Consider the following 72,089-nt stretch of genomic DNA (forward strand, 5'->3'; position numbering starts at 1 on the left):
AAATTGGAACGAAACAGGGGCTGAAAAAACAGGGGAACAAGGGTTGAAATTTTCATTTTTGAAAATTCATGATCACCCTTGCTCAAAGAATGCATGTTGTTATTGCATTGGTTTTACTATGGTCACTGCTGTTTTAACTGCATTTGGCATTTGGTTTATCATGATTAGTTTATTTGGCATTTGGTTTATAATGATGTTGGATTTATTTTGATGCCTGGCTGTTGATTCATCATTGATAAACTTGATTGGATTGAAAATTTATTTTTGGCAGTTCCTTTAAATTGTGTTAAATATCAAAACTACCTTGTTTTGTTCTTCAAATATTTTTCAGCATGTTGTTTTGCTCTGATATCCTAAACAGGAAAATGTTTGAAAAATATTTGGATACTTTTTGAAGTTTGAGCAGTAAATCAGTTTATGATATCAAATGAGTTTTGATTATCAATTAAAACTGCTCATAAATCAAGCATTTAGCATTATAAAATTTGCTAAATAACATTGTTATTCTTGAAGCTTGATTTTAAATGTTACAGGTTAGTGCTTCCCTTGGTAAAATAAGCATACATCAAGGGGGAGCTATGTGACATTTAGAAAGGGGGAGAAATTCAAATTCAAAGGGAGTATTCTTTACTCAATCTTTAAATTTCTTTCCATTTCAATTTTAATAATGTTTGTCATCAAGGGGGAGATTGATGAGTTTGGAAAACTCTAATTTAATTTGATGATGAACAAACATTATTAAAATAATATATTACAAAATTATTAATTTGAGTTTCATTAATCATATGTTAATTAATAATTTTGTGCTGCAGGTTTTGATATTGGGCCGAAAATAAAAAAGGAAAGTTGATGCAAGCCCAAATTAAAGTTGCCATTCAGCCTTGCTACATGCTTCTTATCAAATGGCTGAATTGTTTTAATGGGCCAAACTCAATGATATTATAACCAAGCCCGTACTTAATTTTTGATAAATGCTTTCCATGCTTGATCCGAAATCAATTTTATTAGGAAAGCAAATGTTAACCAAATGGGCCAGTTTTAATCTCAATGTTACAAGCCCAAATTCTATTAGTAATAAAAGGTTCCAAGCTTGGTCCGAAACCAAGAAAAAAATGAAAGCAAAGTGCTTCCAACGGAACCAAGTCTTTAACCATGTCATGGATTTCAAAATCTATTACATTATTAATTAATGCATGGGGAACATGAGAGAGAAAAATTCAGCTGAATTGATTGATGGCTATTATGTCAAACACGCCACTCTAAGCTAAGGGAAGCAAAAGCAAGCTATTCTCAAATTAATGTGTTTAACCACTCTACATTACTTTTCTTCAGATTCTTTAATTCTCTCTCATCTCTTTCTTCTTCTTTCTTCGGTCCTTGTCCAGGAAACAATGGAAGAAATGTTCTTCAACCAAGAAAAGGAAGAAGCTGCATGCATCAAGACCATCAAGCTAATGATGGCAAGAAAACACACAAAAATAAAAGTGAGTTGTGGCTAAGATATTCACCAAATGTGGTTAGATTTGGTGAGATCATCTTGAGCCTTTTATGCTAAAAAATGGAAGAAGAAGATTCGGCCAGCTAGAGGAGATTCTTGAAGCATGGCTTGTCTTTGATTCTGCTCAACCACCACAGGGAGTAGCTAGAGTGGCGAAGTGATGGTTGAAGGCAGATATTGAAGCAGATGAAGTCATTATCATCATGAGGCATCAAGGGTCAGAAATCCATCTTGGAGAGGAAGCCAAGGATGGAGAGCCCGGATTGATGAAGGGTGATGATCAAGAAAGGACTAGAGGTAATTGCATGTTGGTTAATGCATGGTTATCTCTTCTCTCTCTGTGTGGCCGAACAGGTTCTGTGTTGTTGAAGGAGGAAGAAGTTGGTTCTGTTTTGGCTTCAAGTGTGGAGGCTTTTCTCTTCTTTAAAAAGGGGGAACAACCACTGTTTGAAGCAAGGAGAAAATTTGAGAGTGCAAGGCACAGTGTTCTCAGAGCTACCTGAGCTAACAGTTTTCTCTTCTCCTTCAATGTTCTCTATTTTGTAATTTTTCTGTTTAATTTTGTCATGTCTTGAGTCTCATGGAAAAAGGCAAACAAGTGAGGTTTGTATGAAAAAGCCATAGAGCGGAAAAAGGCAGAGAGTACAAAATTAAAAGAAAAATTCCATCATGTTTGTGATGGAGACTGGATGTAGGCTGCACTGCACTTAGCAGCCAAACCAGGATATATCTGGGTGCAATATTCTTCTCTTTCTACTCCATTTCTGTTTTCTACTACACAGGAGCAAAAACCAGAATTATCTCGTGCAAAGTGACGAGACAAAACAAAAAGTCTCGTGGCAAGGGACGAGACAAAACAAAGTTGCTCGTGTCCAGTGACGAGCAAAAAACAGAAAATTTTTCCTCTGAAGGTCAGCAAGTGTTAGCACAAAAAAGGAGGGCTAAGATTCAACCCCCCCTTCTCTTAGCCACTGAAACCATCACTCTCTAATGCTTGTTGTACTTGTGATATTTTTTATCTGATATATTTATAACAATTTTCAACTTTACTTATGTTTCTGCTCCTCATTCAAATGAAGTTCTCTCTAATGCATTAATGAAAGTTTTGTTGGAGTGGAACTTAGAAAATTATCAACTATTACATTGGATAATTGTTCTACAAATGATGCTATGATTAATGTGTTGTTAGGATGTCTAGACTCAAATTATTTATTGCTAGGGGGTAAGTTATTGCATATGCATTGCTGTGCTCATATTTTAAACCTAATTGTGAAGGATGGTTTCAATTTAGTTAAAGAAAGTATGGAAAAAATTCGTAATAGTGTGGTGTATTGGACTTCAACTAGTAAAAGACATGAAACCTTTGTGACTTGGTGTAGTAAGTCAGGTGTTCCCTTTACAAAAATATTTTCTCTTGATTGTATGACTAGATGAAATTCCACTTATATAATGTTAGAAACTGCATGGTTGTACAGAGATGTCTTTGTTCAACTAAAACAAAAAGACTCCAATTATAAAAGTGTGCCAAGTAATGAGGAATGGAAACTTGCAAAAAAAATTTGTGGTAAATTAAAACTTTTTTATGATGTGACTCAGTTATTTTCTGGAACTCAAGTTTCAACTGCCAACATTTACTTTAATAAAGTATGTGATATACATGTTGGATTGAAAAAATGGGTTGTTTCTCTTAACCCAGTTATTAGTAGCATGGCATGTATGATGAAGAGAAAGTTTGATAAATATTAGGAAGAAATTTATGGCATTATGGGTGTTGCTGCAATTCTAGATCATAGGTATAAGCTTGATGGGTTTGAATATAAGTTTGTTAGAGTATGTGAAGATCCTAATGAATGCACAAGGAAAGTTGAGAGAATCAAACAGGCATGCTATGAGTTACTTCATGAATATCAAAAGAATACATCTAATTTAAGCAATATGTCAGTGGAATCTATACAAGAGCTTAGGTTAATGCAGATGAAGATGATGATGTTGGTTATCAATTGTATATTAGACAAAAGAAGAAGGAAAAAAGTTCATTTGTGAAGATGGAATTTGATCACTATGTAGAGGAAGATGTTCATCCTCTAACTCCTGATTTTGATATATTAGCTTGGTGGAAGATGAATGGAGTTAGGTTTCCAATTCTTCAAAAAATTGCAAGAGACATATTTGTCATTCATGTGTCTACTGTTGCTTCTGAGTCTTCTTTTAACACAAGTGGCCGTATAATTGCTACTCATCGTGGTAGTCTTCATAAAGATACGATAAAAGCTCTTATGCGCAATCAAAATTGGTTGTGGGCAGAATATTATAAAAGAAGTTATTTATGTTTTCAAGTTTTTTAATTTGTTTAGAAATTATAATTGTGTTAAAATTATATATAATTTGTTACCATGGTACAAATGGTTTAGGAAAGAAACGAAGAATTATTTAGAAAAGTATTATTTTTATTATTCATATTTCTCATCTGTAATTACAAGGTAATTACCAATATATAGACCAACAGTACGCTAAGAATATACTCGTTATGGAATAATATCCTAATAAATTGCATTGATTTTTTTTCTAATCCTCTTTGATATTTTTCTCATTTTGTTCCCTAATTATGATATTCTAATACTCCCCCTCAAGGTGAGTAGTGGGATCACCAATAATCAACTTGGTTAGAACTTTAGCAAGGGCTTGTCTTGAAACTGCTTTAGTAAGAATATCAGCCAACTAATCTTCTGATCTCACAAATGGAAGCTCAATAATTTCATTTTCAATTTTTTCTTTGATAAAGTGTCGATCCACCTCAACATGTTTTGTTCTATCATGTTGTACGGGATTCTCTGAAATGCTGATTGCGGCTTTGTTGTCACATTTCAACTGGCTTGGCAATTGTGGTGGAAATCCAATCTCAATCATCATTTTTCTTATCCACAATACTTCAGTGATGCCTTTAACGATCCGTCAAAATTCTGCCTCCGCGCTTGAAAGAGATACAACTTTCTACTTCTTACTTTTCCAAGTTACCAGGTTGCCTCCAACAAGTGTAACGTAACTAGCTGTTGATCTTCTATCATTTGGGATGCCCGCCCAATCTGCATCGGTGTATGCCTCAACCTTCAAATGGCCATTCCTTTTGAAAATGATTCCACTTCCTGGAGCTCCCTTCAAATATCGAACCATCCTCATGGCAGCTTCCATATGATCTTCTTGTGGCTTATGCATAAAATGACTTACTATTCCCATAGCATAAGCTATGTCAGGCCGAGTATGTGATAAGTAAATTAGTTTTCCAACCAGTCACTGGTACCTTTCTTTATCTGCTAGGGTGGCACCTTTTACTATCTTCAACTTGTGATTAACTTACATGGGCGTATCTATTGATTTGCAATCCACCATTCCTGTTTCTGGCAAAAGGTCCAAGATATACTTTCTTTGGGAGATAAAGATTCCTTTGCTGGATCATAGAACCTCTATTCCTAAGAAATATTTTAGTCTTCCCAAATCCTTCATTTCAAAGTCTGTAAATAGGTTCCTTCTTAATTTTTCAATTTCTTCAACATCACTTCCCATTATGATCATATCATCTACATAGATTATTAGGGAAGTGATTAAATCTCCCCGTTTTTTCAAAAAAAAAAGGGGTATGATCAGAGTTACTTTGCTTGTACCCATACCTTTTCATGGCATCTGTAAATCTTCCAAACCAGGCATGTGGAGATTGTTTAAGTCCATAAAGAGCCTTCTTTAACCGGCAAACTTCATATTTTCTAAATCATGTTGAGAAACTTGGAAGAGCTTCCATGTACACTTCTTCTTTCAAATCTCCATGCAAGAAAGCATTCTTGACGTCAAATTGATGGAGTGGCCAATCTTCATTTGCTGCTATTGAAAACAACACCCTAATAGTATTAATCTTTGCAACTGGTGAAAAAGTTTCACTGTAGTCGATACCATAGGTCTGTGCATAACCTTTGGCCACCAACCTTACCTTGTACCGTTCAATAGTGCCATCTGCCTTGTGTTTAATGGTGAAAACCCATTTGCATCCGACTGGCTTTTTTCTGACGGTAGGATACACTTTTCTCAAGTTCCGTTCTTCTCTAGAGCTTCCATTTCTGTATTCATGGCCTTTCGCCATTCAGCTTTCTCATTGGCTTCGCAGACAATTCTTGGAATGTCTTCTGTTAAGAGTCTGACAAAAAAAGCCTTTGCAACATCTGCTATCCCTTCTCTAGCCACTCTTATCGGGTATCTTGAGTTACGGGGAATATGTTCTGGTGAGTACCGATCAGGAGGCATCCCTCTATTTCTTCTTGGAGGAAGAATAAAGGTATTGGACTATGGTTCTTCATGTTTCAGTGCTATACTGTTATTGTTAGTGGCTTCATTAAAAATAGAGAGTAAATTATCAGATTGACAATTACTTACCTCTTGTCTGACATTCTCAAAAGGACTCTCACTGGTTGTATGTACTGAGTTATTTTCTACGTTGAGTGAAGTATGCTCGGTGGCTCCATCTACTTGCTCTGTTTGAATAGTTTCTGGGCAACAAAAGTTATTTAGCCAACTTGGTGATTCATTATTGTTCTCCCCCTGAATGCCATGTTGGCGGCTGAAGTAAAATTCAGATTCTAAAAAATCACAATCCATGGTCACATGAATACGACGAGTGATTGGATTGTAGCACCTATACCCCTTTTGGTGTGTAGCATACCCAACGAAAACACATTTTCTGCACAAGGATCAAGTTTGGTTCTATTGGCTTTGGGAATATGGACAAAGACGGAACATCCAAATACTCGAGGTGGTAAGGTTAGAATAAGCGGAATTGCAGTTTGAGTAGCCAAGACTTGTAAGGGTGTTTTGTGGTGGAGAACTTGGATATGTAGGCGATTTAGTAAGTAGGCAGAGGTCGCTATAGCTTTAGGCCAAGAAAATTTTGGAACTTGTGCATCAAAAAGCATGGCTCGGGTCATCTCAAGTAACTTACGATCATCACTCAGCCACACTATTTTGTTGGGGTGTATTTGGGCAGGAAGTTTGATGAATAAGACCATTTTTCATAAAAAAAATTGCGCATTGATTAGTTTATAAATTCCCCACCATTATCTGAGCGAAGTACTTGGATTTTCTTGTTGAATTGAGTTTGAATCATTTGGTAGAAAGCAAAGAACTTATCAGGTACTTCAGATTTGTGTTTTAAAAAATATACCCAAGTCATGCGAGAGAAATTATCCACAAATAATACAAAAAATTAAAAATTATTATGGGAAATAGGAGCTGAATCCCACACATCTGAGTGTATTAGAGAAAAAATGGAATTGACTCTAGTGTTGGTTGGAGGAAAAGAAACTGTGATTTTTTGTACGAATATAAGTTTCACATTTGAGGGGTTCAGTACTACTTGTAAAAAGATTAGGAAATAGTAACTTGAGGTACCCAAATGAAGGATGTCTGAGACGCCTGTGCCATAACCAAAGTTGTTTAGTAACCGTTCCGTGATCAAGCATGGCATGACCCTAGTGTGCTACTTCATCAACGTAGTAAAGGCCTTCTCGCTCAGTACCACGTCTAATGATCTTCGTAAGAATGTTCTGTAAAAGACAAAAGGTAGAGTACATGAGTACCACACAATTTAGTTCTTTTGTTACTTGACTAACAAACAATAATTTTAATGATAGTACATGGACATAGAGGCAATTTTTTAATTTCAATTTTTTCTGAAAAAGTAATGGAGCCTCCTCCTTTAATATCAATTAATTTTCCACTAGCTGTTTCAATATGGGCTTTTGAGGGTATAGTCATGCTGTTAAAATCATGAAGGTCATGAGTCATAGTATCGGTAGCCCCACAATCGAAAATCCATTCATTTATCTTTTTAATTGGATTCTGATTTTGGGTTTCCCCTTTATATTGGGTCGCTGCTGCCTTGCGCTTACTGTCGCTGTTGCCTTGCCATCATGACTTGCTTCCTCTCTTCTGGCCTCGCCACTGCTGGTGACCTCTGGGATGCTTACAGCGGTGGCTCCCTTACTCTGATTTTTTGATGATTTGGGATTATTTTTCTACCAATAACCCACAATCTTAAAGCAGTTTTTTTGTGTGTTTCTTCTTTCTTCTTCTACCAATTGCTTTTTCCATCAGAGTTGCCGATAATGGATAATTATATCCGTTTAGTTTGAAACCAATTGACAAATTGTTAGAATTGGTTTGTGATGAACGCATGCCAAAACTATTGCATGGCATATTTGCAATTTGTAATGTGAATTCGTCCGTTTGAATTCTTAGAACCTAACTTTACTCTAATACCATGTTACCATGGTACAAAGGGTTTAGGAAAAAAACGAAAAAAAAGTATTATTTTTATTATTCATATTTCTCATACGTAATTACAAAGTTCTTATCAATATATAGACCAACAGTACGCTAAAGTACACTCATTATAGAATAATATCTTAATAAATTACATTAATTTTTTTTAATTTTTTTATATTTTCCTGATTTTATTCCCTAATTATGATATTCTAATATAATTGTGTTACTAACACCCTCATTTATGTTTTTATCAATTTTTTTCGGTGATGAATTAACAAACAACAATATTTTTTTAGTGGGAGTACGTACTCCTCATCTAGCGCCCGACGCTCTGCTAGGGTTTCACTGCGCCACCTCCATGGTTACACCTTTCTTTGTCTTTTCTTCGTCAAACTCTTTTCCATCTTCTTCTATTTTTTATTTTTTCTTAATTTCTTTTTCACTTAGCTCCCTAATTTTCGTTTTCTCTCCCAATTCATTGCTCTTTTAATTCATTCCATTTTCTAATTCACTCATTCCATATATCTTATGTCTCTTTGGAATCATTGAATACCAATTCTGATTTTCTCTACACCATGAACAACAAATCAGAGACTCAGAACCCTCATATAATTGCTATGACAGTGGAGGGTGCCAGCCTTCAAGTGGTACCCAAAGAAATATGAAACTGCTCTCGTGGAATTGTCGGGATTTGGGGAGACCCCTGACAATCCACAATCTTAAAGGGATTTGCAAATCCTACTCCCCCAAGGTTGGTTTTATCTGTGAAACAAAAAATCAATCTCGACAAGTTGAAGGAAAACTAAGATCTTGTGGTTTCAAGGAATGATTTATTGTAGATCCGGATGGATTATCAGGGGGTTTGCCAATGGCATGGAGGGATGGTTGTACTGTTCAGATTTTACAGCATGGTAGATTTTTTATTGCGGCATCAGTTCTAACAGCTGGTTCTAATGATCCCTATGGTGTTCTAGGTGTTTATCTCAGTTCAAATGATCAACATAGAATGGCTCAATTTGCTGAATTAACTTCAGTCACCCAACAATTCGATGGTAAGATTGTGTTAATGGGGGATTTTAATGCCATTTCTAATGAATTGGAGAAAGAAGGTGGGGGTGCTAAATCTCCTTCTTCTATTGGAACCTTTAATAGTTTTATTGATGATAATTCCCTGATTGATATTGGTATGGTCGGAAGACCATTCACTTGGTCAAATAGACGGAGGAGTGATGAGTTGATACAGGAAAGACTGGACCGATTCCTGGTAGGAGTTGATTGGCAGCAACTCTATCCCAATGCAACGGTTCTTAGACTGTCAGAATCAGGCTCGGATCATGCCCCTCTTATCCTAGACTCTAATCCGAGAATTGAGAGATCTAAACGCCGATTCAAATTCCAAGAAAGATGGTGTTCCAATGATGAAATACGGCAGATTGTTAGAGAGGTTTGGCATGAATAGATTGATGGTTCAGCCATGTATATCCTAGCTCAAAAAATAAAGCGTTGTCGGCATAAGATTGTCAAATGGCAGCAAGAACACAGATCTAATTCGAAGGTGGAGATTGATTTACTACAGTCGGAATTAGAGGAACTTCGTTTAGCAGGAATTCATAGAGGCGACATCATTTCAGAAATAGAGGACAAACTTGAAAAAGCATTGCAAAATGAGGAATCTTATTGGAAAGATAAGACTAGAGTCAAATGGCTCAAATCTGGTGATCAGAATACAGCTTTCTTCCATCAGAAATTTAGAAATCGAACCCGAAGGAATAGAATTTGGCAACTAACTGGCAATGATGGTGAAGTGGCTACTTCAAATGCTGGTATTGCTTCTGTGGCTGAATCTTATTTCAAGGACATCTTTTCCTCCACTTGTCATGAGAACCCTGAACCTCTGTTTACTGATTTTGAACCTAAAGTTACAGCTCACATGAACCGTAGGCTTCAAAGACCAGTGACTATGGAGGAAGTGAAACGCGCAACATTTAGCATTCATCCTCAAAGTGCTCCAGGAGATGATGGTATGACAGCAAAATTTTTTCAAAGCTTCTGGAACATACTTAGTGGTGATGTGTTTCGAGCAGTTAAGAGCTTCTTTTCTGGGGGCAGAATCTTGAAGGGTTTTAACCACACTCAGATCTGTCTTATTCCCAAGATCTCTGATGTTAAAGATATGACTCAGGTAAGACCAATAAGCCTATCTTCAGTCTTTTACAAGATTATCTCCAAAGTATTTGTACATAGGCTTCAGGGTATGATGAATAGACTAATTAGCCCTGCGCATAGTGCTTTTATTAAAGGCAGATTAATCTCTGATAATATCCTAATTGCTCACGAGTGTATGCATTACTTGAAGAACAAAAAAAGGGGTCTCGAAAATGAAATGGCGCTAAAATTAGATATGAGTAAGGCATATGATAGGGTGGAATGGCACTTTCTTTGGTTTATATTGGAGAAGTTTGGTTTTGACTTCCGGTGGATCATGTGGATTCGAGAATTAGTGACAACTGTTTCTTATTCTGTTATTGTGGAAGGACAACCTTATGGTTTCTTCAAACCAAATAGAGGTATTCGATAAGGAGATCCTCTATTCCCCTATCTTTTTCTTTTTTGTGCAGAAGGTCTCTCCTTCTTGCTACACAAGGCAGAACAAAACAAACTAATTCAGGGTCTTCAGATACATAGGCGATATCCCAAGGTCAACCACCTCCTGTTTGCTGATGATTCCATTTTATTCTGTAAGGCTAATCCTAAAGCATGTTCAAATATCCTGCATTTATTGAATTCTTATGAAAGCATCAGTGGCCAGAGGGTAAATCTTAATAAATCTGCTGTATTCTTTAGCCACAACACTCTGTCCACTACTCGCACACTACTGGCTAACTCTATGAATATTAATCATATTGGGGCTCAGGATAAATACCTTGGTTTGCCTTCTACAGCCTCTAAATCGAAAAAGGCTTCTTTTAGTATGATCAAAGAAAAGGTTCGGAAAAGAATCCAAGGGTGGAAGCGCAATCTTCTTTCGTCAGGTGGTAGACACGTATTGCTTAAGGCAGTGGGAGAAGCTATTCCTATTTATACATTGTCTTGCTTCAAGTTGCCTGATGGTTTAATTTCGAAAATTCACTCTCTACTTTCTCAGTTCTGGTGGGGACAAAAAGGTTCTAAAAGGAGGATGGCTTGGATTAGCTGGGACACTATGACTCGCTCACGAAAAGAAGGAGGCCTTGGATTTAAAGATCTCAGAATCCAAAATCTGGTACTTTTAGGCAAACAGTTTTGGCGACTTGTAACACAGCCTACTTCCTTATTATCCAAAATCTTAAGAGGTAAATACTTTAGCAATGGTAATGCTATAACGGCAGAAATTGGAGTCTTACCTTCTTGGGGATGGAGGAGCATACTGGAAGGCCGAAAGATTGTTGAAAAAGTTCTTAATTGGGCTGTGGGTACTGGTGACGATATCCGAACCTTTGAGGATCCTTGGCTGCCTCCTCCGTATCCTTTAATGATTTCTGACATGCCAAATAGACAGGCTATTTCTGAGTTGTTTCCAAGAGTTAAAGATCTAATTACTGAAGATAGAAATTGGAATCAGAATCTCATTCAAGAACTATTTCCCCAAGACGTTGCAAACAGGATTCTGTCAGTTAAAATTCAGCAGAGTAGGGACAAATTACAATTGGATTTGAACAAATCCAAGCAATATGATACAGCTTCAGATTACAAAATAGGCTATTTATTTTACCATCCACCTCTGGAGCTTTGCGCTAATTATATGCAGCAGAAAAAGCCGTGGATTGATTTATGGAAGTTGAATTTGCCTCACAAAATTAAGCTATTTATTTGGAAAACTCTCCATGACCGGCTTCCGGTGCTTGCTCAGATTCATCACCACATCCCATCTATATCACCAATATGTCGTTGCTGTCATGAAGCAACGGAAACAATCACTCATTGTTTGATCGATTGCTCTAGAATTAAAGACGTATGGTCTCAGAGTTATCTTCGTGACTGTCTTCCCCCTCAGAGTCCTAACGACTTTTGGACATGGTGGATTGCATCAACAGAGATGCTTAACCCGTTGAAGAATGCTGACCGTAATCCTCAATTGCTTGCCATCATTTGCTGGAACTGCTGGAAAGCTCGCAACCAGTTGATTTTTGAAGGTTCTACTTCTATGTCGTCTGCCATTCTAGCAAGCTCTGTCAAGTTGCTCCTTGAAATCCAAAGAACTCCCAGTTTAAGTCGTCATCTCCATGAGACAAGCTCTTAGATGCATTCAATTTGATTTATCATTATTTATTCTTTAAGATTTTTCTTCGTTTTTCGACCACGCACCGTTGGATGAATACCTTCAGTGTAGTGTTTTTGGGAAATCTCCACCTTTTATTATGCTGTACTGCTTTTGGACATCTTTATATTTCATTTTTTAATAATTAATGAAATATAACCTATTATCTTTGAAAAAAAAAATTAACAAACAATACACTCTCAAACATTTTTCTTTTCTTTTTACACGTTTAGACACGGATTACGTCATACCCCTTAATTTATAGACTTTCTCTCCATATAAATCGTCACAGGTTTTTTGCACTTTAGCCATTCATACATAAGTTGTAATGAGTCTTTGTATTTTACCTATTCTCACGTAAATCGTCCAATCCAGATATGTTTTAAGCTAGAAAAATGTTATGTTTAATATCTTGGGACGATTTAATTATATTTTTAAATACTTATTATCCTTATAAAAGAAGTTTTAAACATAAATTATCCTAGACCGCATTGTTTTATATATATAGAAAGAGATGATTAGTGTGTTAAAATTTTTTTAGGGGATTCATGTCATTTTGGTTCCTCTTCAATTTATTTAAGTAAAACAACCTAAATCTGATATTATGTATATTTTATAGGAATAAAAAAGGGGTACATGATCACACGATGATCCAATGTGAAGAATTAAAGAGTAAATCTTTATGGAGACTAATTACCATGAAAAAGACTTATTCACTCAACTTCATTCTCTCCACAAGTTGTCAGCTTCCTTCAAAACAAAATCCAAGTGAAAGTGTGAAACTAGCACTGCTAGCAATGCGGGTCAACTGCGGATCGATTTAAGTCAACCTTTTTTCTTTCTTCGGGTTGAAAAAAAAAAGAGAGAACTAGCGGACTTCCCTTCACCTTGAGTTCCAATCCATGTCCCATCCTGCGGTCTGGAATTGGAACTCATCACAACACCGAAAAAATAAAACGCAGATGATGGAAGTGGTTCTGAGTTTGATGCTAATTAGCAGTGCTAATTTTCTATTAACTGAAGAGAGCCAAAACGACAGCGTATCATCCTCTTCTGGAGGAAACGAAACCTACTGCGACTTCCCTGGAATTTGCGGACCCAATGGAAACTGCGATGTTAATAAGCCGCTAGCTTGTGGATGCTTGGATGGTTTCACACCCAAGTCTCCCACTGCCTTCGATAGCCTCGACTACACGCACGGCTGCGTCAGAAAGAAACCATTCAATTGTAGCACCGACGTCTTCGTTGCCTATGCTGTGTTCCAAGAACCCACTGGCACGTCTTATTATCATTCTTTCTTCAACCAAAGTTTGAAAGCCGAGGGTTGCAAGGAGAAATGCAAGAGTAACTGTTCTTGCATGGCGGCTTATACAGAAATTGAGAGTGGTGAATGCAAATTGTGGAGTGGTGATTTGTTTGACGTTAGGGTCATACAGGAAGGACGCCAATATCTTTATATTCGAATGCCTGCTTTTGACCAAGCAGGTTTGATTTGATTTCTTTCGTTTCTTTTGTAAATTCTAATGTTATTTGTCTGCCATGACCGGGTATTAATCTATCAGAGCCCGGAGGCCGAAGTCACCGGCGCAGCGACCATAAGGTGGTGGGAGTAGTTGTTGGCAGTGCTGCTGTTGTGATTTTGGGTATGATCTTGGCTTCTTGGTACATGCTCACCAAAAAAACAGAGCCACAAGGTACATTATATTCCTCCTGCTTAGTAATATTAGAGAAATTATAATTGTGCTATCTTTTTGGATTATAAAGAGAACGGTGATGATACATGACCTACTCATTCTGATAATCAAGTTAGTCCAATAGCTTATTAGCACAACAAAGACCAATTGAAGAAAAAAGAAGAGATGCATAAGAAGAAGAAAGACTTGGTTAAACTTGGGTTATATAAATAACTTGTTCAACTAACATTTTTCTTAAACGAAATCTGAACTTGGGTGCTTATGTGCCGAATAAATTTCGGATTATCCTTTATATAAAATAAAATGTCCTGTAGTTCATAAATTCATTAAATTACCCAAACTTTCACTATTTCTTCCTTTGCTCATTCTGTAGTTCACACTTCATAATAAATTTCTCTCTTAGACCATTATTTTCATACTATCTTCCCTTTGAGAATAGCATTGGAAGAAGTAAGGATTGGTGAGATGCTTAGTCAGGCCAATGAACAAGAAGGGGATCTGGAGCTTCCATTACTTGACCTATCAAGAATAGCTATGGCTACTGATAACTTTTCTCTCAATAACAAGCTTGGAGAAGGTGGTTTTGGACCTGTATACAAGGTGAGGTTCTAACATCGCTAAATTACTGCTTGTAGAACATACAAGTACTGAGTATGCAACTAAGGGAATATTAATTAATTTGTATATGCCATCTGTTATTCAGGGCGTATTAGATGATGGACAACAAATTGCTGTAAAGAGACTTTCAAGAAGTTCTGGACAGGGTTTAAATGAATTTAAAACTGAGGTCAAACTAATAGCCAAACTTCGACACCGTAATCTTGTAAAACTTCTTGGTTGTTGCATTCATGAGGAAGAGAAATTGTTGGTATATGAATACATGCCTAACAGAAGTTTAGACTATTTTATTTTTGGTTAGTACCCAACAAGTTACCCTATGTCTCTAGTTACATATATAGTTAGAGAAATGAAGTTAACTGATGTTTGCATTATTTTTGTATGTATATATTCTTTTGTACACTCTTTTAAAGAGAGAAAAAAAAAACTACTTCTCTCACATTTTATCAATTACTTTAACATCAAAAATAGATGTATAAGAGAAATATACACAAAAATAATGCATATAACATTCCTCTATGTAGTTATAGTCAATTTTCACAACATTCTAATTTTGATGAAAATATTATTGCATCATGACTAGATCAAATGCGAAAGAAGACTTTGGATTGGCCTAAGCGCTTTAACATCATTTGTGGAATTGCTAGGGGCTTATTATATCTTCATCAAGATTCAAGACTAAGGATTATACATAGAGATCTTAAAGTAAGTAATGTTCTATTAGATAGTAAAATGAACCCAAAGATTTCAGATTTCGGTTTAGCTAGAAGTTTTGGAGGGGATCAAAGTAAAGGAAATACACATAGAGTAGTGGGAACTGTGTAAGTTGAACTCTACATTTCTTTTATATTCTCTTAAAGAAAAATTAAAACTTTTTGAGTGTTTACTAATCAATGCATAATTTTTATTTTGTCTATGTAAAGTGGATACATGGCACCTGAATATGCTGTTCATGGAAATTTTTCGGTAAAATCTGATGTCTTTAGTTTCGGTATTTTGCTACTCGAGATAATATCAGGAAGAAAAAATAGAAGATTTTATTATCCAAGTTCCAATGTCAACCTATATGGACATGTGAGTTTGATAATTTTTCTTCCTCTTTTGGTATACCTCATATTAAGTTTAGTCCGGCAAAATTTGTGATTCGTATTTTGAATTTTGCAATTTTTTGTTGGAGGATCTACAAAGATTAAATTAACTATTTAATTTTGATTTTTACTGTTAATGCTCTGTCAAAGATGACATAATGTTAAATGTCAATGTGTTATTGAATCTCCTACTTGATATTTAACTTGTATCACCATCTAATTGAGACATTTAAGCCTTTTGACTATATCCAAGTTGATAACATTACTAAAATGTGTGTGTAATAGGCATGGGATCTATGGAAACAAGGAAGGTCATTAGAATTGGTGGATGAATGGTTGAAGGAGACATGGAATGTGTCTGAAGTGCAACGTTGCATCCACATCAGCCTCCTATGTGCACAACAGCATCCCCAAGATAGGCCAACCATGTCATCAGTGGTTCTCATGCTTGGAACTGAAATTGATTTACCTCAACCCAAATATCCTACGTTTTTTGTTGCTGAATCTTCTGAAGGCACAAGTTCCTCCTCTTGTAAAAACGAATTGAGCGTTACAGAATTGGAACCTCGATAACAAATTAAAAACATCATATATAGATTTTTTCTTTAGTAAATTATTTTTGGGCAGCATATTTACTAGCCTTAAGTTGCATTACTGATAGAAACTTTAATGATTGTATCCATTAAACACTTTTCTTTTCTTGTTACTGACAACACATGTAATACACAACATTACACAAGCTTAAATGGAAGAAAAAACAGAAAGGAAAATTACATATGGCATCTTTTTCTGGCCAGCTAATTATCAAAGACTCCTTTCTCTTATATTCCATAACTCCACAACTATTAGACCAAACGATCACCTTTTACTATTTGAATGCTCATCACTTTGAACTATACCCAATCGAAACTGTTGTTTAACTTGTTCACTATACTGTTAAGGACTAACATAGAGACCAATCACACTACAAATTGAAACCATTGATAAGTAAAGTTAGCACCCCTGTCCCAAAACATTCTTTCACTAGTTTTACGTGTCTTAATTTTTTAGCAACATTAACACCACCTATTGCATGCAGTCACTGTGATTAAGATATCTATATTCACTAGCCGCTCTAAGCTTCAGCCTATCTGCAATGGAGAAAAATCAACGGTGTGAGTAAATACTTACAACTTCAACTGAGCTTAAAGAAATCACATTGCAGAGGCAACTATAAAGTATGCATAAATTGGTGATGAATTTACATATAAAGTTTAGATAGGGCACAAGTTACTTTTTCTAACAAAACTGTTCAAGTTAGTGAAATGGAATTGGCATATATCAGTTACTTGAAAATTCTTGCATGTTTGAATTTTAGCCTCACAGATTTTCCCCAGTGCGCTGAAATGAATTTCGATCAATTTTCCCTGAGCCGAAATAAAGGCTTATATCAGTTAAACTTCTCAGCCGTTCAATGCAATCCACAAAGTGCACATTGAAAGGAATGAGTTCCAGTATAATGAAAAGAAAAACAAACTCGCAAATCTGCTAGCGTTTCTCGACAAGTTCTTCAAGTCTTTGTTTCTGATCGTTACTTTCATGGCCACTACTCTTGGAGAAGATTTTTCAAGAAAGCACTCCATTTTGACGAAGTTCATGGTTCTATTTCTTACTCTGCCTACTGGGAACAATGTTTTCTAAGATGCTATTCTGGATCATGTTACTAACTGCATGTGTTTCTTCAATTCTGATTTTGACCATTGTATCTCTACTCCAATCACACATACATTTAAGAAATTGGTTGAGAGCTACCGTACAAGAAATGAATGTGTATAAAGTTTGTTATTTATATTATAAAAAGAAGATATACAAGAAATATATGTACAAAATATAATGCAAACATCATTTTCTCTAAAAGAAAAGTAGTAACTAATTTTCTGTGGTAGAATTATGTTTGCACTTTTTTTTTTTTTTCAAGGACTAATCCGTCGCGGTACTGAGCTCCATTTAAGGGTTTGCCGCTGGCCAATGGGTTGCTGCATGCATAAGGCGGGATTCGAACCCCCGACAATTGCTTAAGCGGACTAGTGAGCTAACCACTAGACCAACCCAACTTGGTAGTAGTGTGTATTAAAAAAAAAAGGTAATTGTCCTACTATTCAGTATTATATAACTACGGATATTTTACAAAAAAAAAGGGATTAATTTGGCAATTAAAAAGAAGTTAATAACCAACAAGGCAACAACTATAGCATAATAGCTAGAATTTCGATTTAGTTTTTAAAATTTTTTGATATTATAATTTTAAATAAATTAGTCGATTTTATAAAATTTATACTAAATTTAACAATTTTAATATTTAAAATTTAAATTTTGTTACGTTTTATATTTTATGTAATTAATTTACGTTTTTTATTTTAGATTTTCTCTCCTTTAGTTTTTATCTGGTTCAAACGAGTGCAAACATGGCAGCGGATAGTCTTGCTAATGGTCATGAAACAACCTAATACTATATCTAAACACCTGTGGCTGTAACCAATAACGAATTAACAATGTGTAAACTACATAAAAAAATAATGTGCAAAGCACTACCAACATATGATTTATCTTGAATTCTTGATTCCACAGTAATATTCGAATAAAGGAAATAAATAGTCAGTTTTTCTTTAAACAGCAAGACCAGCTCTGATAATTTGCTTAAGAAATAAGAAACAGGGAGTGAATATTGTTATTTCAAAATTGATAATGTTATTTTAATTTAATAAGAAATTTTTATAGATATATTTTAGATTGAAGTAGTATCACCCAAATCAAAAGAGATATGATCAATCTTGGAGTGGTAATATTCACTTCTTAGTGAATTCATGTTTGAAATTAAAATTAAAATTAAATAAAAAAAAACTAAGTGCGTTCTGTGGCGTCAGTTTTCCTGTAACTATGGTGGCTACAAGGAGCCAACCAATGAGTTTTTGACACCTAGATATCAAAGGGGGCTATGACTTTTTGCTGGCTGGTCATAGTTACGGTAAAAATGCTAACACCGAAGGTAAATAAAGAAAGAGTAAAAGACAAATAGGTTCTTAACATTTTTTTTCGGATATTTTCGTTATCAAAAAACGGAAAATACATTCAAATCTCTTACTCTCGAAAAATGTGGACATTTCAACTCTTCCGTTTAATTCAGGCGTTTGGGTTGGACCGAAAACGCTGACCTGGCAGAGGTGGCGCTGACCTGGCCGTTATGGAGCCCACGTGGCAGGAAGCTTTTCGAAACAGGACACATAAGTCTCTGGAGACAAAAACGACACCGTTTCGTTACCAAGCAATCTTTTAAATTTTTCTGCCCTAATCCCTCATCTGCACAGAAACGGCGAAGTGGGTGTTGTGGGGAGTGAAGGAAGAAAGAAAATTCTTCTTTTCATGGCATCTGAAGGAGTATCATCAAAGTGGAGAAGAAGTGAAGATGGGGGGAAGAGAAAAGAACTCCTCATCCAACATTTAGTCCAAAATTTGTTAACTGAACAAGTGAAAAATAAAGGGAAGATTCAATTTAATTCAATTCATGTTATTTATCTTAAGTAAATATATAATTCAGGCTAGTTCAAAGAGAGCCACAAGGACCACATCTTACGACTTAACTTACAAAATGATTTTAACTTACAATCTTATTAATATAAGTATACTAAGAGCACTATCATGTATACCTAACAATAACATTGTTGCATTGCATTAACATGCCACATGATAAATATATAATCTTTTCTAAAAACTTATTAGTTTTTGGATATGAATGCTTCAAGCTTTTCTTTCAATTGTATTGCAGCAGTCTTGCTGTCCTGCGCTCTTATGGAGAGTGTCTGAATCATCTTTCCCTCCGATGTTAAAACACTTGACTCTGGAGCCATGATTTGATGCTCCTGTAATGTCTTAATGACTCTGAAAACCGGGTGAAGATCCAAAGGGCAACTTACTCGCACCAAATGCTGTCCTGACCAAATCCAAAACGCCCAAGTCTTCTGGCACTGTTTCCACGGAACCAAGCTCAACAACTCCGGCTTTAAGAGGCAAAAAACAACCGTTTGAAGACCAGCTGATCTCCCAAGAAATGATCTTGATTCTAGTTGGTTTGAATAGCTAGCAGAATCAGAAACCCAAATTGATTTGCCAAACTTGAAAGAGCCACCAGGGCCACAAGGCAAATCGAAACCAAATATATAATACTGAGGCCAAGTAAAACATATGCGAATTCGAAACCCTATCTAATCTTGCATAATTCGCCTCTTTCGAAACAGAGCAAGCAAAGTATGCATCAAGCTTATGCAACACCTTCTTTCGCAGCTCCTCTTTATCACCCTTACTAACTCCACTCCAATCCCCTTCAGATCCTCCATCGCCAGCTTCGCCCCCTTTGGGATCGCAGCATTGGCCGTCGCCCCAAATCAAGGCGAAGCCACCATATTTCAGCCTAACAACCTACCAAAAAATAGCATAATTCCACTTGGAACCCTCTAGAACCTGGCACAGCCGCCGCCGGAGGCCAGCATCAGTTCCGGCCAAAGCCGAAGCAGAAGCAACCACGCTGGAGAAGAAATTATTGGAAACCGCAGAAATAAAGTATGCAATAGCTTCTGCACCCAACACAGATTCCAACACACCCTTGTCTTCATCACTCACACAAAACACAAATTCCACTTCTTCTCCAACTTGATGATACTCCTTCAGATGCCATGGAAGGAAGAATTTCCTTTCTTCCTCCACTCCCGACAACACCCACTTCATCGTTTCTGTGCAGACGAGGGATTAGGGCAGAAAAATTTGAAAGATTGGGAGAGGTAATAAAACAGCGTCGTTTTTATCTTCGGAGACTTATATGTCCTGTTTCGAAAAGCTCCATGCCACGTGGGCTCCGTAACGGCCAGGTCAGTGCCACCTCTGCTAGGTCAGCGTTTTTCGTCCAACCCAAATGCCTGAATTAAACAAAAGAGTTGAAATGTTCACGTTTTTTGGGAGTGAGGGACTTGAATGTATTTTCCGTTCTTTGAAGATGAAAATGTCCGCGAAAAAAAGGTTAAAAACCTATTTGTCCTTTATTCTAAAAAAAATAAAAAAACTATTATCAGTATAGAATCAATAGAGATGAGGTATGATTGAGTTAGGATTTTCTTAATTTGGGAAGACAACACATTGCAGCTGGCCTTGGACATTTTGATAATATTATTTGTAAAGGAGAGGAAGAGCAAGAGTAGAAAATTGCGCACTGTTTCAGATCGCACAAAGCTGCTGGAGTGCTAATCTTGAGCGGGTACTCGCGTCGGAGAAAATAGATGTCCGCGAGGAAAGACAGAGCAGCTTATACTGGTAAGAGTGGAAGACCTGACAACAACACTTGGTGGCATAAAATGGAAGAGTTGACACGTTAGAAAATTAATGGTAGAAGAGGAAGAAAAAAAATTAGCACATGAAAACTGATGATAGAAAAGGAAGGAGAAAAGAAATCAACGCATAAAAAAGAAATTTGAGATATTTAAATGTAAAATCTAAAACTGAAAATTATGTATTTTTTGTTGAAAATGTTTTTAAGAGTGATAATTGAAAACAAACAAAACGCGTTTTTAACTTTGTTCTAATTTTTGAAAATATTTTTAACGAAAACATTTTTAAAATGTCCAATCAATCATATTTTCATCATTTCATGCCTTATTTTTATTTTCATTAAAAATAAAAATGAAAACGTCTAAACCACGGGCACCTCCCTCCTTGCGCTACATGTTTCCGAACAACCACCATTAATTCCACCGTTCTCCATTCTACAACACATCATCAACCCCATTACAACACAAATCCTAAGACGACATCTATTAAATACAAGAGGAAAAAAAGAAAACCTAAAAAAAATCTCAGCAGGATTTCACCCATAGACATATTACATTATGTATTATCATTTATAAAAATATACCTCATTTTCGGTCTTTGAAATTTTTAACAAAAGAACTCGGAATGAAAAGAATTTAAAAATATCTTCTATTAAAAATAATTATGATAAAGAGTTTAAAAATTAATTTTTAAAATTTTTTAAAAATAAATTTAGAATTTTACATAACTTCTCGTATACAAGAATATTCTAACAAAATGGTATTGTGAAAAGAAAAAATAGAAGTTTTCAAAAAATAGCTAGAACCATATTGTGTGTGAAAATAATGTTTTTAAGTTTCTTTAAACTAAAATTGTAAACAAGACATGCTACATTTTGAATAGAACAATCTTAAAAAAAATTTTGAAGAAAATTCTTTATAAATTTTGAAAAAAAAATCCACCAAATTTGAATTAATTTCACTTCTTTAGATGTAAATATATTTTTTTAAACACCAAAAAAAAATTAAAAATATTTGATCCAAAGGCTTATGAAAGCATTATTGTAAGTTACTCCACAACTAGCAAAATTTATAAAGTTTATCCTCAAAATACTAGAATTATTTGAGGAGTCCATTAAATACGAGTAAGCATGGGTTGGCATTGTCCATTTTTTCCTTTTTCAACAATTCTTTAGCATATTTTTGCTAAAATACTAAAATCGAACTATCGGTAAGACAAGAAATTCTAAACCAAGAAAGTAACTAAGTTTGTAAAGATCTTTAAAAAAAAAAAATTTGATTCAGTGTTGAAATAAGTGTATCAATTTCTATGTTGTCACTTCCAGTAACAACTATATCATTGATATATACCAAAAGGAAAGTAGTAGAAAGAGAAGTATGATTGACAAATAAAGAAATGTTAAACTTTGTTATAGTGAAACCAAATCTGACCAGGGTTGCAGTCAATGTATTGAACCAAACTTTTGGAACTTCTTTTAATCCATAGATTGCTTTTCTTAATTTTATTTGATAACCAGGAGGTGGAGCATAAATACTTCTTCCTCTAAATTGTCATTTAAGAAGGCATTTTCGAAATCAAATTACCTTAATGGCCATCCAAAAGACAATGCAATAGTTAAAATGATTCGTATAGTTATAGGCCCCTCACAACTGGACTATATAGATTTGGCCATAGTCAACCCCTTCAACTGTAAAAAGCCTTTAGCAACAAGTCTGGCTTTCTATCGAATAATGTTGCCTAAAGGGTCTCTTTTAATTGCAAAGTCCTACTTAGAGCCTATGACAGTCTTATTGTGTGGGATTTCAACTAAATCCCATATTTTACACCTATTAATAAGAGCTTGAATTTCAGAATCTTATCCTGCTTTCAATGAGGACATTGAATAGTTTGTTTCACTATTTTTGATAAATTCTGCACCAAATCAGAAGATTCTGAAGCAATTGCTAGAAGAGCTTGAGATAGGAAATTTTTAGTTTTAGATCTAGTCATCATAATGTGGGTGTTAGCAGAGGTAGGTTCAGTTTGGGTAACCAACTTAATTAAACTCTTTTTGATAAAATAACTTAAATAATAAATGATTCTGTTAAAAGTAATTTATAAATAAGTTATTTTGTGTTTGGATTTTTAACTCTAAAAATGTTTATTTTATTGAAATATGATGAAAAGTAGAAGTATTATGAGAGAAATCATTTTTTTTAACTTCTTTATAAGCTCCAAAATAGCTTCTTAGAAAGTTGTAATTTGATTTTAAAAATTGTACCAGACATTAATACTATTACTTTTTATAAGTCAAAAGTTAAAAAAAGTTACTTCTAAAGTTTCATAACGGGCTCGTAGTATTCGTACTGGTGGAAGGAGATGTTAATGTTGCAAGTGTGAGGTATATGAAATTAGTCTCACATTGGAAAAAAACAAGAAAGAATGAAGAGTTTATAAAAGTGAAGAGAATCAAATAGTAAGCAGATCTCAAGACCTAAAATAGGGACAATATTATTATGGGAAGTTTCATTGGGAGTAGTTTCTGCAGTTACTTGAGGGTCAACGCATGTAGATGGTAAGGTTTAAGTTGCCAATTCTGTAACATTAGTAGTAGTAGAAGGTGCATGCATATCTGGTATGGTGTTGTGACTTGTGAGTTAGAGTAAAAGGAGTTTTTGTAGTTGCTTGAGAATCAAGGCATGTAGATATTGATGTTGAAAAACTAGCAATTCTGTAACATTAGTAGTAGTAGAAGATGCACTCATATCAGGCATGATGTTTTGAGTTGGAGTAAGAGTGCTAAATGTAAAAGTCGGCAACTCACTTAAAACACTGTTAGTTGGAAAAATCTGATTAGAGAGAAACATTGATTTGTATAAAAAGTCAGTTTCATCAAAGATAACATGTCGAGAATAATGAATCTTACCTTCTTTTGTCATGCACTTATAACCTTTATAACTATTATCATAACCAAGAAACAAACATTTGTCATATTTAAAAGCAAATTTTATCTTATTATATGGTCTAAGATATGAAAACAAGCACCACTAAAAATTTTTAAACACTTATAATCTGAAAATTTATCAAATCGAATTTTAAATGGTGGCTTAAATTCTAAGGCAAAACTAGGCAACCTATTGATGAGGAGGACGCTTCACTAAATCAAGGAAATCGGCCTCAATGCTAATTGTGTGGACAAGTAGGTCATGTAGTGCAAATCTATTATTTTCACATATTTGACCCTAATTTCCAAACTTATAGCACCAATTCTCAATCACAACAATCTGAATTTTCTTATTTCAATATTCAACCATCACAGCCACCACCACCTTCTCAATTTTATCAATCATGTGCTTATTTTTTAAGTCCAGAGCACTGTCAAAAATCAGTGCGGTACCCAAATTCTGGAGCAAGTCATCATGTGACACTAGATTCTCAACTAACTATAACTAACTCTATTCACTCATAGTAATGAATAATGATATTTGGTATACGAAAATAATAGAATCAGAATTTAAGTTACTTATTTCATTTCATTCAAGTATTCAACAATTATTTAACTTTTTTTAATTACAAAATTTGATAATATTTACACGTCCAAACACATTAATTTTCTGCATGGATATTTTCATAATTTGTTGTTCGTTTATTTATAGTAATTTAAATAATAGGCTTAACACACTAACTTTTTTTTTCGCTATACTATTACGAAATTATGAATATGAGAACGTAGTCTTTTTTTGGGATCTTATCATTATTTTTTATTGAGTAAGGAGTGTTATATTTTTTGTTAATTAAATAAATCATAACTTTTTATTTATTATATTTTAGATTAATAATTTAGATTTATAATTTAAGATTTAGAGTTCAGAATTTTAAAATTTATAGTTAAATCTAGACCTTAAATCTCAAGAAACGCTGCATTTTTTATTTTCTCTAAAATGCATTAGAATTCTTTCTGTTTTTGGACCCCTAAACAAGTAAACATTTATCAAGAAATAATTGCAAATATATCGTTATATATATTTTGGTTTTGGACATAGGATGATGTAATGGTTTTAAAATAAAAAAATTATATTTGTAATATTTTTTATGTACAAATTTTTTTACTAAATGAAAAGCTAATTTTTTAATTTTTTATTTTTGTCAATTATTTTTAATCTAAAATATAAAAGAAATAATATACACAAAAATAAATCATATATAACATTTCTACCTAAAAGAAATCAGAAGGCAAAATAGTACGGAAAACAAAAGTCGAATAAAACGTTGAGGCCCACCGTTTTTTATTTCCCGTAGTAGTATAATACAGTTCGGTCATTAAGAGAATTTTTTTTCTTTTTCTTTTCCTTTATCTATTTTAATTTCTCAAAATCTTATTATCCTACTTCGCCAATTAATAATTATACTTCACGTACGAACCCGCCCTCTTAGTCAAAGACTCAAAGTAGTATAATACGTTTAGTACCCTAAATATAATAAATAAATAAAGAACTAACATAAGCCTAAGTGGGAAAATTTATATAATACAAAGTTCATAAATAACTCTAACTCGCCCTCTTTGTCATGGCACTATTTTCCTTTTCTAGCTGAGAGTTCCCTGATATGGATACTACACACAGAAATGGAGCTCCAATGAGGTAATTAGTTCGTATTAATTATTAAATGCTCATTGATAACACTAATTAAGTGATGAACTTCTGAATTCTTTGCTTCATTTCAGTGTTTGTCATACACTATATATTATCTTAGAACCTTTGTTTTGTCTTCTTAGGGAGGAAAACGAAGATGTGGCTGCTAAGTTCAAAGAATCATTGGAAACCATTGTTATATACCTCAACCTTCAGCTTTCTCTCGTTTCCTTCTTCAAAGGTCAAGATTTCTTCGCAACCCACCCCAATGTTGGGGTGGCTATGGTTTTCTTTGTTCAGCTCTTGTTCTTTGTGGGGCTTCTGGGAACAATGCTTGGTGGCCGGGTCTCGATGAAGATCCTACGGTGGATCATACTAGTTCTTGGAGGAGTGTCCTCTGTTTTGGTTCAGACTATGATGATATAGTCACCAATTGCTTGCTTAAGATTAAGGTTGTTGTTACCATGAGCTCTGTAAACTATTTATCTCTTCAGCTTTTGGACTTAGGGAGTGTATCGAATATGCTGTAACTTTCTCTGTGTTTGTGTTTGTGTTTGTGTTTGTGTTTTTTTTTTTTTTAATTGTTGGTTTGTACCAATTTGCTTATCTTGAATGGATTGTATTAAACTATTAATTAATGCAAATATTCCAAAAGTGGGTTTTAGCAGCTAACGAGGAAAGAGTTTAGATTTTATTATGACCTTTTTGTAGGCAGGGCAAAAATAAATGATGAAACTTGGGAAGAAAGATCTTGTCTGAAAATTAATATATAATCTTTGTAGATCTTTTATTTGTTCCCATTTTCTCGGTCCACAGTAAAATAATAATAATAACAGAGTCATATAATATTTTTACACAAGAAAAAAATAATGAAATTTGATAATACAAAACAAGCAACCCAAATTTTGTAAGAAGACTACAGCAAATATTGAAAACTCAAAGATACAATGTCTTGTCTTTCGTTCAACAATTACACAGTAATTATCGCTGCTAGTCATCCACGTTCTTATTACTGATACAAGTAATCATCACCACATGTTACACACCCAAAAAAGAAAAAAAAAATTACACAACTGCAGATTTATGAAGCCATTTAATATTCTTCTCATATTTTGCTAGGAGATAAGTACCATATATGTTATATTTTTTTTTAAGCATTATTTTCCAAATTAACGCGGTTTTAAAATGGACATACTTAATTCATTAACCGAAGGTAAACTACTCTGATTTAATGAAGAATGTTCTCCAACAAATAGAGCTGCTTATTTTAGTTTTGGCAAATAAATTTGACTGCCTAACATCATAACCACAGACCACAGTCTGTCCACAGATGACATGGTTGGCCTGTCATGTAGATGCTGTTGAAGACATCGAAAACTAGGATTTGTCTATGGTGGGGAAAGAATTTTATGGTTCTTTAAGAACTCATTAATAAGATTCTAAATTTGTGGCTAATATTACATCGTACAATAATTATATATATTTGTAGTGTGGCCCAAAATATTTTTTAATAACAAATTGATTCCCTATAATTCATTGATTTGTTGGTGTATATTCTTTATTAATAGCCCGTACATTATTATTGAAAGTCCAAAAAAAAAAATTATGAATGAATATTTTTTTGTTTACTATTTTTTTTGGTGACTATATTTTTTTTAGTATAGTTCTGATAAATATTTTTTGCTTTGTTATATTTATTTGCGAAATAATAATGAAATAAGTAAGAAGAGAAGAGTAAAAATAAATTTGTTTTTAAAATTAGATATCATCCGATTTTTTTTATTGATGGTCTATATAGTTTTTTTCTTAGTTCGAAGGAGGACTATTTATTTATTTTCAAATATAACTCGAAGAAAAAATATATATAAAAATGACATGTTGAAATTGATTAAATTAATCTTTTTATAAATTTTTTTATTCTTTTATAATTAACTTAAAATTTTTATATTTTTTAATCTTATTGATTTTAATCACGTTTTTTACACTTGGACAAGTAAATTATTTTCACTGTTATAATATTTATGTCATTATGATCGAGTGAAATTCTAATAGGAGACTTAAAGAATGATAGAGAATTTGACTAACATAGATGAGACTACTTCTTATTATGTATTACTCTTTTTTTTTAAATATATTACATAACTATATATTATATTTTTTAATTCATATATATAATCTAAAACATTCAATTAAATATTATTTTTATATTTATTAATTTTTTATTTTATATCTATTTTTTAAATTATTTTATTTTACAACAACAGATTAGATTTTGTTGCAAAATTTAGTCAATTTGTAAATACCATTAGACTTATTTAATTTGCAAATGAATCTACTTAAATATTTAAGAAATATTAATATTTTAGAATATATATACCGATTTTGTTGTGTAAAAAAAAAAGTTAGAAACGACCTATACTTTATAGACTAAAATTATACTTAACCCTTATTATTATTATCAATAATTTTATTATTGTTAATATAGTTATTATTTTTCTAGTTAAGCAACTTTACTTATGAGTTTTAATTCATAAACTATCAACGTAAGAAAAATTTTTTTATACTAATGTTCGATATAGGTTTTACATATGAAGTTGAAAATGTTATTTTAACCTAATAAAAATAAAAATTAATATTTATACACATTTTTTTAAAGTTTATTTTACATTGTCAACATAATATATACTTCACAAGTTTATTGGGCTTTTATAAACAATTAACAAGAAATAGTTTTTATATGCCTAAAAAACAAAAGTAGTGCCATGTGACTAAAATAGAAGCTTTTCAGAAAAACTGCTATTAACCAAACAACTCTCACACTATTCCATATTATGAAAAGATTCACGTCTTTAAAGGACCCAAATATACTTTCCCCACCTTAGCATCGTTCCGAAAACTAATATGGATGCATCAGAACCACTAAAAGATTCTTTTAGGTCTTCACTTATCAAGTCTAAAGGCATCCCCTCCATCCACAAATTTCATGCCTAAAAAAACACATCAAATTAAGAATCAATAATATTATTAATTTATAGTTTTAAAGTTTATAGTAGAAATTGTTACTATAATAAAAAGAGTTTAGGAAAAAAAATAAAAAATTATTTAAAAAAGTATTATTTTTATTATTTATATTTTTTTTGTAATTATAAGGTTCTTACCAATATATAGATCAAGAGTATGCTAAGAGTACGCTAAGAGTATACTCGATATGAAATAATATCCTAATAAATTACATTGCTTTTTTTTTTAATCCTCTTTTATATTTTTTTAATTTTGTTCTCTAATTATAAAATTCTAATATTCCCCTCGAGGTGAATAGTGGGATGACCAATATTTAGCTTGGTTAGAACTTTAGCAAGAACTTGTATTGAAACTGCTTTAATAAAAATGTCAACCAATTGATCTTCTGATCTTACAAATGGAAGCTCAATAATATCATTCTCAATTTTTTTTTATAAAGTGTGATCCACCTCAACATGTTTTGTTCGATTATGTTGTACGGGATTCTCTGAAATATTGATTGTGGCTTTATTGTCACATTTCAACCGACTTGACAATTATGGTAAAATCCAATCTCAGTCATTAATTTTCTTATCCATAATACCTTTAATAATTTCTCGAAATTTGGTCTCAGAGCTTGAGAGAGCTACAAGAAATATTATTTTTATTATTCATATTTTTATTATGTGATCACAGGATTCTTACCAATAATAATAGAGTCATATTTTTCTTTTATGATTATAAAATTTTTACTAATATATAGATCAAAAAGTACGTTAAGAGTACGCTCATTATGAAATAATATTTTAATAAATTATTTTAATTTTTTTTAATTCTCTTTAATATTTTTCTGATTTTATTTTCTAATTATGATATTCTAATAGGAATAGCAATAATGACAATAATATATGTTGTGCTTACTCAAATACTCTAAGATATTTGAGTTAAAAAAAACTAAAAAATCAATCAATTAAATAACTAATACTACATATATTATCATCAATGATTCATTTAACATTCCAACAATTTTAGCTATAAGCATGGAGCGATTGTGGGAGGCAAAGTCTTTCGGACTTTTTGGTGGGTTTACAAGAAGCATGAGCATCCTAGCCAATAACCCTATATGTATGTATCCATTGATTGATTGTTTTCGTGGCTCTTTTTCTCTCCTTTATTGCTCATCAGGTAAATTAAGATTTCTTTAATTTTTATCCTCTTTAATTTTATTTTAATTAGGAAAAAAAGGTAAATGAGATTGAGACATAGGAATAGAGTTGATTATAGAATATGGTAGTGTCAAACATTTGTTCAAAGAGCTTTTGCCAATTCATGGTAGCTATCATGAACTAAAAAGTTGAGTTTTTTACCAATTGAAATGCTTTTCATGTACACTTTCATAAAGAACGTGTTATAGTTGCTGCAATCATTTGCCAATTCAGCATCTTGTGAACTACTTGCAAGTGGTAATGATGTTGATGATGATTGGATTTGTCACTGCCCCTAAGATGTAACAACAACAACAACAACAGGATTCAAAGCCACCCCATTCCTTCTGGCTTTGTCACACCTTTGTCACTGGCTGTTAACAATTATTATTATTTTTATTTTGGTGAAAATTACTATTATTTTGATTTATTATTTTAGATGTTAATTGTTGTAAATCTTTGTTTTATCTTCTCCTTTTATGTTTATACATGCTTAATCTCTGAGCATTGTGTCTTAATTTATTATGCCCAATGATATTTAACACAAAATGTAATAAGATAGTAGTTATCTATAATTAAAAATTTCAAAATCTTGTTGGAAGATTTGATGCACACCATTGATTTAATAGCTATTTATGAGCATTAAAATTTTCTAAGCCATGAGATTTGAGGGTATTTTATATTTTTACCTACTTATACTTGGAAGTTGGAACTTTACGTGACGAGCAAGGTTTATTGGTTTTGATATGATCTTGAAACTTAAATAATATTTTAGTTATTTTAGTGGCTTAAATTTGCTTTAGTCCGTTGTGAATTACTTAAAAAGTTAAAATGCTTTTCACTTGTTTATACTTAAAAGTTGGAACTTTACGTGACAAGCAAGGTTTCTTGGTTTTGATATGATGTTGTGACTTAAATAGTGTTTTAGTTATTTTAGTGGCTTAAATTTGCTTTACTCTGTTCTAAATTAATTAAAAAGTTAAAAATGCTTTTTACCTGTCTATACTTAGAAGTTGAAACTTTATGTGACAAGGTTTATTGGTTTTGATATGATGTTGTTACTTAAATAGTATTTTAGTTATCTTAGTGGCTTAAATTTGTTTTACTCTATTTTGAATTACTTAAAAAGTTAAAATGCTTTATTGAATATTTGTTTTGTTGAATTTCTTTTAACTAAATGGTTGAATTGTTGTTGTGGCATTGAATATAATTCTTGAATTTTTGTTATGCTGATATTTTTTGTTCAAATTGGATTGTTAAATTTTTGTTGTTGAACTTGGATGGTTGTAATTGGAATTGATCACAATTTTATAATTTTTGTTAAATTGTTGAATTTTTGCTGTGATATTAAACTGATTCGTTGAATATTTATTGTTTTAATTTTTTTCTGAACAGAAATGGTATCGAGTCAAGCTAGTGCAAGTAAAAATTCGACTAATATTCCAACTTCTCAGTCATGAAGTAGAGTTGGAATTGTTAGTAAAAGAAAAGTTGCTAAGAATGCTCTTGAAAGTAGAACTAATGTAGGATGGGAGCATGGGATATTTGTTGAAAAAAATAGAAAGAAGATATAATGTGAATACTGTCATAAAATTTTTTCAGGAAGAGTTTATAAATTGAAACATCACTTAGCAGGAACTAAAAAAAATGTTCTGACTTGTATAGCTATTAGTAATAAAGTTAAGAAGCAAATGTGGGATGTTGTGAGCGGGTTGCAAATGAATTTGATGAAAAAAACAAGTATGGGTGGGGCAAGCCTAGGTGAAGCTACTAAAGAAGTTGACACTACCAGTGAAAAAAGAAAGAAAAAAGAACTAGATGACAACATATTCAAGAAAATACGCATTAGTACTCAAACAACAATCAATAATATATTTAAGAAGAATTTAAGAATTTGAGAGAGGAAGTATGTTTAGAGATTAGTGCTTTTTTCTACAATAATGGTATCCCCTTTAACTTATCAAGGAGCGAGGAATACCGTAGAATGTTTGAGAAAGTTATGAGATATGGACAAGGATTCAAGCCACCATCCTACCATAAATTAAGGGTGCCTCTTTTGAAAAAACATGTGGAGCTTGTTCAACAATCACTAGAGGAACATAGAGCATATTGAAAGCAGGTTGGTTGCACAATAATGACGGATAGTTGGACAGATAAGAAAAGATGGACCATCCTAAATTTTTGGTTAATAGTCTTAAAGGGACTGATTTTTTTAAATTTATTGATGTCTCTCATATCACTAAGACAGTTGACAAAATCTTTAAAATGATAGATGATATGGTTGAAGAGGTTGGAGAAGAAAATGTCATCCAAGTTGTCACCGACAATGCAACTAACTACAAAGCTACAGGAGAAATGCTAATGAAAAAGAGAAAAAAAAATTATTTTAGATGCCTTGTGTAGCACATTACATTGATTTAATGTTAGAAGACTTGGAAAAAAAAGTAATACTTCACAAGGATACAATTTGTAAAGGTAGAAAGATTACTACTTACATATATGCTAAAACTGCTCTTATTACACTACTACACATCCACACCAAAGGGAAAGATTTGGTGACGTCGGGTATGATCCGTTTTGCAACTTCTTACCTTACTTTGGGATGTCTCAATAACAAAAAAGGTTATTTAATAAGAATGTTTCTTTCTGATTAATGGACTTCTAGTAAATTTGCAAAGACAAAAGATGGAAAGATAATTGCAAGTGTGGTGTTGGATAAGATGTTTTGGAAAGAAGTGGTAATTTTGGTTGAGGGCTACCTACCCTCTTCTTCATGTGCTTCGTATGGTGGATTTAGAAGAAAAGCCGGCAATGAGGTTTATTTATGAAGAAATGAAAAGTGCAAAGGAAAAAATATGAGATGCATTTCAAGGAATTGAGACAAGGTAAATTGTCTAACTATTTTTTTTAATTAATGCATGAAAATATTTTTTATTTTGTAACTAATTTATTAATTTTTCTATGTTTTAGTTATATACCTATTTAGAATATTATTGATGAAAGATGAGGCAACTAATTTTCTAGGCCATTGCATGCTGCAAGTTATTATTTGAATTCTCAAATTCATTGTAGCTCTGGTTTTAAAATTGCTTATGAACTTAAGAAACAGTTTTATGCTTATATGGAAAGGATGACAGGAAATCTAGATTTAATCACTAAGATGGATGTTCAACTTGAAGATTTTAAGATTCGAAAAGAGTTTTTTGATAGTAAAGTAGCTCAAAATTCAATTTCTACTAAAATTCCAGTTCAATGGTGGGATTCTTATAGAGATCAGCATTCAGAGTTCCAACAATTTACAATTTGTGTTTTGAATTTGACATGTAATTCTTTCGGATGTGAACGTAATTGGAACGCTTTTGAGATGGTTAGTAATTAAATATAATTTTCTGTTTCTCTTCCCCCATACAATTTCAAGTAATAAAATACTAAAACTAAAGACGTCAGATTTTATAAAAAGGTGTCCATTCACAACATATTTTGGAGTCATATATTCACTATAAGTATATATTATTACAAACAAAAAAGATAATTAATATAATATTACTAGGAATATTTTATGACTTTGATTAAAAGAGAAAAGAATGATAAACATTAAAGATATATATAACTTACAAAATTCCAACAACTCTATTTGTAGTATTTCTGACTAAACCAAAGTCTGATATTTTGGGTTTCATCTTACTGTCCAATAAAATATTACTCGTTTTAATATCTCTATGTACAATTCTCAGTCTTGAATCTTGCGATTCCCCTAATAATATTAAAACGCTTAGACCAATCTAACATACCCCTTCGCACATGATCTGGTTATATAATATGCATTGATATTGTCATAAGTAACATATCATGGTAAAGGAATTAAAATATAGTAGTAAAACATTTAGACTAACAAAAATATCATCATATACATACTAACCAAAAATAAAATAGTCCAAGCTTTTATTAGGCATGTATTCATATATCAGCAATTTCCCCTCCTCTTGGATGCAACATCCAAAAAGCTTTACAAGATTACGGTGTTGAAGTTTAGATATTAGCTTTACTTCGGTTTTGAATTCATTTAGACCTTGTCCAGAACTATTTGAAAGCCTCTTTACAGCAATTTGTTGTCCATCATTTAATATACCCTAAACAACGATACATTAAAAGCAAAATTTATTAGATATAGAAGTGTTAATTGTTCTATGAACCATAATTTAGTAGCATATCTAGAACTTGACCTTGTAAACAGATCCAAAACCACCTTCTCCAAGCTTATTGATGGGGGATAAATTATCAGTGGCCACAATTATTCTTGACAGATCAAACAAAGGAAGGCTCATGTCTTCTTCCTTTTGTAGTATTTGTACATTGGTGTCATGAGTAACGATCTCGTTAATCCTTACATGTTCCAATGCTATTTATCTTCCTATATATAATAGGAGACTAGTGGTTGATTTGGTGCTCGACAAGTGGTGGATCTATTCACCCGACACGTGTTGAGTCATATGATAAAGAAAAAAAATAATATTTACTAAAAAATAAAAGACAAGGATCCAGTAAAGGTCTTCATTTTTCTCTTTTTGTACTCTCTTTCCATCTGTATCATATAAAATCCCATCTGAAAGAAGAATTACATGCACAAATCATTCTCACAAGTAAACAAAAAAAAGAAGGGAAAATGTCTCAAACCTTTGATTACCTGGCTGATTTAAATGCAAGAAAACTGCAATGGAATTTCAAAGTATATGTAATACGTGTGTGGGAACTCCCTAACAGATACAATGAAGGAGAAGTTGGCACCATTGAAGTGATTATTGAAGATAGTCAGGTAAATATATTTACTCTATTCAAAAGTTTCAAAATTTTGCGTGATATAAGCAAGTTCTAAATATATTCAAAAAACTGCAGGGCACAAGGTTGCAAGTCTCGATCCCTAAATCCCTGGTGAGCAAGTGGCGGGGTGTCTTGGTTCAGTTTCAAATGTACATTATGACCAACTTCATTGTTGTTGACAACCAAAAGGGTAACATATCAAGGGGAAAGTATTTATTATTCTTCAGTCATAGGACAATCGTCAGTCATGTTGAGAATCCCAGTTTTTCGCTAAATGCTTTTCGATTTAGAACCATCCGTGAGTTACTAAATGCTGAGAAGATCGATGACTCTGCATTGTTTGGTAAGTTGGTTTTATTAAATAGTTGTTCAACTTCTTTCATATTCAAATGCAATGCCTAGCTATGGTTCTCTCAAATGTGTGTACTATTTATTTTTTTTTTAGACATGATTGGTGAAGTAGTTGGTAAAGAAGATCCAAAAGAGTTGATCACCAGCAAAGGAAAGGAGACTAAACGACTGGCTGTTATCTTGGAGGACCTAGAGTATGTACATTCAACGCTATAACAACTATATTTCTGTGCGTATGTAGAAATTTCTATTTTCAAAGAGTTAATGTGATGTCTTTTATATTTATAATGTTTCAGAAACAATAGGATTGGGTGCACTATATTTGGTGAAATGGTTGACCAGCTACTTCGTCACATGCAAGATGGAAGGGTTGAGCCACTAATAGTTGTGGTCCAGTATTTTAAGGCAACCAGATGGAATGGCAAGACATCTGTCCAAAGCCATTTTGACATTTCACAGCTGCACATAGACTCCAACCTTAAAGATGTTGCTGAATTTAGGAGCAGGTTAGTTGAGTCTATCTTATATAATCACTAAAGTGGCTTGCTTTTATACTTTGTATGAAAAATTCTGTGGTCTATATGTATATTTGTTGATGAAGTTGATGATCCTTTTGAACCAATGTGTAGGCTGCTTGGCGGTGAACCATCATCCTCTGTGAGGATTAGTCAAGTTCCATCAAAAACAGCTTGGTCAGGGGTTGAGGAGCTTAAACAAGGTGCTGTGTCAGTGAAAACAATTGAAGAAGTCCTTATCCAACATGAGGTAATCACAACTATGTTTTTTCAAATTTTTGTTGCCCAATGTCTATTTAGATTGGTTGCTGATGCAAAAATACTTGACATTTTAATATGGCTTAATAGGAAGGTCCAGCTTGGATTGCTGCAAGTATTGTTGCGATTAATGTTACGAAGGATGATTGGTTCTATAAATCATGTAGAAAATGTCCAAAGAAAGTAGAAACTCCTATTGGAAACAGATATGAATGTGGGAAGTGTGGCCATACACATGGATCTGCAGCCCTAAGGTTCTTTTGTATAATATTTGTATGGAACTTTTTAAATAAATACATGTTCATTTGTATTTTGTTTGTATTATAGGTTCAAAGTCGAGGTGATGGTTTTTGATGGAACCGGTAGCATCCGATTGCTACTATGGGACAAGGAAACAAGTATGCTATGTGGGAAGAGAGCTGAACAGATTATGGAGGACGATGTAAGCACCTATTGTTATTCTTAAGAATTGCTATCTATAAGCTATATAGCAAGAGTGAAGTGTTTTATTTGTGTACAGGTTATAGTGGGAGATGAATATCCCAAAACACTTGATAACATGATGGAAAAAAGAGTCCTTTTCAAGATAAATATCAAAGAAGCCAACATTAATCAATTTGATCATGTGTACACGGTTATGAAAATCTGTGATGATGAGGATATCATTGACAAAAATCTTCCCAAAGAGTTGTCTACTAATCTTCCGAGTAATGTCAGTGTAAGTTCTTTAAACAATTTAGTGCTACCGATAAGCGTATATTCTTATACATGGTCAATTCACTGTAACATCTAAGTAGACCAATTCATTCCCTAAACACAGGAAGATGGCTGCAACAACTATTTGGAAATTTCAGAAAATGTGGCTAATCTTAAAACTGATTGTGATACTGAGTCTTCTATGGTATGTTCAAAATATCTATTTTCTTTTATATTATTACAAACAAGTGCAGATTTCTTGACAGCTTTTAAGATGAATTGTTTAACCTGATAGTTTTCTGTTATTTATGTGTTATAGGATGTTGTGGAGGAGTGCATCTCATCCCTCAAGTACAAAACACCATCCAAAAATATTACCAATGGATTGAAGAATTCTCCTCTAAGTCTGAATGAAGATGAGGAAGAAGGCCAGCTATCAACCAACAGGTTCAGTAGGAAGATGGGAAAGAGACAGAAATGTGTTAACCTTGATGCAGATATATGAGTAATTGAAAATTTGATTTATATTTTGAGTAGTAAAAGAAACTCTATTGCAGTCACCTAATTATGTGTTTTGTAATTGTATGACTTTCTTATTATCTTTTTATCATGTAAGACTTGGTTAGTCAGGTGGCATTCAATTTATGATGAACTTACCTAATTATGTGTTTTGTAATTGTATGACTTTCTTATTATCTTTTTATCATGTAAGACTTGGTTAGTCAGGTGGCATTCAATTTATGATGAACTTACCTAATTATGTGTTTTGTAATTGTATGACTTTCTTATTATCTTTTTATCATGTAAGACTTGGTTAGTCAGGTGGCATTCAATTTATGATGAACTTACCTTAGAAACTTGATTGATTCCTAATTTTATTTCTAAATACTTTGCTTTGTTTTGACATGGTCAGTAAGTACCTGTATATACACCTTAAAAGAATTGTTTTTAGTAAGAATTCTTCTGAATGAATTTAATCATCTAATGTATACTATGGCTAATTTCGGTATGTACACCAACTAAAATTGTTTCACATGGTTAGAAATAAACTATGTACACATCAGAGTAAAAAGAAGTATGCATTCACTATGAAATTTTGATATGGCCCGTACAACTACTTAGATAATAGTGTGAAATATGTATGAAATGCTAGATATTAAAATATAATAATTTCTAAACTACGTATGAAAAGTTACTATATGCATCGTGATTGAGTCAAAATAGTATTTTACACGTGATATTAGAACAAAAAGTAGATAAGGATAAAAAAATCATTTAAATACAATTACATTCTTATCTTATAACACTAATAGAATTTAATTTAATAGAAAAGATGGTCAGGTAGAATATAAAGCAATATCCAGCTGAAATACATAAACTATCTATTTATGATGGACTATGTTACGCAAATTTTTATAGGTGAAAGGATACATATAATTCAGTTTCATATTAAATTTCTAACTTATATGTATCTTTACTAAAGTGGGTTCACTAAATATGGTTTGAGTTGTACCCAAGTGATTAAATATGTTTTTTGTTTAATAGATATATTAAATGAAATAAATATGCCATAAATTGGAACATAGTGAAATGTGACATTTATGAACTTATTTGTTAGGGATATTGACAAATAATTAATCTGATTTAAGCTATTTAATATACTAACTTTGGCAATAGAGGTAAAATTTTTGAAATGAGAACTATCTATATGTTAAATTTAACCCAATTTCAAAACAATGAATATAAATATTTAAAATGTAACTATCAGAGTTTTATTATCAGTGAAGAAATTCGTTGGTCACATGATCAATTTTAATTTATAGTATAAGAGATATTACGTAAAGTATAGACCCTAAAGCTATTTTTGAAATATAGCCACAGTATACAATAAAAAAAGCTAACTTTATTTCAAGTAATCCCTGTGTACATTACGTGAAAAAGAAAGGTCAAAACATGTAAAAACATGTTAAACCAGATACAATGAAAAAAAGCATGATGGATACTCTGATAATTTTTTTAGGCTATAGACACAGCATAGATAGTAAAAGATAAATTTATTAATTGTTATTATAATCAAGTCCTCCCTATGTACATTGCGTAAAGAAGAAGCGTCTTCAATATGTACAAAAACTTAACAAACCAGTGTTAAATGAGGTTATCGATGTACATGTTTTTAATATACATTACCATATATTACTAACAAATAACACCACAGATTAAAGTAATATTGTTGATACCACTTTTGGCATTTATAAAATGTCAACTAAGACAGTCTACCGCTGAACCTATGGTCAATAATCGGATAGCTTTTAATGAGCTATGATAGTTGTGTAAAGTGCTATTGATTTTACATAGTAATATATATTATTCAAAATTTTCAAAGCTTGGAGTTTATCTAAAAGGATGAAAGTTAAATAAAGCCAACCCCTATTAACTGCATATCTTAGGTTCAGGAGGACATCACGCGATGCTATATGACCCAATAGTTAATTTATTTTTGTTAAAATAACCTTCTCAGACTAATATAAAATGTTACACATTAAATAAGTTTTGTGTTTACAAATTTTGTGTTTATCATTTATCTATCATCCATTACAACTTACAAGGACCAACTAAATAAAGACTTAGCTTAGATAGGTATGGTCAGAATCGTAGGAATTTATATACTCTTTTTAATCCCAAGTCTCTTCAAAATCACAGCAAAATGGGTATTTTTAAATTTGGCTTTTTCAATCGTTGCATTGCAAATAAAAACATTAAATATATTAGGAAATTACAATCATGATTGTGATAAGGAAGAATTGAAAAAAAGATTTAATAAGTACATGACAATTTTAATCATCCTAATTCAATATTGAGATATTGGATTATGTATATTGATAATTCAACCATTAAATGCATTAGCATAGCACGTACTAAGTACAAAATAAAACTACAAAATAAAAGTAAAGATATCTAGCAATGGGCCACATTATGTCTTATATCCACTAAAGCAACTCCATGGAATATTAATACAACATCACATCAGTCAATATAGGATGAATGCATTCTAAATCATTTTTTGAAGTTGTATATATTTAAAATAAATTGTCAATTGTATAATGTTCCGGTAAAATTCATGATATAGCTACACGAGCATATAGTCATGTATTTGCCCAGTTCATAAATTATTTTATTATACAGATGGGGAAAATGTCAGATATTTTGTTTTTAAAAATTTAAACTACTATAAAATCAAAACTTATAAAAATATTATGTGTGATTCCAAATGGCTCTACTGAATACTTTTTGACCGTTGAACATGGCTTGAAAATATTATTTCCTATAAAAAAATTGCTTTAAAAGTTGATCTCCTAATATAGTTGCAGAGTATGTATTTGATAATGTCTTACTTTTTATGGTTTGCATAAAATTATGAATAATATTGAAAAGTGATACTTATACTCGGAAGGAATATCAACCATAAGGATGATATAGACACTACATTCAAGGTGCACCAATCAATCACAAAATTTGTATAGATATCTATAGTAGACCGATATATTATTACTAAAAAAAATGATTAAAATATAATATAAAGTTATAAGTAATATACTCAGATATGCCTTCTAACTACTTCGTTCATACTAAGAAGGTACTGTTCGACATATACTATAAGTCATGGCAGTTAATAAAAAAATGTCCATATTTAGCGTTAATAAAAAATGATGGTTAGGAGATTAAACTAAGAATAGAATGTGGTAATTTCTATAAAGCTTATATCCATAATAAAAATCACATATTTTCAAAGGATAAAATATTAGATTTTATGTATTATATTTGTCTTTGTAATGTTGGTAAAAAATAAGTTCAGGTACAAAAATTTAGATATTTTAAAAGATGAATGAAACACTTCTATAAGAATCATCAGTTACTATGTATATAGGTGCATGTGCCACCTTTTATTGAGGTTTAAATATAACTTATAAAAGAGAACAGCACAACGCCATAATTTCTTCTTAATTAAGATATTCATTTATAAATGTCATTTACGGCCTTATGGATGAATCCACCAAAAAATCTATTACTAATCATTTGTCTAACCTAGCTAAAAGCCTTTTCAAAATCATTTCTAATATGAGTGACATTACACACAAGAGAGTCCCCCTTTCCCATATCAACGATGAATTGTTGTGGAAGATTTTCAGCAAGTCTCATCATAAAACTGTTGGGAAGTGCAGAATGCTGAGCAAAAAATGGAGGCACAAGCTATCGAGCCCATACTTTGTCAAACAACATTTCATGGAGAACAAGCTCAGGGATAAGCGAATGATCATTGGGGTTGGTTATCTTCCTTTTGATGAAAAATCTAAGTGGTTTCTGTGCGTTGATGTTGCAAGCGGACAACAGTTCGATTTCAACATTCCTATACCCATAGACAACTTTGGCTATTATGTTCTCATTGGTTCTGACCAGGGCAACATTTGTCTGAAGTTTTCACAAGGTGGCTTCAACTCTACACTTATGATATTGAATCCTCTCACCAGGAGGATGGCTTTTGTTACTGACAAGGCTAGGAAGCATTGCTCACATGCGGTCTCTCTATATGCTTTTGGTTATGTGCTTGATACCATTGAGTATCGCATAGTGCATGTTTACAAGAAGCACTACAAAGACAAAGTACTCTCATGGACTCTCTACAATTCTTACGAAGCAGAGTGGACCTACTCCGGTAATTTCCAAACCAAGACTCAAAAACTTGGCCCAAAGAATATTGTAGACAAAGGTGTTGTCTATTGGATAGGTTGGGAAGGGGTTAGATTTGAAGAACCAACCTCTATAATCACTTTCTCTCTGCAAAGCAGATTATTTTCTGAAGTTAATGTTCCACATGAAGTGAGATCATCAAATAATTCACTCACAAACTTCAATAATGGCGTTGGTTTCATATCATATAACAATATTGGATTCACAAGGGAGGTTGTTGTCTGGGAAATCACTCCCAAAGCTAATGATAAACTTGGGTGGGAGAAAATGATCAAGGTATCGGGAATTGGTATCCCATACAACCCAACTATCTTTGTGGGAAAGGACATTATTTCTGTTATGGAGTTTCGGGATAGCTTTGGGAGTGCGAATGACTCTGAGAGCACAGATCTTCTTATATCAAGATTTAAGTTCATGACTGCCCGCAGGAAGCATCTTCTCCATAGGAACTGGAACGAGAATGTTTATGTTAAGTCTATTTCTATGCACTTGCAAGGACTCTATCCAGTTTGAATCACTTCCAGAAACCTCCTCCATATATTAGTGTGTTCTACTCTACTATTCTATGTGTGTGTAATTTGGAGTTAAATGTTTATGGCAATGTTTTTAATTTTTATTATGGTTGTCAATTTCATGTTTTGAGCCAACTTTATTTTACAGTTTGTTCACGTAAGAGTAATGCTTCACCAATATTAAGTAAACTGCTACCTTTTGTTAGTAATCCAGCCTTATAAAAGGGTTAATGGAGTCTGCCAAACAATGTGCAGCCTGTGTTGATGGAATATATGCATGTGTATACTACAACTAAAAAATTATGCAAACAAGTTTTCATTCTCATTGGGACTTTAGAAAAGTATTTCTGTATTCTGGACCTTAATATGTTGTCAAAAGTTAAATTAACATCATGAAGAGATAACTATCTCTTAATCAGCCTCACATCCCAAACAGTTGACGATGTCTTTATATATAAAAACCAATTAAAATAGCAAAATAAACTTCATAAAATTGATATAACAAATCCATTACATAGATTATAAAAAATATAGAATGAACCTCTGTTAATTTAAAGGAATTCAGGCCATCAGATGTGCAATATATATACTTAGAAAAAGGAGGTTAATAACCTATAGGATTTATGAGGATAAACCATTCTCAACAGGCATCTATATGGTTTTCCATAATATGGATTCGCATCTTGCCATTAAAACTCTATGCAATACTTATAAAACCTTTAAACATCTTTTAAGTATATAAACAAATTAGTAATGTCAATTATAATTTGACTCGAGCAAAAAGTAAAATTTCATTTGATTATCTAAATTAGCTTATTAAGGAGTATCATACTTTATGTCACCGAACGGTTTTTTATTCCTACCAATAGCTATTACCAATACTCAATAATAAGTTAGTGGTATCAATTAAAATCACCTTTGCCATCAGGTGATAGAACTTGGTCACTTGAAGCAAAAAATCCCACAAATACCAAGAAAGTTCCATCATATTATCTGCCTGATTACCCCTCATGTAATACTAACAAAAAAAAGTTTGTGAACATTGGTTGTTTAAGTCAATCATCAACACTGGCTTAACATGGAGAATATACAAAAGATGGAAAAAGCAAATGCTTCCATAGCAAGAAGAGAAAGGAGAGCTATTATTGAAGAGAAGAGGAAGAAGGCAAGGATATCAAACGAAGTTCACACTGGTTCTCAAAAGGAGTGCAGAAATCCTCTTCAAACAATAAACTTAAACTCAGACACATCCTCTTCAGGTATCATATTTGTGCATAAGCATATGGGTTATTAATGTCATTTATTTTAAAATATACTATGAACAAAACTCAGATTATAGAAGAATGAATACAGAATGCAAAATGATGTTTATTGGTTTAAAAATCGTTAAATATTTAGGTTCATTACATGGCCAGCTGACAAAGTACATATTGTGTTCGGATATGTCAAACTTTCTAAGAGGATAATATAATTTGTATATTTGGTTTCAGGAGAAATACATACATATTTAAAGAACAAGAGGAAAGTTGATGTGTCGAATCTGTATGATAATATTAGGACACCAACAAAAAAGATAATGGGACCGACAATATCTCGAGATAGTGAACTAAATCATATGATGGGAACTCCTTTGTCAAGTAATAACTAATACTCTTACTAAATAATAACTTTATACTTTGACACCATGGAAATTGCTAATACATTTAAGCCATGCGCGTCCGATTCAATCAGGTTCCATACAACTATATAAAAATTACCTTGCAGGAAAAGAGAATAATATTTATTGGAAAAATGGTGACACAAGCATACAAACTTCCATAAGGTTAGAAGGCACGGTCAACAACGAACCTAATTTGGGTTTTCCTGTAGAAAGAAATCTAGCAAGCAAGACACCTGACTCGAGAGGTACTTTATATTAGCAAAAATAATATTCAGGTTGTTTTGATAAATCTACTTCTATGATACAAAGACCATCATTAACTCATGGTGGTTGTTGTAGTTACAATCATTTATATCTTGACAATATTTTTCATACATTATAACTGAAAATGCAATTACTGTACATTATCATTAAGCAAAGTAGTTAATACTTCAAATCTACACAGATGATGCCAAGAATGCCAGACGAGAGAGAGCTTTGAAACTAGCTGGAAAAAGGCAAACCATTCATAAAAAATCTGCGGGAGGTATTCCACTATTGTTATCAAAGCTTAATAGACAAGTGTATTTGCAAATAAGAGGGCGATAATAAATATCTGTATTTTTAGGCAGGAGAGATTCTAGCATTATTGAACTAGACTTGAGCTCAATAACAAGCACACAAGAAGTTAGTCAAAGTACAAATCCAGACATAGGGAAAATGAACAATATGGAGGTTAATTCATTTCGGTGCAGCAATGAGTTTTCAGGCAATTCAATTTTTTTAATATATGTTTAGTGGTTTTATATTATATAAATGATCCTTGATTAAATTGTACTTAGTCTAGAATTTGAATAATATACTATATTTATATTGACCCAGTAGAGCAAAGGAAGTTTATTAGGGGACCAACGACATCGCCACCAGCTGTAGGATCCAACACACGAACACTACAAGCTGGAAAAGGTATTAGAAGTTTTTCAACATGAGTAAAATTAAAAGTTTTGTTATGTTTATATCTCACTTTATATAGCATTGCTAAACAGATACAAGTATTATAAGACTGTTGAAAAACAAGCCCAAAACAACACATAACAATGCAAGCTCAGGTGCAGTGACTTTGGCTATTTTAGTATAAGATAGTGAATTTTGTCTAGAATACTATGTAATATGTTAATTATTTGTTTATAGGTCCTGAATACTTGAGCATTGGAGATCCAATGCATCAATGTGAGTATTGTAATGCACTCTTTTGGTATGATGAACGCACAAACAAGCACTACAAAGCAACTGAACCTAAATACACAAATTGTTGCAAAGGAGGCCAAGTTCAAATACCCCATTTACAAGATGCTCCAAAGGAACTATACAATTTGTTGTATGAAGATAGTCCTAAAAGCAAGCACTTTCGTGACAACATTAGAGCTTATAATAACATGTTCCAATTCACTTCAATGGGTGCAAAGATAGACCGAAGCATCAATCGCAGCAAAGGACCGGCTACGTTCATTCTTTGTGGAGAAAATTATCACTTGATGGGTAGCCTCATACCACCAGAAGGCAATGTCGCCAAGTTTGCTCAGCTATATGTGTATGATACACAGAATGAAATCCAGAATCGTATGAACATTTTCAGGTTTGTAACAAAATACTAAAATTTAATGACAAATTCCTGTTAGGATTCTATAATGGAGAGTATAGAGACTTCTTATTTAGAAAATGTTAAATATCTTATGTACATTGTTGTTGGTGTACAGCAGAGCAGAAAACCAGTTAATTCATGAAGATATTGTAAAGGATTTAAAGAAGATGCTAGACGAGCACAATGTCCTGGTAAAGGCCTTTCGTATGGTTAGGGAGTCGATGAGAGTTGACTCACGTAATTCTGTGAAGCTTAGGCTCTTGGGTAAAAGGGGTAAGGATGGTAGACGCTATAATCTTCCGTCAACAAATGAGATTGCTGCACTAATAGTGGGTGATTTTGATATTGATAAGAATGACAGAGACATTGTCATAGAGACACAGACTGGGAAATTACAACGGATTAATCAACTTAATCCAGCTTATCTTGGATTACAATACCCTCTTTTATTTCCTTATGGTGAGGATGGTTTCAAGGAAGATATCTCTCTCAGCAAACCTACATCTAATGATGGAAAAGGGAGACAACACATGTCTATGAGAGAATTTTTTGCTTTTAGAATACAAGAGAGACTAGCAGATGGATCTCCATTGTTGTATTCAAGGAGGCTCTTCCAACAGTTCTTGGTGGATGCTTATTCAATGATTGAATCATCTAGATTGAATTATATACGTCATAATCAAGACAAATTTAGATGTGAAATGTACAAACAAATAAAAGATGCTGTTTTGAATGGTGAAACTACACCCTCATGTAAAGGGAAGCGAATTATACTACCTTCTTCATTTACTGGTGGTCCTAGGTATATGATACAGAATTATCAAGATGCAATGGCAATTTGCAAAGTTGTGGGTTATCCAGACCTATTTATTACATTTACATGTAATCCTAAATGGCCAGAGCTTGAAGATTTTTTTGACAATAGAGAACTACGTGCAGAAGATAGACCAGACATGGTTTGCAGGGCTTTTAAGGTGAAGTTGGATTGTCTCATCAAGGACATCAAAGCAAATCGCATTTTTGGGAGGGTTAGTGCAGGTGACTCACTGACTATACTCCAAATTATATTTTTTTAGCAACTTTATTTTACACCTGTTTATAAATATAGGGTTAATTTTGATATGCAGAACCTGAAAAATAGAGATATTTTTCTATGAATATAAACCTTTTATTTGAGCAAGTTATATGTCTTTTGCATTAAAATGTGATCATATTGAAAGTGAATAGAGTGCTTTAGAGCAGTTTAGATGCAGTCACATGTTAATTTATTAATGAGTGATGATTTTTATCCATTTCATAGCTTATAATAATGAGTCATTAGCTATTAGATAAACAATCATTATACCAAGTAAAGGCTGACATAATAAATTTTTATATTTTTAGTGGTGTACACGATTGAATTCCAAAAACGCGGATTGCCTCATGCCCACATACTAATTTTCCTACACCCAGATGATAAGTATCCCACTGGAGAAGAGATAGACCAGATTATTTCAGCTGAGATTCCAGATAGAGAAAAAGATCCTGTTTATTTTGATGCCGTTGAAAAACATATGATGCATGGTCCATGTGGCAATTTTAGAAAACAATCACCGTGCATGGAAAATGGAAAATGCATAAGGCACTTTCCAAAAATATTTGTTGATGAGACAACAGTTGATGAAGATGGCTATCCATTATACAGGCGCAGAGATGATGGGAGGATTATTAATAAAAGTGGTGTTGATCTCGATAACTGTTACGTAGTCCCACATAATAGGTTTTTGCTGCTGAGGTATGGTGCACACATTAATGTTGAGTGGTGTAATCAATCGAGATCAATTAAATATTTGTTTAAGTATGTGAATAAAGGGAATGATCGTGTAACTACTGCATTTTACAAAAGTGTTGGTGAAGACGTAGAAAGTGATGAAATCGATGAGATTAGTATGTACTATGATTGTAGATACATATCTCCATGTGAAGCAGTTTGGAGGATTTTCGGTTATAGCATTCACTATAGAGATCCTTCAGTCGTTAGGTTGGGGTTTCATTTGCCGGATGAGCAAAATGTGATATTCAAAGACCATGACAACTTAGATGAGGTAGCTAGAGAGGCTTCGGTAAAGGAATCTATGTTTCTTGGTTGGTTTGAAGCAAATAAAGAATATCGAGAGGCTAGGTCCCTAACATTTGCTGAGCTTCCTACTAAGTTTGTATGGAAAGCCCAAGAACGGATATGGGTTCCACGAAAATCGCATGCAGTCATTGGAAGAATTTTTTTTGTGCCTCCTGGATCTGGTGAAATTTACTATTTAAGACTACTGTTGAATTTAGTCAAAGGCCCTACTTGCTATGAAGATATCAGAACTGTTGACGGAACTGTGTACTCAACTTTCAGAGATGCATGTTATGCACGTGGCCTTTTAGATGATGACAGAGAATATATTGATGCAATACAAGAAGCAAATAATTGGGGTTCCGGAGAATATTTGAGAAAATTGTTTGCAACACTTTTGTTTTCAAATTCTATGACAAGGCCAGAATATGTATGGGACAACACGTGGCATATTTTATCTGATGATATTCTACATAGGCAAAAGAGAATTCTTGACAATCCAGGTATTCTAAAGTTGATTTACCCCTAAGTTATCTGACATACTATTAATTTGTACATAATACAACTGGCCAATACATATTAATAGGTCGGATTAGGTTTATAATGTTGTTTTGGTTGGTTTATTACATTAGTGTTTGGTTAAAAAAATGTATTATAGAATAAAAGAGTGGTAATAGAGAATAAAAAGTTCTCATGATATAAAAATTTAGTTGAACAAAGTCTAATTTTTTTTGTAAATTAGGCATTAACAATGACTACTTCATACGAGACAGTAAGATTTTATGATCGAAAAGAAATTATTATCAACAATGTTTGTTCATATTTAGAATGTATACAATCAATATTAATGTAAAGAAATAGAAGGAAAAAGATATTTTACTCTGTATAACTACTCAAAAAGTTAAATTACCATTTAATGTGTTTATGAATATGAAATCATGTATATTGTAAAATGATAATAATTTGAAAAGTGATCTTGATAGTAGTTTCTTCTATGTGTTTTTACACATTTAACTCTCTCCATTACGTTGGTGTCTTTCACAGATTTAAGTTTAACAGAGCAGGAATTGAAGGATCTAACTCTTATAGATATTGAGAATAAATTGAAGACTTACAACAAGAGTCTAAAAGAGTTCTCTTCCATGCCATTTCCAGATATGGAAATGTGTTCCTCTCATTTGGTTTCAAGCGGCATCAATCGGTTAATTTCTGATGAGCAACAATATGATAGACACAGATTAGCTGATGAACATAGCCTTTATTTACAACAGCTGACAGATGAACAACACCATGTTTATGATAGGATTATGCAATCTGTCAATGATGGAGTAGGTGGTGTTTACTTTTTATATGGATATGGTGGAACAGGAAAAACTTTTGTTTGGAAGACATTGGCATCAGGGTTAAGATCAAGAGGTCAAATTGTCTTGACGGTGGCTTCAAGTGGCATAGCTGCTTTGTTATTACCGGGTGGTAGAACAGCTCATTCAAGATTTGCAATACCACTTAATGTTGATGAGTTTTCCACTTGCAATATAAAACAGGGCAGTGCATTGGCAGAATTGATCATAAAAACAAAACTTATTATTTGGGATGAAGCTCCCATGGTCAATAAGCATTGTATAGAAGCACTTGATAGGACAATGCGAGATTTATTGAGATTCAAGAATGTTCATAGTGAAGAGCAACCTTTTGGAGGGAAAACAATTGTGTTTGGTGGTGACTTTAGACAGATACTCCCTGTTATACCCAAAGGAAGCAGGCAGGATATTGTGAATGCGACTATCAATTCATCCTACATTTGGAATAGTTGCAACATGTTGAAACTAACAAGAAATATGCGGCTACAAGCGGATGATGCTAATGTACATTCATCTGAGTTAAAGGATTTTGCAGAATGGATACTAAGCATTGGCGATGGTAAATGCGGGGAGTCTAAAGATGGAATTGATACAATTCAAATTCCCAATGACATTCTGATAAAAGAATGGGAGGATCCTATAGCTGCTATATGTAGAGCAATTTATCCCGAGATGTTTTGGCCTTCAAATTCTGTTTATGAAGTCGAAGATCGAGCTATCCTTGCCCCAACATTGCAAATAGTAGATGAGATTAACCGATACATGATGAGTTTAAATCCATGTGAATCACAAACATACTATAGTTCTGACAAAGCATGTCCAACAGAGCCATCTAATGAGTTAATCGCATCAATACACACTCCAGAATTTCTAAACACAATTAGGTGTTCGGGGATTCCAAACCATGAGTTGACAGTCAAGGTAGGAACACCTATCATGTTACTACGGAATATTGATCACTCGGCTGGATTATGCAATGGAACCCGATTGGTGATAACAAAGCTAGGAAAACACATTATTGAAGCTAAAAGCATGACAGGAAAGAATGCTGGTCAGAAAGTTTTTATTCCAAGGATGACCCTTAGTCCATCTGACCATAGAATACCATTCAAGTTTCAACGCAGACAGTTCCCTATAATGGTATCCTATGCCATGACAATTAATAAGAGTCAAGGACAATCCTTATCAAAAGTTGGATTGATTTTAAAGAAGCCTGTTTTTACCCACGGACAATTGTATGTGGCTATTTCGAGAGTTACAAATAAAAAAGGTCTTAAGATACTCTTATGTCATGAAGAAGAAAGGAGCAATGAGACAGATAATGTTGTTTTCAAAGAAGTGTTTAGGAATGTTTGACAAAGGCTATATGTCTGCCACATTTTATATCAAAGTTCATCTCAGGTAATTTATAGATTTGAAGAGTTTTATTTAAGCATTCTATATTATTTTGGATAGACTCGCCCAAATCACCACAAATTTCATATTGAACCACGCTATCTTTATATATTCAATTATTGATGTGCACTAATGAACATTTTTATCTTTAGGTGCCTGGTATAAACAAATTAATTGAGTTCACTTACTATTGTGTCAGGAGACAATTCAAAAAAGAGAGACGGAAAATGTTATGTCACGAGAGGTATTCTCCATTAGTTTCTAGAGATTGCAGTGGATAATTCTCAACATATTTTTGCTCTCAGCTTATATTTTAATAAGCTGAAAGATCAATTATTTTTTCATTATTTAAAAATTTCTGGAATTCGACATATTTTTTTGTTCTAATCATGATTATGATTTTCATGTTATTTGTAGCAAGTTTTTATTTGAATAGTGCATATACATATATACTAAAACAGTAACAATGTGATCAACTATAACAAGAAAAACACTACTCACAAATCAATTATTAGTCAGACTAAAACAAAATTATCACCTAAATCTGAAATCAATTATTAGTCAGACTAAAACAAAATTATCACCTAAATCTGAAATCAATTATTAGTCAGACTAAAACAAAATTATCACCTAAATCTGAAATCAATTATTAGTCAGACTAAAACAAAATTATCACCTAAATCTGAACTAATATATACATAACTAATAAAACACATAATTATTGTCCACAACACACAACAAAGATAACCCAATCCAATGCTCAAATAATATTATGAAACATCAAGACATGAAAAATACAAGTTAAAAGGTGAATATTATGAATCAGTAACATACCTGGTGTGCCAGTATAGTTCTCACCATGAGAGAAATGTAGTTAATGACAGCACCTTCTATCAAAATAACAATGTATTTCCATTGTTCCTCTTAATTATGTTGTAAAACAACACTATACACGCAAAGAAAATTTCAATTAGGCCTAAAAAATACACTCACACATGGATGCAACAACATTTAAAGAGAATTAGCAATAGAATCGTTATCCAGCGAGTTGCATTGATTAGTTGGCTGAAATCAATTTATTTAAAAATTATCTACCTTAAAACAATCAATGACTATTTAAATATCAACATTTATCAATATGATAAATAAACATTTCAAATTTAAAAGTGATTATTTACACTTCAAAGTTACAATAAATTTATCCAGATGATAAGTTTTGGCAAAATATCATTACAAAATCATCTCTATGTAAAATTGTATTATTTTACATGGAAGCAATATCCCTAAAAAATCTCTTACATTATCAGTTGTTCGAACATATGAGATTTCACAAATTGGATGAAGCTAAATAGAAACATAGAAGCATATAAAAAGGCAAATAGATAAAAGTATGCAAAACAATTAAGCCAACTGCCATTATCATGTATAACAGATAAAAAGGCAAATCAATAAACATATAATCATACAATTGTAATAAAAACTATCAACTATACTCACAAAAAAATCATGTTCTTATATTGTTTACTTTTTAATTACCTCATAGTATGAAGCTTCTGTCATGAGTGGTCACCACTTTGTTAACAAAACTTTATCTACAATCTTGCCAATTTTCATCTAAATATCATCCTATCCACCATTATCAGGAGCAGGACTCTCCACACAAATTAAGAGGGAAACACGTAATAAAAGTAAAAAAAAATTATATAAAATTTACAGAAACATTAACAATAGATTTAATTTAATTTGTTAAATTTAAAGATGGAGGCATAATCTATTAATTTAAACAGATCAAGTTATGCAGGCACATTTTGAGAATCTCACTAACTTACTTATAATCTGGTGAAGAAGTAGATCGACGCAAATCCCATAACCAACCCGTCAAATTCATCAGTATGATCTATAAATCTGCAATATCTCTGCATCAGATAAACTATGTTAGTGAAAACCAACATGTGTAAAACTAAATCTATTCAACAGAAACCCAATTTGAAAAATCAAAAACAAAAATAATATAATTTGGTGATCTCCGAAAAAAATATACACCTGTTATTATTAGAAATAGAACGCTCTTATAATCGGAGACTCTCAAATCAGATCTCATAAGTACCTTTATATTTCAGATGGCTGCTCATGGGGTAAGCTACAAATCTCCTGTAGAATTATGGCGGATGACATGGTAAAAAAATTGCAGAAATTGCATCATCAGCTGCACCGTTATTAGCACCGTCAACACCATCAATGGTAATCCTTTCCTTGACAAGGTCAACAACTCCAAGAAGGAGAAGACCACTGGTGACAAGAAAGTGATCTATTTCTCTTGATTTTTCTTAATGCGTGTAATTAGTGAGGAGAACTTCTGATCTAAATCCACTAAGACTCAAGAACTATAGTTCCTGATCTGATCCAGCTTTCTAACTCTTGAGCATCCCAAGTTCCCAACTCTCCTGACTGTTTAATATTCTAACCTATTAAAAGTTGCATCTTTTTCTTGATTGGTGAAAAGTTAGGTGCCAATTTAAATTTGAATGGTAGTAATAGTAAATGTGTGTATATCTGTATATACAAGTGGGAGTGGAAGAAAGAAAGATACGTTTTTTTATTATTATTAAAATGTTTTATTCATGACAATAAGTTTGAAAATGATTTTTAAGCGGGAGTTATGATCTTCTCTAATTCAATTAGTATATATAGTATTATAATAAATTTAAATATTTAGTTGACCAATTATTAGAAAGTTATAATATAGTTATCAAACAAAAAAAATAAATTAAAAAAATTAAAATATATTTTTTATTTTTAAAATATGTAAATTTTTTTAAAAAGATTTTATTTTATTTTAATTTATTTTTATCTCAACAATTTTTAATTTACATTAAATATATTTTTAATTACTATTTTTTTATTAAATTTTGAACTAATTTAACAAAAAGTTAACAAAAATAATTCTTAACACAAGTTAATCAAATATGGTTGTCATATATTATTATTGGATAGATCATAATTTTTTTAAAAATTTTAATTGTCAAGTCTATACTTTTAAGATAAAATTAAAATAAATTAAAATTTTAAATATTTGATTAACTTTTAAAAAATTTTAAAAATAAAAAATACATTTTACTCTTATTAAAATATATCAACTTAAAAATTATTTTTTTTAGTTGACGTAACAAAAAGCTTATAATTCTTTTGAATAATTATTTCTTATTAAATATTAAAATTATTTCAAATACAAAAATCTACTGTCCTTTAATTTTTTTTCAAATGATACATGTGCAATAACGTTAACTAATATTTTCAAATTGTTAATTATTTTATTAATATACTTTATATAAATTAGACCATTTACTTGAATGAATTTTCTATGAATCGAAATCATCGATCTAACGAATATTTTAATGTATACATTATACCAATTATTAACTTATACGAAATAATATTTAATTTGGAGTCAATTTTGAGTCATTGTTTTTAAAATTTATTCTTATTAAATCATATCATTCCATTTCACAATTTATTTATATATTTATATATATAATAATTCAATTATATAATACGATAAATAGTTAAATACATAAACCGCACATAGCGCGGGCACTAAATCATTAGCAACAAGAAAAGTGTAAAAAAGAAGTAAAAATAAAATCTATCAAGAATGTGAATTACAATTAAATTTGTATTTATCCAACTCAATCATATATTATGATGAGAGTTTCTTACTTGATAATTAAGATTAATCCTTAGTTCACATAGAGCAATACTCTGATAATTGTTATATCAAATTAGAATCAACTAAAGAGAGACTCCTTTGTCATTAGTCTTTTCTTTGACATGCATCAAAAGAGAAATATTTATTTAGTTATACTATAGAAATTGAAATTCTCTGTCAACCTTTATGCACTTATTTATCAACAACTAATTGCTTAGTCATATCAAATTTTAATCCGATTGCTATGAAAAAAAATCTCAACTGTTGGAACTTAATTAAAAAAATAAAAAACATTTTCACTAATAAGCCTTTGAGGATAAAAATACTCACCTTTATTTTGCTCCCATTCACCAGTATTATCATGTATATTGGCATGAAGAGCTACCTAAAAAATAAAAAATAATTCAATTGAACAAAAGAGTATAACAAACTTTATTAAAACAAAATTATAAATTCTGACAAATAAATTTTCAGACTTTAGCCTTCTATTTTTCATTTGCAAACCACTTCTGTCGTTGATGGTGAAATGCAGAAGAAAAATTTTTGTAGGTAACCGTATCCACTCGACAACAACAAATTCATTCAGCGACAAACTTCATATATTTTTGTTCGAATAGAAAAATGGATTGAGACCATTTTTTAATACAGAATAGAAAAGTATTATCAGAAGTTGTAGAGATTCAATAGAATTCAATGCAAATTGCCCACTTTAGGTGTGCGAAGATATGGCTATTAAATGTTGGTAATTTGGTAAAGGTGGAGTTTGATACTCTAATTTTTATATGCACATATATTAAATGGATACATATGTGCCATCAAATTTTAATTAAAGAATTGTGTTTAGTGTGTATACAAACACGTGTATTTTAATTTCTTAAGTGATCAACACGTATCATATTAAGTGGCTTCAATAGAGTTTTTTTAGTCAAATTTAATTATTTTTATTACATCAATTAGTCTTTCTTTAAAATTTTACTCTTAAATTAATCTGACATTTTGATACATTTAATATTTTAAATTGGTCAGGCCCAAACTAAAGCACATGACTGAATGTAACAAAAGATTGGATCGGATATAAATAAATGTTGATATTTTTTAATTACTGATACTTAAAACACATATTATTAGATTTTTTTACATATTTAGTTAAAATGTATTCTAAATATTACTAACTAAATAACAAAAGTGTAAATTAATAATATTACTTAAAATCTTAAAAGATATTAACTACTTTACATTTTATATATTTATCTTTTTAATCACTCGTATGTTTAACAAATTTTTTTAATCAATATATATATTATTTTTTTGATAAATTAACTATTTATATACATTACTATAATAAAATAAATTAAAAAGTTTTTAAACATATCTAAATCATTAGTATACTAATAATTTTAACTGCTATTTTTAATTTATATATTATAGATTTTTTTAATTAAAATTAATAATTAAAAGTATTAATTTATTAATGTATCAATACACTTAAATCTTTTTAAATAAATTAACTACATGACTCGCGCGCAGCGCGGGCCATACTCTAGTTAAGGAAATAAAAGAGAACAATTAGAATGTATTTGGTAACACTAAAAAGTTAAACTTATTTCTATAGTTTCTATTTATAATTTGCTCTAAGTGCGATGAATGAAACTCAAATATGAGTAAGCAAAGGATTGAGTATGGCACTTGCATTGTATCCTCAAAGAATTGAGAAAACAGGGTAATCAATTTTAGGCAATGTACCTTTTGAAGCAGTTCTTTCCCTGAACATGTACCATGAAGCGATGATTATCATGGAAATCACAACACTGCTCCCCACAACTATTCCTACCACCATTCCCTCATTTCGCCCCTGTTTTTTCCCACCTGCCTCTGATTCCCCTGCATCATGCCAAATAAATAGTTACAGGAACTAACTTTTTCTTTTAGTTTTTGCGTTTTTATTTTCTGTTTTTATTTTTAAATTTTTTAAAAATATCAAAAGAAAAATTCCAAATTGAACATAGATCATAACTTCTGTATTCTATCTATCTATGGCTGGCCTTCAATTCTAACTGACAACTAATACGTGAGTTTTGGTTGTTAAATTCTTGGACATTATTTGCAGTTGACTAGAGACTATATATGGTCGTTCATTTAGTTTTCTACCATTTATGTGTTTAAATCAAAGAAAAGTCTGAGAGCTAACATAAATTCTGTCAGTCAAATCAGCTAATAATTAAGAAAAGCAACATAAGATAAAAGAAATATTCAAAACTAAAAACAATAAAAATCATTTTTTGGAAGATATATAATTTAGGATTTATTATTAAAGAAAATGGAGGTGCAGGTGGGTGGCTGGTAGTGTGGGAGTAAATTTCTGCTGCTAGAAGGAAAGAGGAAAAGGAAATGAGAGTAGATAAAAGGATAACTTTAAAAAAATTGATGGTCATAATGTAATAATTAGTTACGGTAAAGTGTTAAATTGATCCTCTGAGTTTGGACGTAATTCTATTTTAGTTCTTAAGGTTTAAAGAATCTTATTTGAATCCAATAAAGTTTTATTTAATTTTAATGTAGTCCCACCGTAAAGTCAAAATTAAATAATTAACGAAATATCATACATAACAGCAGTATAAGAACAAGATTAATAATTTAAAGAACAAGTACAAGCTCCAGAGGCAACCATGGATGCATCAATATATTTATTTATTATTCTCCTTTAGTTCTATAGAAAATATTTCATTTAAATAGTAAGAAAAATGATAAATAAATGTATTGATGCATTTACGGTTGATTTTGTACTTTTACAACTTGTACTTGTTCTACAAATTATGGATCTTATTCTTGTACTACTGTTATGGACATTCCATTAATTATTTAACTTTGACCTTTCGGTGAGACTATATTGAAACTAAATGAAATTTTTTTAAATTTAAATAAAACACTTTAAACTTTAAAGATCAAAAGAAGATTACGAGACCAATTTAATATTTTACCCTAATTAGTTTGATAGTTTCAGTGGCTAAGAGAATGGGGGGTTGAATCTTAGCCCCCTTTTTCTTGATTACACTTTCTGGTCTTTGAGGAGACTTTTCTGTTTTGTCTCGTCCCTAGCCACGAGACTTTTTACTTTTGTCTCGTCACTTGGCACGAGACATTTTTTATTTTAGCGCCTGTGCGGCAGAAACATAAATGAAGGAGTAGAGAGAGAAGATTACATCCAGATATATCCTGGTTCAGCTGCTAAGTGTAATGCAGCCTACATCCAGTCTCCATCACAACAATGATGGAATTTCACTATAATCATCCAGATTACAAATTGTAAAGTGCTAACCCAACTTACAAGGGGATTCCCACAGAATCATGAAACACAACATAGATGAACAAAGGAACTCTAAGATATCTATGGCTTTTTCTTTTAATTTTGCACTCTCTGTCTTTTTCCGCTCTATGGCTTTTTCATACAAACCTCACTGTTTTTCTTTTTCCATGAGACTCAAGACATGACAAAATTAAACAGAAAAATACTAAACAGAATACATTAAAGGAGAAGAAAAACTGCTAACTTAGGTAGCTTTGAGACTTCTGTGCCTTGCACTTTCAAATCTTACTCCTTGCTTCAAACTATGGATGTTCACCCTTTTTATAGAAGAGTGAAGCCTCCACAGTTGAAACCAAACAAACCAAGCTTAACTTCTTCTCCATGCAGAACAAACTGGTTCGGCCAGAGAGAGAGAAGAGGTAACCCATGCAAAAACCAACATGCGAATACCTCTAGTCTTTCCTTGGTCATCACCCTTCATCAATCCGAGCGCTCCATCCTTGGCTTGCTCTCCAAGATGGATTTCTGGCCCTTGATGCTTCATGATGATGATGGCTTCATCTGCTCCAATCTCTGCCTCTTCCATCACTTCGCCACTCTAGCTACTTCCTGTGGTGGTTGAGCAGAATTAGAGACAAGCCATCCTCCAAATATCTTCCTTGCTGGCCGAATCTTCATCAACTATTTTTGGTATGAGGAAGCCATGATCTTATCACAGAATCTTACCATAAGTGATGCAGATCTTAGCCACAGCATACTTTTCTTTTGTTATGTTTTCTTGCCATCATTAGTTCGATGGTCTTGAAGCATGCATCTTCTTCTTTCATTCGGTCTTCCATTGTTTCCTGGACAATAACCGAAGCAAAGAGAGAAAGGGATGAGAGAGAGAGTAAGCAATCTTGGAAGAAAAGCAATTAATTGAGTTAAACCAATTAATTGGTAAAAGTTGCTTTTACTTCTCTTAGAGTGGCGTGTAGCAAGAATCATAATGATTCCCATCAAATCAAAGTCAAATTCTCTCTCATAGTTCCCATGCAATAAATGGTAATGTAATGAATTTGAAATCCATCATATGGTTGAAATGGGTTCCATTGAAGGCAAACCTTGCTTTCATTCAAATTTGGTTTCGGACCCATCATGCTTGCCTTCAAGCAATTTTAATTTTGGGCTTGTAACAACAAAATTCATCCTGACCCATTTAACACATCATAAATTCAGCTACATATATTAAATCATTTTTGTACCAAAGCTGATGGATTTAACCAATTGGGCTTAAGTAACAATTTCTGGCCCAAATATGATTTCAGCCAACGTTATCACAATGTCTTAATACCAAGGCTGAATATTTTTGATACATTTGGGCTTGATATATTTTTTTCTTTTCTTTTCGGCCCAATTTATACCTGCACAGCAAAATTTATTAATTAACATATATGAATCAAAATTAGATTAATAATTTTGCTGTTAATAATGTTTGATCATCATCAATTTAAATTAGAGTTTTTCAAACTCATCAATCTCCCCCTTGATGACAAACATTATTAAAATTGAAATAGAAAGAAATTTAAAGATTTGAGTACGAGTACTCCCTTTGAAGATTGAATTTCTCCCCCTTTCAAATTATCACATGGCTCCCCCTTGATGTATGCTATTTTACCAAGGGAAGCACTAACTTGTGTCATTTAAATCAGGCTTCAAGTAACAATGTTATTTAGCATATTATGTGATGCTAAATGCTTGATCGATGAGTAGTTTAAATTGATAATCAAAACTTATTTGACATCATAAACTTATTTTCTGCTCAATGCACACAACATAATCAAGCAGAAATAATTTTTGCTGTTCAAATTGGTTAAAAAATATTTTCCAACAAATCATAGCAATCATAGTTATGGTAGGAAAAATATTTTTCAAGCAAGATATAATCTTTCCAAACACAGCAACTATTTCCATTAAGAATTAAGAAAAACTGCCAAAAATAAATCCAACATTAAGCATTTTATCAAGGTAATTCAAATGTATCATAAACACAGTAAACACATTTTACCAAGATAAAAATCAAATGATGGCAGCAATGTGTTCAAAGCAATATTCAAAGCAGTTGCATCACAATAAAAACAGATACTTCAAGCATTAATCCTATTTAACAGGAATGATCATGAATTCTCAAGAGAGAATTTCAATCCCTGTTTTTCAATTTCAATTTTTTTATTTTTCTTTCCCTTTTGTCATCAAAGGGTCACCTGCAAACAGTTGTGATATAGCAAGCAAAATATTCAAAATATAGTCAAACACAACAGAGTATCACAGGGTATCTCAGAGTTATAAGAGTTTCCAACCCAACAAAAAAAGTACCAGATTGAGCCTACTTAAGCCAATATCCTAAACCTTAAAACAGAACATTAATCATCAGACAAATTGAGATCAGAGTCTCCAACATCTTCTTCACTGCCAACTCCCAGATCCTTCTCCAAGTTTTCCAGCATCAGACCCACTCTCTCTTTACATCTCCCCCAAGCCCGTTCATTTTCATAAGATAGCTTGCGAGCAGCCCTATGAGATTGCACCATGAGTGCAGACATATTGGAGAATTCGGTGAGGATTTCTCTTATGGATTCGGTTGCTTTGGAGGATTCAAACTGACTTTCAAGGTCGCTGTCCATTGGCATTGATTTCTTACTCTTTGTTCCTTTTACAGCACCACCACCTTTGATCATAGAAAATTTGTTCTCCACAACCTCATTTGTTAAATCTACCTTATAGTACTCAAAAATACACGTGAGAAACATTCCATAAGGTAAATTAGCTTTCTTGGTACTTTTTACAGACTCCCACATATGTCTAATCATGAGATAAGCAAATGAAATAGGAGAAGAAGTAACAAGGGCAAATATTATTAAAGAATTAGATACAGTTACCCTATTGTGAGAACCACTTTGTGGGGTTAAAATGTGAGTAGTGATGCGGTGCAGCAGTGAGTTGGTTGGTCCAAGAGCCTTGTGAGTAGGAACAGTGCCGTCCAATCCAGACATGTTTGCACAGATATGAGAAAGAACTTGCTTGTAAGTAAACTCAACATGTTCATCCCATTTGTCACTCATGTATACCCTCGGTCCTTCATCCGTGTAGCCAAGGGCAGCACTGATGGTTTCAGTGTTCAGAGTGATATGCACACGCTTCACATAGGAGTGAAGACTACCATCAATCAGTCTGAGATTTGCATAAAATTGCCTAACCAATTTTGGATAAACCATTTTGTGAGTGAGGAGCAATGGGGACCATTTGATGTTGTCAAACAGAGGTTGCAAGTTGATTCCTTTGGCTGCCAGTTGCTTAAGATTCACCAAGTATGAGGGACAGATATGCCTCTTTTCCAAAATCTCTTGATGGAATTCATAGAATGCACATGTCAAGAATCTGGATGGATCATAGTGAGAGTGTGGCTTGTGAAATTTGTTCTTGAATTCCAGTGACTCAAGATTTGCCGGTTCCCTAGTTTCATGCAACACGAAACCTTTGGGCTTCTGAGAACTTATGCCTGATGTGTGTGGTGTAGCCTTCTTTGGTAAACGTGGCGGTGCTGAAGGAATGGGTGAGGTGTGAGATGATTCTTCCTCAACACTGGGCTCCTTGTTTTTGCCACGGCCAGAACTTTTGTGAGCAATCTTCTTTCTCATGGTGGGTGTTTGTTTGGTAGATTGAGAGGGAGAGGATGAAGATGTAGAGTGAATGTGAATATGTGTGTGTGATTGTGGTGTGGACTGTTTTTGAGAGAGACGGATTCTTTCACTTTTTCTTGATGCAGTTTTCTTTTTCATTATGTGAAGAGAGACAATGAGGGTGGAAGAAGAAGGGATGGCCGAAGGTGAAGAGTGGAGGGAGGTTAAGGAAGCAATAAATGTTGATTTGAGAGAGATAGTGGGGGGGTTAATGGTCATCATGCGCGGTTATTAACCAAGGCGGTTTCCCAAGGATTTGAAAAGGTGGTTCCTTGAATCAAGGGATTAGTTGAAAAGGAAAGATTTGATTTGACATTATGCCTCTTTCAACTAGATATGATAAGACAACTTTGAGATTTGATTTTCAAAAGGGTGAGGAACTAACAAAACGGTCAGAGTGGGGTCAAAGAGATTTTGTGGGGCCCATTGGAATTTATTTCTGCGCAGTCTCCCCCTTAATCATAGCTCTCCCATCATGCATTTATTTTTATCTCGTCCATTCCTATGAGATCAAACTTAACAGAATCAGAATTTAAAAAAAATTTCAACAGAGCTTAAATCAAACATTCCCAAGCTTTTCCTTAACAAACAGAATCTATCTTCACAGAGGGGTTTTGTAAAAATATCAGCAAGTTATTCTTCAGATTTTACAAATTGAATATCAATAGTACCCTTTTGCACATGTTCTCTAATGAAATGGTATTTGATCTCAATGTGCTTAGTTCTTGAGTGCAAAACAGGATTTTTTGAAATATTTATGGCACTCATGTTATCACAGAACAAGGGTATATTATTGATTTTTAATTTGTAATCTTCCAACTGTGTTTTTAACCAAATCAATTGTGAACAACATGCAGATGCGGATATATATTCAGCTTCAGCTGTGGATAGAGCCACTGTGGCTTGTTTTTTACTTGACCACATGTTGAGTGAGCTTCCAAGGAAGCAACACATGCCGGAAGTGCTCCTTCTATCCACTCTATCTCCCGCATAATCTGCATCACAAAACCCTACTGCATAAAAGTCATCAGTTTTAGGATACCATAAGCCATACTCACTAGTTCCCTTAATATATCTAATGATGCGTTTAACAGCCGTAAGATGGGATTCCTTTGGGTGAGATTGAAATCTTGAACATACACCCACACTTTGAACAATATCCGGTCTAGAGGAAGTAAGATACATTAGTGAGCCGATCATCCCTCTATACTGTGTCTCATCCACTTCTTGGCCATCATCATCCTTTTCAAGTTTAGTGTTAGGATGCATTGGTGTTCCCATTGGTTTGGAATTTTCTAAGCCAAATTTCTTTATCAATTCTTTTGCATACTTGCCTTGGTGAATAAAGGTACCATTAGGAGTTTGTTTAATTTGGAGGCTAAGAAAGAAAGTTAGCTCTCCCATTAAACTCATTTCAAACTCATTAGTCATGAGTTTTCCAAACTCTTCACACAAGGACTCATTGGCCGATCCAAACACAATATCATCCACATAAACTTGAACAAGAAGGATGTCATCATTAGAAACTTTAATGAACAAAGTAGTGTCAGTGGTTCCCCTTTGAAAATGATTTTCTAATAGGAAGGCACTAAGCCTTTCATACCAAGCTCTTGGAGCTTGTCTAAGTCCATAAAGAGCCTTTGAAAGTTTAAAAACATGATTAGGAAACTCTTTATGTTCAAAACCGGGGGGTTGAGCCACATACACTTCTCTATCAATAAAGCCATTAAGGAAAGCACATTTAACATCCATTTGAAACATTTTGAAATCCTTATAGGCAGCATAGGCAAGAAGCAACCTAATTGCTTCCATTCTAGCTACCGGAGCAAAAGACTCATCAAAATCAATTCCCTCTTCTTGATCGTAACCTTGGGCCACTAATCTAGCCTTGTTACGAACAACTTGTCCATCCTCACCAAGTTTATTTTTAAATACCCACTTAGTACCCGTAACTTTCTTACCATCCGGATGAGGTACTAATGTCCAAACCTCATTTTTGTCGAATTGAGCGAGTTCCTCTTGCATGGCCTTGACCCATGATGGATCTTCAAGAGCTTTCTTCACATTATTGGGTTCCATTTGTGACAAAAATGCAAAGTTGTTTGGTTTGGATTGTCTTTTGGTTGAGGATCTTGTTGTCATTCCTTGGGAGGGATCATCAATTATGAAGTCATGAGGATAGCCCCTCATAGACTTCCATTCTCTAGGCTTCCTTTGTGGTGTTGAGCTTTGATGAGTTTCTGTTGGTCTTACTGTTTCAGTTTCTCGTGCTATCTCAGGAGACAAAATAAAAATTTCTCCTCCAATCTGACGAGACAATTTTGGACTGGCAGATTCTTCTATTTGGGCAGACTTGAGATTTTCTTTGCTTGTTCCAGCTCCTTCACAATCTGAATCATTATCTATCACAGTACTGAGAATTGAGTTAGAATCACAAAAAGTAACATGTATGGATTCCTCTATGGTTCTATGTTCTTTAAGGTAAATCCTATAGGCTTTGCTAGTGGTGGAATATCCAACAAACATTCCTTCATAAGATTTTGGATCAAACTTACCAAGATTTTCTTTATTGTTAAGTACAAAACATTTGCATCCAAAAATATGAAAGTACTTAAGATTTGGAGGGGTTCCTTTCCATAGCTCATAAGGAGTTCTTTTCAACCCTTTTCTAATTATTGTCCTATTCAAAATATAACATGCTGTATTTACAGCTTCAGCCCATAGAAATTTAGGAACTTCATTCTCACATAACAAAGCCCTAGTCATTTCTTGAAGACTTCTATTCTTTCTTTCAACAACCCCATTTTTTTGAGGTGTTCTAGGGCATGAAAAATTATGAGAAATTCCAAAGTCATCACAGAATTTTTCAAAGTCTTGGTTTTCAAATTCTTTTCCGTGAACACTTCTCAAATGAGCTACTTTTAAATCTTTTTCATTTTGAATTTTCTTGCAAAGGGTTGAGAAAGCATGGAAAGCATCATTTTTATGAGCAAGAAAAAGTACCCAACAAAATCTAGAGTAATCATCTACCACTACCAAACCATAGTGTTTACCTCCTAGACTTTGTGTTCTAGTTGGACCAAAAAGATCAATGTGTAACATCTCTAATGGCCTTTTGGTTGAAATTCCATCTTTTGGTTTAAAAGAGGATTTGACTTGTTTGCCTAATTGACAAGCATCACAAGTAAGATCCTTATCAAATTTAATTTAGGAATTCCTCTAACCAGATTTTTCTTCACTAGCTTAGAAATTTGGTACATGCTAGCATGACCCAACTTTCTATGCCATAGCCATTTTTCAGATTCAAGAGATGTAAAACATGTTACATTTTGTTCTTTCAAGTCCTCAAGAATTAATCCATACACATTGTTGCATCTCTTAGCTTCAAAAAGAATATCCCCAGTTTTTTCACAAACAACCAAGCATGCAAATTTTCTAAAAATTACTTCAAATCCTAAATCACACAATTGACTTACACTAAGTGAATTATGTTTCAAACCATTGACAAGAAGAACATCATTTATACAAGATGAAAAATTTTTACCAACTTTTCCAACAGCCACTATCTTTCCTTTTCCATCATCACCAAAAGTGACAAGTCCTCCATCATATTCATCAAGCTTTATGAAGAAGGTTGTCTTTCCGGTCATATGCCTAGAGCATCCGCTGTCCATATACCACATATTTTCCTTCCTCTTGGATGCTAGGTATACCTACAAAATAAGCTCAAGTGACCTTAGGTATCCAAATTTTCTTGGATCCTTTCACGTTAAACCATCTCTTATGTCCCAAATCATTGTAATCAAAAATAACCTTGTAAACTTTATCACCAATCATTCTTTCACCAAAGAAACATTGAAGTATTGAACGGAAAAATGACCACTTCGGTTACACAATCTACAAAACCTTGGAGTTGCTTTTTTGTTAAAATAGGTGGGATCTTGAAACCTTGTGTCATTGGATGAGGAAGCTTTATCTTTAAAAGAAAGTTTCCTATCAGATTTATAAAACCCCAAACCAGCTTTATCAAAGAGTGATTTTTGACTAGCCAAAATTTGATTTAGATTTTCAAAACTTTGAGTAAATTTGGCTAAGTCATTTTCAAGACTTTTGACCCTTTTTTAGCAACTCTTCATTTTCCTTAAAACAGTTTACATATGCAACTACCGAGTGATCACTTTCACAGCTTCTAAGTTGAGCTTTCAACTGCTTATTTTCTTCCACAAGATCACAAGCAGTTTCGGCCTCCCTTAGCTTTTCTTTGAGAAAATCATTTTCAGCTTTAAGAATGAAAATTTGTTGTTCAAGATCTTGATTATCAGTCAGAAAACATCTTATTTTTTCAGAAAGGTGATCTATCATAAGATGAAGGTCTTCAATGTCAGGGTTTTGAAAAAATACCTGATCTACATGATTTTCCATGAGGCAAGGCTGTGACTTGGTCTCAGATTCTTCATCACTGTCTGAGTCATTTTCCAAGTCTTTCCATGATGCCATCAGACCCTTCTTCTTTCCTCCTTTTTTCTTTTCCTCCCTTTTTAACTTAGGACAATCAGATTTGTAATGCCCTATTTCCTTGCAGTTGAAACAAGTCACTTTACTAAGGTCTTTCTTCATTTTTCTTGAGCTGCCGCCTTTGCCTTTGAACTTTACCATTTTCCTGAATTTTTTGGCAAACAACACAAATTCATTTTCAGAGAAGTTATCACTGGATTCATCATCCAGAGGGTTAGTTACAGAAGAAAATGCAATTCCTTTCTTTTTTGACTCTTTTTTCAAATAAGTGTTTTCAAAAGCAAGAAGGTTTCCTCTCATATCATCAAGTGTCATGGAATCAAGATTACTGCTCTCAGAAATAATTAAAGCTTTTGTTTCCCACTCTTTAGTGAGATATCTCAGCACTCTTCTCACAAGCACAGAATCAGAATGTGTTACTCCCATAGCATCCAAGCCAACAGTGATGATGTTGAACCGTTCGAACAGTTCATCAATGGATTCTCCTTCCTTCATTGAAAACATTTCGTATTCCCTATTTAACATGTCTATCCGAGCCTTCTTTACAATGGTGGTTCCTTCATGAGTGATTTGTAATTTATCCCAGATTTCCTTTGCTGTTGTGCATCGTGATACCCGTCGGTACTCCTCGAAGCTGATAGCACAGTTGAGTAGATTTATGGCCTTAGCATTTAGCTCCACTTTCTTCCTATCTTCTTCAGTCCATCTTGCTTCTGGTTTAAGAGTGACTACTCCTTCAGCACTAGTGTTAGTAGGAAACTGTGGTCCTTCTAGGATGATCTTCCAAAGCCTGTAGTCTACTGCTTGCACAAAGATCTTCATTCTCTCCTTCCAATAGGTATAGTTTTTCCCATTGAAAAGAGGCGGTCTGTTGCTTGACTGTCCTTCTGTGAGATTGTAGGACACCAGATTTGAGCCACTGCTTTCTGCCATGAGGATATTTTCTCCAAGCTGCAAAGCTTGATCTCTTTGAGACCAAGCTCTGATACCAATTGATGGTTTCAGTGGCTAAGAGAAGGGGGGGTTGAATCTTAGCCCCCTTTTTTGCTCAGTAACACTTGCTGGTCTTTGAAATGACTTCAGGAGACTTTTTTATTTTTATCTCGTCCCTAGCCACGAGACTTTTATTTTTGTCTCGTATTTTTCTTTTAATTTTGCACTCTCTGCCTTTTTCCGCTCTATGGCTTTTTCATACAAACCTCACTGTTTTCCTTTTTCCATGAGACTCAAGACATGACAAAATTAAACAGAAAAATACTAAACAGAATACATTAAAGGAGAAGAAAAACTGCTAGCTTAGGTAGCTTTGAGACTTCTGTGCCTTGCACTATCAAATCTTACTCCTTGCTTCAAACCATGGCTGTTCACCCTTTTTATAGAAGAGTGAAGCCTCCACAGTTGAAACCAAACAAACCAAACTTAACTTCTTCTCCATGCAGAACAAACCGGTTCGGCCAGAGAGAGAGAAGAGGTAACCCATGCAAAAACCAACATGCAAATACCTCTAGTCTTTCCTTGGTCATCACCCTTCATCAATCCGAGCGCTCCATCCTTGGCTTGCTCTCCAAGATGGATTTCTGGCACTTGATGCTTCATGATGATGATGGCTTCATCTGCTCCAATATCTGCCTCTTCCATCACTTCGCCACTCTAGCTACTTCCTGTGGTGGTTGAGCAGAATCAGAGACAAGCCATCCTCCAAAGATCTTCCTTGCTGGCCGAATCTTCATCAACTATTTTTGGTATGAGGAAGCCAAGATCTTATCACAGAATCTTACCATAAGTGATGCAGATCTTAGCCACAGCAACTTTTCTTTTGTTATGTTTTCTTGCCATCATTAGTTCGATAGTCTTAAAGCATGCATCTTCTTCTTTCATTCGGTCTTCCATTGTTTCCTGGACAGTAACCGAAGCAAAGAGAGAAAGGGATGAGAGAGAGAGTAAGCAATCTTGGAAGAAAAGCAATTAAGTGAGTTAAACCAATTAATTGGTAAAAGTTGCTTTTACTTCCCTTAGAGTGGCGTGTAGCAAGAATCATAATGATTCCCATCAAATCAAAGTCAAATTCTCTCTCATAGTTCCCATGCAATAAATGGTAATGTAATGAATTTGAAATCCATCACATGGTTGAAATGGGTTCCGTTGAAGGCAAACCTTGCTTTCATTCAAATTTGGTTTCGGACCCATCATGCTTGCCTTCAAGCAATTTTAATTTTGGGCTTGTAACAACAAAAATCATCCTGGCCCATTTAACACATCATAAATTCAGCTATATATATTAAACCATTTTTGTACCAAAGCTGATGGATTTAACTAATTGGGCTTAAGTAACAATTTCTGGCCCAAATATGATTTCAGCCAACGTTATCACAGTGTCTTAATACCAAGGCTGAATATTTTTGATACATTTGGACTTGATATATTTTTTCTTTTCTTTTCGGCCTAATTTATACCTGCATAGTAAAATTAATTAATTAACATATATAAATCAAAATTAGATTAATAATTTTGCTGTTAATAATGTTTGATCATTATCAATTTAAATTAGAGTTTTCCAAACTCATCGTAGTTATTTGCTGAAGTTTGGTAATCCTTCATCGGCAATAAACTTAAAAATTAAACCATATTTGCTTACATGTATTATATGATTGGTCCATGAAACCGTCTTCGTTTAATCTTTATTTTTGTATAAATTCCTCTAAAGTAAGGCGAATAAGAAAATGTAAGATGATCTTTTGATGCATAATTTTCTCTATTTTCAAATTACCCCACAATTCACTTGCATGCTTATTCACTGGTGATGTTATATGATTAAGTCATTTTAGTGAATAAGTTTAACTGAGTCCAATAACTTATTGACACAATAAAAATTAGTTGAAGAAGAAAGATAAGACATAAAAAGAAAATAAAAAAACATTTCATTGGACTTTGTTACAAAAATAACTTAATCACCTAGTATTTATCTTTTTCTAATTAATTAAATTTCAAATTCATACCATAAATTTAGTTGTTGAAAAACATACATAGAACTTGCATTAATTAAATTTCAAACTCATACCATAAATTAAGTTGTTGAAAAACATACATAGAACTTGCATTAATTTTGTTTTTTTTTTTTGGGGGGGGGGGGGGGGTTTATCTTTTAATAGGAATAGTTGTGAAAGTGAGGTAACATGGTGCCCAAGTGTGGATTTTCCATTGAACTGATGGTAAAGAAAGTGTAGTGATTGGAAGATTCATAGCTCAGAGTCAAAACCTATTCTGTTGATGCTATGTGTTGTTGTAGTTAATTGTTCTAAAATAAATAGAATAATGTTCTGGAGTGGGGAGCGTAGAGTCATTAAAGGAGACATCATTAATTATTATAATTTGGGCGAAATAGTCTTCTCTTATCTAAGAATTGGTGTACTAAGATAATATATTTTCTTACCCCAAGTAAATGAGTATCTATTTGTTTCATTTCAAAGTTTGATTCGGCATAATTATTTTCACTGGATGAAGATTAATGCGCTTAAAAAAAAATAGAGAATCATGTTTATAGCGTCATTTTTGTGTCACGAATTTTAAAAAATGAAAAAAATTATCTAAACCTTTTAAAAGAAAGAAAATTAAATATCTGCGTATATTGAATCGCACCGAAAAGAAGTTCAAGAATCCCTATGATATTTTGAGCTCAAATTCAGAGATTATTATAATGTAATTGAGATTTAAGAGATCAAATTGATCAAAAAAACTTGAATATGAGAAATGAAAAGTTAGTGAGGTATTCATCAACTAAGTCCAATGATTTCTCCTCTATCCATAAATTTAATGTCAAAAAAAAAATTCATAAAATTATTCATGCGTCATTAGTTCACAATGATAATAACTAGTAAGATCTATTTGTAACCGAAGGTTAGATAACCAATAAGCTAGTATTCCATCCCAATATGAAGCTATAGTTCTGAGCAAAACAAAGTTGACATTAATAACTCTCTTGAATCTTGATAAAAATTAAAAAAAAAAAACTGCAATATTACAAATTATATCAAAGCGTCTTAGCCAATCCAAGACGACTATGTTTTTAGTGTCTTTTTGAAAAACTTCAAAAATAATTTTTTTTAGTTTTTTACTTATAAAAAATAGTAGTATTAGAGCAAGTTTGGGAAGTAGCAGAAGTTACTTTTTTTTTTTTTTACTTTTGGATTATAAAAAGTTACAATTTGCGTGTTTGACATCATTTTAGAAAAAGCTTTTAATTTCTCGAAAAGTTAATTTGCAGTTTTTTAAAGAAGTTGAAATATATGACTTCTCTACTTCTCGATAAATCATTCTACCACTTACTTAAAAAAAATTAATTTCAAAACAAAAAAATCTACTTTTCTTCTTCACTCTGTGAAAAATACTGACCCTTCACCACCATTTTCACACAAGATTTGCTGGAAGCACTAACCCTCCACCATAATTCCATCATCATTTTCACGCAATGTTCCAAACCTCACCATTTTCATCTTATGCCTCCACCACCATTTTCAGATAATATTGTATTTGAACAACCTACTAGTATTGTATATATTCCTTTTAAGTATTTTTTTTATCATTTTATCACTCTATTTTTTATTATTAAATTTATATTTAACTGTCTTATGAAATTTCAGTTTTAATTTTATTTTTTTTATATGTGATTTTATAGCTTGCTATTATTTTCATAGTTAATTATAGCAAGTTTTTGACCTCAATAAAAGAGAAAAGAGTTTTAATATGAGTAAAAAAATAAAAAATAGCAACAAAATATACATTGACACACATTTTATATTTATTTTTTATTTTCACCTATCATATCATACACAATATTAGTGATTAGGTTATATAAAATTAACATTCAATATTGGAAAATATTTGTTATCATTGTTATTTTAATATTCATTCTCTTCTGTAAAAATTTTTTTTTGAGTTATTTATCCAAATACTAAAACTTTAAAATAAGTATTTTTATAACTAAAAATTCAAACACAAAATAACTTATTTATAAGCTGCTATTAATCAAAGTTCTTATATTTTAATTTCTTTTTCTAAAAGAACTTATTTAAGTTATTTATCTAAATTGGGCCTTAGTCTGATGCAAATTTCAAAATCAAATAGTAGCTTTTTAAAAAGCTATTTAGGAGTTTATAGAAAAGTTAAAAAAATGACTTTTCTCATAATACTACTTCTTTTTATCACATTTTTATAAAATAAACATTTTTAGAATTAAAAACTCATATAAAATAACTTATTTATAAACTATTTTTAATATAGTTATTTATTATTTAAGCTATTTTTTCAAAAAGAGTTTAATTAACCTGTTTATCCAAACTGGACTTAATCTAATAAGATATAAATACAAGTTAATAGTGCTACAAATTCTAATTAAAAAAAAAATTTTAACTTGAATTTAAAATTCAATAAGGTGTAGCTTTTGCCTTGTTAATATACTGTTGATTTAAGATTTGTCTTATAAAAGCCAAGATAAAGTAGGAAAATGTCCACTGATAATACCAATTTTTTTTTTTAAAAAAAAATCATTAACTTCAACGTTCGCTTACGGTTCGACCCACTTGTATTATCCAATATGTCAAAAATCTTATAGAAGATATTATTAATCAAGCACCCTTCATAACAATATTACACAAGACAATTAACTATCAGATTGTCTCGTAATTAACATTAGCAAGCCATTTAATAATCTGTTCATATTTTAGTAAGACATATGCAGTATATATATTACAAATTTTTAAGCAATTCTTCCTAAATCAACGTGGTTCTAAAATTGACATACTTAATTCATTAGTAGAAAGTAAATTACTCTTATTTGGTGAAGAATATTCTCGAACAAAAAGAGCTGGTTGTTTTGGCTGAGGCAAGCAAATTTCACTACCTAACATCATAACCACAGATGACATGCTTGGTCTCTCATGTGGATTCTGTTGGAGACACAGAAAACTAATTTGAATGCATCGCAATGCTTCAGAGCTATTGCAAGATTCTTTTAGGTCTTCACTAATCAAGTCTAAAGGCCTCCCTTCCATCCACAAATTCCATGCCTGAAAAAAAAAAATCAAATTAAGAATCAATAATATCATTAATTCACAATGGACAGTAAGAATAGAAATAATAACAATATATGTTGTGCTTACGTGTCCAGTAAGGTTTGTATTTTCTTTTTCATGGCTTCCTGTGTTTTTCTTTCCTGATACTATCTCCAACGAGAGAACACCGAAGCTATAAACGTCTGATTTTACTGAGAAGTTTCCATCAATTGCATATTCCGGTGCTATATATCCACTAATTTAATAATAAATATGATTAAAATGAGAAGCAGTTTACATAATAGCTAAACTACATATTAGAAATCAAGAAATGTTGAGTATCCTTACTATGTTCCAACAATGCGATGCGTAATTTCTGCAGTCTTGTCTTCTCCCAAGATTCTAGCTAAACCGAAATCTGAGATCTTTGGATTCATCTTATCGTCAAGTAAAACATTACTTGCTTTCAGATCTCTATGAATAATTCTAAGTCTTGAATCTTGGTGAAGATAAAGAAGGCCTCTCGCTATCCCACATATTATATCGAATCTTGTAGGCCAATCCAAAAGCATTCTTTGTGTTTGATCTACTAAGATGTACATGCAAGATAATATTTGCCACATTCAAAGTAAGAAGTTTTACAAATACTATTAAACAATTTCAGATATGCATCTAAAGAATTTAGTGTTCATACCAAATATAAAGAAATCCAAACTCTTATTAGGCATGTATTCATATATAAGTAATTTCTCTTCATTCTGAATACAATATCCTTTTAGTTTGACAAGATTACGATGCTGAAGTTTAGCAATCAATGCAATTTCATTCTTAAATTCCTCGGCCCCTTGTCCAGAACCAATTGAAAGCCTCTTAGCTGCTATTCTTTGTCCATTTTCCAATGTTCCCTGCCATTTATCAACTGCAATTTAGCTTTGAAATTTTCATTTTCTATTCTAAGATTCTTATAAAAGTAGCTTAATATGTCTATTACCATGAAGACAGGTCCAAAACCACCTTCTCCAAGCTTGTTTTTATCAGAAAAGTTATCTGTGGAGGAAGCTATAACTGATAGGTCATAGAATTGAACCTCTGTGTCTTC

General features: G+C 32.6%; 5 protein-coding genes and 2 pseudogenes across 6 annotated transcripts; 5 read left to right on the top strand and 2 right to left on the bottom strand.

Moving 5' to 3' along the window:
- Positions 1 to 12,854: 12,854 nt before the first annotated feature.
- LOC107462470 (cysteine-rich receptor-like protein kinase 44) lies at positions 12,855 to 16,230 on the top strand. 2 transcript variants are annotated; one of them, XM_016081063.3, is made up of 7 exons: positions 12,855 to 13,586; positions 13,664 to 13,795; positions 14,235 to 14,395; positions 14,499 to 14,709; positions 14,997 to 15,234; positions 15,337 to 15,487; positions 15,787 to 16,230. In XM_016081063.3, exons 1-7 carry the CDS (start codon positions 13,004 to 13,006, stop codon positions 16,072 to 16,074), a joined length of 1,764 nt encoding a protein of 587 aa, XP_015936549.1. In that variant the 5' UTR covers positions 12,855 to 13,003; the 3' UTR covers positions 16,075 to 16,230. The 2 variants fall into 2 exon arrangements, with proteins under 2 accessions (XP_015936549.1, XP_015936550.1); XM_016081064.3 differs by lacking the exon at positions 15,337 to 15,487 and having other exon boundaries at positions 12,856 to 13,586; positions 14,997 to 15,118; positions 15,787 to 16,229.
- Positions 16,231 to 19,407: 3,177 nt separating this feature from the next.
- Positions 19,408 to 20,259, bottom strand: LOC107462327 (uncharacterized; annotated as a pseudogene).
- A 5,099-nt stretch (positions 20,260 to 25,358) lies between these two features.
- Positions 25,359 to 26,130, top strand: LOC107462387 (uncharacterized). Its single transcript, XM_016080952.3, has 2 exons — positions 25,359 to 25,472; positions 25,607 to 26,130. The coding sequence occupies exons 1-2, from the start codon at positions 25,438 to 25,440 to the stop codon at positions 25,887 to 25,889; spliced, it is 318 nt and encodes a 105-aa protein (XP_015936438.1). The 5' UTR covers positions 25,359 to 25,437; the 3' UTR covers positions 25,890 to 26,130.
- Positions 26,131 to 34,331: 8,201 nt separating this feature from the next.
- LOC110274640 (replication protein A 70 kDa DNA-binding subunit A-like) lies at positions 34,332 to 36,811 on the top strand. The gene is made up of 10 exons (XM_021129475.2): positions 34,332 to 34,481; positions 34,562 to 34,829; positions 34,932 to 35,031; positions 35,134 to 35,343; positions 35,467 to 35,602; positions 35,701 to 35,864; positions 35,938 to 36,052; positions 36,131 to 36,328; positions 36,431 to 36,511; positions 36,626 to 36,811. The coding sequence occupies exons 1-10, from the start codon at positions 34,332 to 34,334 to the stop codon at positions 36,809 to 36,811; spliced, it is 1,608 nt and encodes a 535-aa protein (XP_020985134.1).
- Positions 36,812 to 42,642: 5,831 nt separating this feature from the next.
- Positions 42,643 to 47,472, top strand: LOC110274852 (uncharacterized). The gene is made up of 8 exons (XM_021130191.2): positions 42,643 to 42,823; positions 43,329 to 43,469; positions 43,670 to 43,750; positions 43,832 to 43,972; positions 44,086 to 44,169; positions 44,395 to 44,839; positions 44,961 to 45,883; positions 46,298 to 47,472. The coding sequence occupies exons 1-8, from the start codon at positions 42,643 to 42,645 to the stop codon at positions 47,470 to 47,472; spliced, it is 3,171 nt and encodes a 1,056-aa protein (XP_020985850.2).
- A 628-nt stretch (positions 47,473 to 48,100) lies between these two features.
- Positions 48,101 to 49,806, top strand: LOC127741260 (uncharacterized). Its single transcript, XM_052253371.1, has one exon. It carries the CDS (start codon positions 48,101 to 48,103, stop codon positions 49,658 to 49,660), a length of 1,560 nt encoding a protein of 519 aa, XP_052109331.1. The 3' UTR covers positions 49,661 to 49,806.
- Positions 49,807 to 70,597: 20,791 nt separating this feature from the next.
- Positions 70,598 to 72,089, bottom strand: part of LOC107462329 (G-type lectin S-receptor-like serine/threonine-protein kinase At4g27290) — a 6,644-nt pseudogene continuing 5,152 nt past the window's right edge.

This window comes from Arachis duranensis, chromosome 8 (genome assembly GCF_000817695.3).
Source record: "Arachis duranensis cultivar V14167 chromosome 8, aradu.V14167.gnm2.J7QH, whole genome shotgun sequence".
Lineage (NCBI taxonomy): Eukaryota > Viridiplantae > Streptophyta > Magnoliopsida > Fabales > Fabaceae > Arachis > Arachis duranensis.

What these genes read in the sequence shown, in the direction of transcription:
- LOC127741260 (XM_052253371.1), top strand. Translation starts at nt 48,101, where the DNA reads ATGGAAATGTGTTCCTCTCATTTGGTTTCAAGCGGCATCAATCGGTTA.
- LOC107462470 (XM_016081063.3), top strand. Translation starts at nt 13,004, where the DNA reads ATGTCCCATCCTGCGGTCTGGAATTGGAACTCATCACAACACCGAAAA. An exon ending in CAAAAAAACAGAGCCACAAG is followed by an intron (nt 13,796 to 14,234) that starts GTACATTATATT and finishes CTTTGAGAATAG; the next exon opens with CATTGGAAGAAGTAAGGATT. An exon ending in CATAGAGTAGTGGGAACTGT is followed by an intron (nt 15,235 to 15,336) that starts GTAAGTTGAACT and finishes GTCTATGTAAAG; the next exon opens with TGGATACATGGCACCTGAAT.
- LOC107462387 (XM_016080952.3), top strand. Translation starts at nt 25,438, where the DNA reads ATGGATACTACACACAGAAATGGAGCTCCAATGAG. An exon ending in AGAAATGGAGCTCCAATGAG is followed by an intron (nt 25,473 to 25,606) that starts GTAATTAGTTCG and finishes TTGTCTTCTTAG; the next exon opens with GGAGGAAAACGAAGATGTGG.
- LOC110274640 (XM_021129475.2), top strand. Translation starts at nt 34,332, where the DNA reads ATGTCTCAAACCTTTGATTACCTGGCTGATTTAAATGCAAGAAAACTG. An exon ending in TGATTATTGAAGATAGTCAG is followed by an intron (nt 34,482 to 34,561) that starts GTAAATATATTT and finishes AAAAAACTGCAG; the next exon opens with GGCACAAGGTTGCAAGTCTC. An exon ending in ATCTTCCGAGTAATGTCAGT is followed by an intron (nt 36,329 to 36,430) that starts GTAAGTTCTTTA and finishes CCCTAAACACAG; the next exon opens with GAAGATGGCTGCAACAACTA.
- LOC110274852 (XM_021130191.2), top strand. Translation starts at nt 42,643, where the DNA reads ATGGAGAATATACAAAAGATGGAAAAAGCAAATGCTTCCATAGCAAGA. An exon ending in CTCAGACACATCCTCTTCAG is followed by an intron (nt 42,824 to 43,328) that starts GTATCATATTTG and finishes ATTACCTTGCAG; the next exon opens with GAAAAGAGAATAATATTTAT. An exon ending in GTGCAGCAATGAGTTTTCAG is followed by an intron (nt 43,973 to 44,085) that starts GCAATTCAATTT and finishes ATATTGACCCAG; the next exon opens with TAGAGCAAAGGAAGTTTATT.